Genomic DNA, 70,772 nt, shown 5'->3' on the forward strand with positions numbered 1-70,772 from the left:
GACCACGGCGAAGATGTTTCGTGGAATTAAACCGCTGCATTTACCCGCAACGCCCGCTGATTATTGCGTTTCTAGATGAAATGCGTAAGCAGAGGTAACTATGTCATTGCTTACTGCCAAACGAGCACACATATTGGTTTTTTTGTCGTGTGCAGCACGCGTCTTGCGCCGCACGCAACGTGAAAAAGCAGACGACGCGAGTGCGCCATCCACACTAGGAGCGGTTCGTCCCGCCGCCGCCAGGGGCCGACTGTGTTCGCGCTCGGGGCGAATACGCGCCCCAAGGACACATAGGCCCCGCGATCGCAGCGGAGACCTCCTCTCTCCCCTCTCTCGGACTCAGCGTGCGCCGCTACTACCGACTGCTCACGAACTCTGGAAGAGCGTTCTGTGTGTCTGTGACGTTCGTGGCGTGTGCACAAAATAGAGGGAACGCTGTTTCAATCGTTAGCGCTATGGGTATAAATAGACCCCGCTCAAGCGCTATAACCCATTCCTGTTTGAGCAGCGAATCATTGCTGTCACTTTGCTCAAGTCCTGTACTGTTACCTCACCCATCGGGGTATTGATCTTTGGCTTCGGCTCACCTCTCGCTATGAAGTAAACAGTTACGTTAGCCTACGGCTTCTGGACTTCTTCACGGCTGCAACAGCGGCTGGCCGCTCGATTCACCACGCTACCACACGTATGTCGGAGGCGACGGAGCTCTGCTCGGGTGCGCCCTCACGGTCGCAACAATGTTCAGACTCCTTGAGACAAGCTTACGGTATGCAAGTAACAGCTCGTTTCCCAATACGCGTTGCAAAACAGTGCAACAAAAAATAAAGTTCTGTTGTTTTAATCAGAAAAACACAGATTCATAAGTTTTATCACGATGTCGGTACTTGAAATCATGGGACTTAAAAGTAATGAACCACTCTGCAGTTTTGAATCGGAGGGATTCTAAATAACTGGCCCAAACAAGCTACTGCTGGAGGTCAAATTTGTTTTCCCATTGTTGAACCCAAGCTTTGAGGCTTGGCGCTCGCAGATCGACCAGAATTTCGGCACGTTCACGACGGGCTAAATCTACGTCGTAGGGAGTGTTCAATGCTCCCTTGCTAAGGAAGAAGGCGCCTTGTGGGAAATACGTACTTACCTTAACACGTGGCCTCGCAACACTTCGTCGAATGACCTTTACCCACGTCTGCCGCAGCTTCTCCACTCCAGGCGATTTGTATATACACTTCACTTGGCTCGTATACGTTGAATTCCCCGTACACAATAAAACGTCTTATGTCGGCGGCCAGCCAACTCTGAACTACAGCGGACTAGAACATTGTAACTGAACACTGCACGAGGGCACACAAATACAGCAGCCTAGCACGTGACGAGTTGAAAGTACTAAACGCGATGGGTGAAGCTTCGGAAGATAGCCTGAACAAGATAAGTTGCGAACTGGACGGACGGGCCCAGTATAATCACCGCCAGAATGACTGGCGCCAGACAGGCGGCGCACATACTGTCCGTGACGATAACGTTGAAGAAAACGTATAAGCATCGGGTAAGCTAAATCAGAGTTGATTGATTGATTGATTGATTGATTGATTGATTGATTGATTGATTGATTGATTGATTGATTGATTGATTGATTGATTGATTGATTGTGTCAGCTGGCCCTGGCGATTCGAAGAATTCTCTCCGCCGAGAAACGAAAACGGTCGGCCGCGGGGCGCTTAGCCACTCGACACCACCGAAGCTGCCGCCCCAAGACGCAAAGAAAAACGCCGCGCCGCGAGGACCCGAGCTCCTCAAGAGAACGAACGCGCCCCTGACTCGGGTGTGTTTATGCCCGAGAACACGAGGCGACGCCAGACGCAACGCGAGTGTTTATGTTCGGTTTTTACTCTCTCACGTCTGTGCGCTGTTCGCCCAAGAGAGTGGCCCCACGCCTGTGCACCACGTCAGACGTTTTCTCCCCGTGCTCCTCTGTCCTGATCCACTGTAACCTCAGTTTTTCGCTATAATTAAACCTTTAAATTCTCAAACCCTAGTTTCTCCCATTCAATCTTCATTCGAGCCACGACGTAGCTCACGATTGATTGATTGATTGATTGATTGATTGATTGATTGATTGATTGATTGATTGATTGATTGATTGATTGATTGATTGATTGATTGATTGATTGATTGAAGGGTTTAACGCACCGATGCAGCGCAGGCGATGAGGCGCGCCGTAGTGGAGGGCTCCGGATTAATTTTGACCACCTGGGGATCTTCAACGTGCGCCTAAATCTCCCACACACTGGCGTTTTTGCTTTTGACCTCCATCAGAAATGCGGCCGCTGCGACAGGGAATCGGACCCACGTCCTTGTGCTCAGCAGCGCAACGCCATGGCCACCGAGCCACCGCGGCGGGTAAGACTGGCGAGCATTCCGGAGGCCGTATCCGGAGTATCAGATTTAACTTGGTTTCTTTAATTAAAAGTCCTGGGCTGTTCCTGGACAGCCCAGAACAGCCCTTGCCATAGAAATTCCATGGGTAAATAAAATACGGAGATGCTATGGAGCAGCTCCGAGCAGTCCGAACTGACAAAAGAGGATTAAAGGGCAGCGTTGAATTAAAGGGCACCACTGGATGTTACGCTTTATCGTGACCCTCCTTTAGACTTTATCTTTTCGAAGAATGTAGGGTCGGACTGAAATATAGTGGGCGGCGGCCTCTTGACCGGTACTCCTACTAGAACCAGTGCGTGCCTGCGCGCTGTGGACTCGCACCGAAATACTCTGCTCGTACATTTGAAGGCTTGAGACCCTTAGCGGGCAAGAGCAGGACTCCAACGTATAATGCTTCCAACATGTCGTAACCGCATATCTCAGATATGTGCAGACTTTCGACGTCTACTGCATATCGAGAGCTGACGAGGGGCCAAGGAGTCTTGAGCCCCTGCCAAAACTCCCAGAGCAGGGAACCCTCGTCTCCATGCCTCTGTGCCTGTCCTTGAGGATGATATTTGAACGGGAAGGCTACATGTTTATTTCTTCTTCATACCCGTTTGGGATGCTCGTACAGTGCCGTCAGGACAGCCACGGGAAGTCTGCAGCCGCCGTATGTTAGTGTGTAACCTTTCGTTGGAGACACCGTGTATAGTACGTGAGTACGTATACTCTGTAATTACTCGCCTCAGGCAGCTAGCGTGTTTACTCACCACTATGACGACAGTGGCAATAGTAATATACAGCAAGAATGAAGGGAGGAACTGAAAATCTACGGGACAAACGAAATGTGTTGCCTTCACAGCAAGACAACTTACCTAACGCTTATCTGGATGTACTCAGTTCATCTAGCTGTGGCATTAACATAACGCCCTAACAGCACTTGCTCCCAGCTCCTCGATCGAGATAGAAGCGTTTGCTTTCCGCGGGTATCACAGTGGGATCAAAACGGCCCATGGAACAAATGTTACGACGTTGCCCGTTCAAAATGCCCGCCTGCTTTGGTTAAATCCGGCCTATTACCGTGGATTCTACGCGCATACCTTTCTATATACCTTTAGAGTCCTGTTACGTGTACGCATACCTTTATAGTCCTGTTCCTTACGTTCTAACAAAAATTTCCGCGAAGGATAGACAAGATAAGTGTCTGTGTGGTCTGCAGGCGCAGCGGTAGTGGAATGCTGCTCAGACCTACTGTTCTTCTCTCAAGGTTAGCCTGAATGAAACAATCAATAATCCTGAATGATAACCCGTACCGCCCCATCAAACGGGGACGAGAGACGCGCGAATTATTTTTTCCTTCCCCTTCCACCTTCCGGACACCGCGTTCGGCGTTGTGCCAGACAGAAGGGAAAAAACAGCGAAGCGGACCAGAAGCGAGGATCAACGCCATTAGTGCCCTCTGCGGAGCCATATCCATCCGGCCCGGAAAACGCGGGGAGAGACGCACGAGGAAGAAGGGCCTGCCGGTCGCAAATTACACGGTCACTCGAGAACAGGGGCGTTGGCCGGGGAAACCGTGGTGCGTGTAGTACGGCGGAATTCAAGTGCCCGTGTAAACAGCCGGTATGCGCCGCTCGCCGGGGTTCGTCAGACATCGCGCCGCCGCCGCTTCACGCGCGGATGACTTCTCTGACAGCTTCCGACGGGCGGGAACCGAAACCGGGGTATATCTGATTTCGACGCGCTGGAACTTCGGGCCTTTCGCGACTGCCGCGAACACTCCTGGGCGGGCCGAAGTCAAGTTTAGGGCGTTCAATGCGGAAGATATGCTGAAGTTTTCCGCTGTCGATGAATTTGTTCCCGTTCTTGGCAGAACGCGGGAGCCAGAGGTCGCGTACTGATTTGAAACTGTCGGGCAATCTCCAGCCTCTGTTTATCTCGTTAAACGCCAGAATTTTTGTTAGGTTTAGACTAGGCGTACACTGGTGGCAGTGGCGTAACGAGAAATGTGTTATATATGCCGCCGGTAAAACAACCCCCCCCCAAAAAAAAAAAAAATGAAAGGCCGCGCCGGATCCATAAATTTCGGGGGGTTTTCTAACACCGGAACATCGTCCCGGGCTACGCCCCCGACTGATGGCTAAGCTACAAGTTTCCGCCGTCGCAGGCCGTATACGCGTGGCAAACAGGGCTAGATAAATCTCGGTTCCGAGACAAAAACGCGGTCAGCGCCCGCATCAAGCCGCCTCGTTGCAATCTGGGGTAGAATTTTTAGTTTTGTCCATTTCATGTCCATTTCAAGGTATCTACTTCGAGTGAGCCCTGTTTGGCTGAAACCGACAACCCAGCTGTTTGATGCCGAACAAGCAAGGCAGGGAATCGTCTTCTGCGGATGTCACTGGTCAGAGGTCCCGCATTCGGAACAACGTCACAGTTGAAACGAGCGCGAAATGTACGTTTTTCAAACGGGCACAACTCGTGAATTCCACAGCTGGCGCAGAGCGCACCTTCTCTGTACGCGGCCTACGTCATGATGGAAACACAAACACACGCCCCTGGCTGCGTAAGAACTGCCAACTGTCAACGCCCATTGTTGCATTGCCAGTCAGATCACGTGATTCCTGGATTCGTAATGCAGTCGTATGCAATTGGGAAAGTGCCAATGGTACGAAAGGCTGGTTACGAAAAAAAGAAAAACAGGTGCCGGAAAAATGGCCCTGAGGAGAAAGGCCCCGTGAAAGAAAGGCACCATAGGGGGAAGGGAGCTCTTATTTGGTCGGTCAGTTTATATTTGCTTCCTTGCATTCAATATAACGGAATTACACGCGCCGTGCGTCCAGTTCGGCTTCGCCGCAAGTGCCTTACATTACTTACTGTGGCATCAAGTAGATGACGAAGAACATAAGCGAAGAATGCCCGTACTTCAGAATCCTGTCATTTGAGATCGGGCGCATGGGTACGAAAACTCCGTATGCCAGAAGGGCGAGATGAAGTGACTCGAAGCGCAATAAAACGATGTTCGTACGTGCTTTATGTATTTATTCTTTCAAACTTGGAATGACCTGCAGTGCCGGAAACGATTGCGTTAATAAAATGCAGAGTAATTGATGCGGCGTCAATAAAAGTACCAATGGCGGTAACGATGATGTCATGGAGGAAAGAAAAAATCCCCCATAGATGAGGCAGCCTGCCACATCATCATCATCACCACCACCACCGCAATCGAATCCACTAGGTAAAAACGTATGCAGTAGAACCTCGTTATAATGAACACAGATATAGCGAATTATCGGATATAGCGAACTAAATACGAAGTTGGGTTGGTCAGCCTTCATTTTAATGACGCTTATTCATCTATAATGAAACTGAAACCGCGAAAGCCGCACGTAATGTCGGATATAACGAAGAAATATTTGACCGGTAGGCTGAGAAGCTACTTGGAAAAACTCCCGGCATCCCAAACTGCAGAAATAGAAAAGGCGCTTTTGTTCGTGGGCACTGTGGAAAACGTCATACTGTTCAGTGCTGTTAATAGCCACCAGACGAAGATCCCATACTTCATCGAAAAAATAAGGGCGCAGGCCTGTTTTGTCAAATGAACTTTATTATGTTGCAGTTTTCCGTTTCACGTTCTGGTTTATTGAGCTTGAAATGCCACAAGGAGAAAGGTAAGGGTTACCTTGTTTATAGCAGGTTCGAAGCTTAAAATGATGCGTTTTTTGTAATTTTGTATCAAGGGTTTTTGCGGGAGCAAGATTACCGATTGGTTGGAGCCGATTTTTAAATCTACTGTTACAACGAAAATCGGATATAACGAACTAAATTACATTCCTCGATTCTGCTTCGTTATAACAATGTTCGATTGTGTTACACTTTTGACGTGGCCCTGACATCCCACCCCCTTCCCTATTAAGCGGTTTCCCTAACCCAAAGAATAAAATGCCGATGATAACCGTTTGTACACGCAGCGTGGTTGGTAAAGTTCCCAGCCAGCTTCGTCAACTAAGGGCTTCGCGCCGTGCATATATATGGGAACAAAAGAAGCGCGAAGCAAACGCAAATTTTTTGGCGTCGGCGCAGATATGGGTGTTGCGTTTCCTGCCATTCTTGGCCGAGATGGCGGCGGGCCCGCGTTTTGCGCGAAGAGGCCGCCGCAGTGGCAGCGGCTTGGCTTCGTGGGAAGAGCGCGCCGTCGAGCGGAACAAGGGCGACTAACGAGCAGCCCTGTGCTAGTGGCCTTGGACGAGCGGTACTCATTTCATGCCGGCTCGCACTGAAGTTCATTACCATGAACAAAACAACGGGCTCCTTCGCTGAGCGAGAGTCTTTGGAAACACCACCGCCGCCGTGCTGTCACTGGTAGTCACGAAGATCGCACGTGCTAGCGTAGAATTTGTTTCCATTTTCTACCCCCTCCCCCCCCCCCCCCTTGATGGGGTAGAAAATGCAAACAATGCAAAAAAAATGCAAATATTTTTTTCCAGCTGTCTTATTGAACCAGAAATTTCTTCTAACTAGAAATACACTTTCTATCTAGAAATTAAGTTTCTAGCTCATTTTTAGCTGGATTATTTTGTTCCGGCTGTCAGCGATTACTTCCAGCTAGAATTTATCAGTCCAGCAAGAAAAAGAAAAAAAACTGCAAGCTGTAAATAATCGTCTCTCACTAGACTAAAAATTTTTCTAGTTAGAAGCTGTATATTCCAGCTAGAACCTATAAATCTAGTCAGAAAGGAAGCTGGAAATTATGATTTCTTGCTAGAAATGCTCCTTACATTTTCTCGGGTGCCGCGTGGGATTCCCCTTCCTCTTCCCTTTTGGGATAAATTGTTATCAGCCTCTCCCACGCCCTCCCGTGTAATGCCAAGAACGCCGGCGAAGGGTTCGGAGGGACAAATCACTACTAGAAGAAATTATGCAGTTTTCTTAGAAAATGGTCTCTTACGGTTTTCTGACTCTGATATGTGAACGATGACCCCTTCTTCAGTTTCTCCTCTGAAAGAACTTTTCCACACGCCCTTCTAATCCATCTTCCCCACATTTCCCCTACCAGGGCGTGTTGCCTTTATCATTAAAGCCCATCAATCAATCAGTCAGTCTTCTTGTTAACGTATTCGTAGAAATTCTTCGCACTTCAAAAAGAAAGGCCGCGTGCCAGTACACCTACGACACTTTCTTTTGCGACGGAAGTTCTGCAGCCGACTGTGGGGGGCGTAACTGAAAGCATGCATGCCACTGCGCGTGACATATCCAATCGTGGAACCGGTGCTGCCATTCATTGCAGCTTTTTATGCGTGCGAACCGCTCCGGGGGCGTTGCGGCGGAGGCCTTGTGCGTGATAGGCAATCATTCATTCATCATCATCATCATTGTGTCCACTGCATGACGAAGCCCTATTCCAAAAACTTCCAGCCACGCCTATCCCGAGTTTGACGAGCCCGAGTTTGTCGAGCGGTCGAGCTAGAAGGCTCCTAGCTCATCCATCGGCCGAATTTGTCGAACCTCCAACGGTATTTATATCGCCCTGAAAACGACAGCTCTTGACGGTTTGCTTCATGCTTGGAAGCCCCTCGATGTTAGCACACAGACGGCGTTTTCAGGTGGGGTCCCATGGCTGAAACCATGGTGCACGAGTGAACAGAGTCGACTTGCACAGACCATAGGAGAGCAAGGTATGGAGAGCGCTGGGATGGTCTCAGGTGTAGTACGTGGAAGCTCGGCAAGAATTAAGAAAAAATGTCTGAATGCCTTGTCAGAGAGAGAGAGAGAGAGAGAGAGAGAGAGAGAGAGAGAGAGAGAGAGAGAGAGAGAGAGAGAGAGAGAGAGAGAGAGAGAGAGAGAGAGAGAGAGAGAGAGACAAACTTTTATTTTCCGCAGGACCTAAGTCCAGGTCCTAATTTGAGTGTTCAGTTGAGAGGGGGGAGAACACTACATATCAGTTTAGGCAGTGCAGTAACTGTTTGGGCAAAACTATAAAGTCGACAGATCAAAGGGTACACAAGGAAAGCAGTGCAGCCTCTCTGTAATTGAGGTACGGGCCCAGTAAAAATTAATATTGAGCAAAAATGCTGGATACGATATCAGAGCTAGACAAAAAGAGAAGGGGGGGGGGGGGGGCAGATAACAGTATTAACTGTACAGTAGCCGACCGATTTTTCGGACCTCGAGGGGAACGAAAAATAGTGAGAATAAAAGAGCACTCCAAAAAATCCGTGAGTCGTTACTCCTATTGGACAACTGGCGGCTCCTCGGGAAAGTACGAAATACCAGCAAATCCGAATTTTCGGAGTCCGAAAAAACGGTCGGCTACTTCAAATGTCGCGCTAGGCAAATTGTTGAGCTTGTGCGTACTCCACGTACGTTGACGGGCCTGCCACCTGAAAGAGATAAAAATGAAAGATCGGCACCATAATTATTCCGTATTTGTTCCATACAACGAATATCGCAAATAACGAACGTGGGCATTATTATCCACTGCGTATCGCGCACGATTCATATAACGCGCACTGCAATTTCCTGTAAATAAATGAATAATCACCAGCGTGCCGGGCTACGCAACAGTTATATATCCATCTAGCTTGAGCCCTTGAGCTAAGCAAACATGTGTACGGACCTCTGAACTTCGCCGGCGTAAACTTCGCCGGCGTAAGAGCGTGGCACCGCCGCCAAATTGAGCAACCTATTTTCTTCTTTCGCATGACCCAACTTCCACGTCATTTTGTCGCCGCCTTGGTCGCTTCCATCAAGACGGGGCGAAAATGCGACGCGATTATAAAGTCTCGCACGCAATATGAGGTCAAGGACCGCAAATGGCACCACTGACCTGCGGAGCGCCGAGCGCGGTCGTTACGACGTGGCACGCGCCCCGCCACTGGAAAATGACGCGTTCGAATGTCAATCTAGAGAAACGATGTCATTGTCGACGGCTCCATCCTCTTTCCATTTCGCCGGGCCGCGCCTGAGCGACGCGAGACAGCGCGAAACGGAGCCCCCGCTCCACACACCGCCGCACATCGCCGAACACGGGAGCTCGGGAGCCGACGACGGACGGAAAACGTTACGGCGCATGCGCAGAAACGGCGCGCCTGCTTTTTCCGGACGGGAAAATCTGAGTGTCCGGTTTGTTTATGTAGACACAAGTGATGGAATTCTTCCTTTTTTGGTCGGTGCCACTGGGAATCGGATGATGACGACGTGCGACGGAATCACAGCACGACCTGCGCGTTCTACGGCCACGGCATCTGTGCTTTGTTCTGATCTGTGTGGACCCCGGGGAGCATGAGACGCGGAGACGGTGCTCGGTTCGTGATTAGGCCTAGCGCCGCGCTGTGTTGTGCCTTGGAGGAATACGAGATTTCGCCGTTACCGCCGCCGAAATGATGTCCAAGCAGGAGTCCAAGTCCCACACAGGCCAGAACCAAGCCCGGAAAGAGTTCAGCTCGTGGAGCCAGGCTATCTACGACGCCGTGCTGACGGCCGATGACAACGGCAATTTGAACTTGACCGTCGACGGGGGCTCGGACAGCGGCGAATTTGCCTACTTTAGTTGTGTCAATTTGGATAAAGCGAATTTCTTGAGCGGCCGAATCGAAGACGGCGACACGATCTTGGAGATCCAAGGACATCGTGTGGCCGGCTACACGCGAAACGACGTGCTGTCGCTTCTAAACTACAGCGCACGGAACGACAGCGCCGTATCGGTTCGATGCGTCAGAGCAGGTTAGTCGCCGGATGACCACCGCCGGCTCGCTTATTCACCCGATCGTTCGTTTATGTATACGCAATGCATGCAGTAACCGCCGCCGCCCTTCGTTGGCGGTGACATCACCTGTTAGTGCCGATCGGCATTCCTCGATGTCGCGCCTGTAATGGCGCACGGGAGGTCAACCAGTGTTTAAAATGAGCGTCAGCTGTAAACAAACAAACGCGCGAGCTGCACGCAGGTGCAGTTGTAGCAAGTTGTAGGAAGCGAACGCGAAAGTAGGAAACGATAAGGCCTCCGCGCAACCTCCATCTGAAGAGATAAGAGAAGGGAACGTTGCGCTTCTGGTGGCTTTATCGAACCGGGTTCTTGGTCGGCGCGAGCGTTTCGCTTCCTGAATCTGGCACACACCTCACCGCGCGCGCCGAAAGGAGGTTGGAGCAGCATGTGTTACGAACGCTTTCGAGAGGCCCCGCAGTCTTGCGGGGAGAAAAGCGCTCAGATCGTAACTGCGTCCGAATTCACGCTCACGGCAGCCTTTCTGTTACGTAACGAACTACGCTGGAAACTGTTCGCAAACCCGCTACTGTGTTGGGAGATCATTCCGCGTGAAGTCTGCGGAACGGTCTCTGATGTTTTTGTGGCAATCGTTGTTTCCAGGACACCTCACCAAAGACTTGAGGCAGTTCTTGAACACCCGCTTCCTGAAGGGCTCCATCGACCACGATCTCCAGAACACCATCAGGGACAACTTGTACTTGCGCACAGTGCCTTGTGAGTTGAAAACGTCCTCTTTTTTTTTTTTTTTTTTACTTTGTAGCCCCCTGGCATGTTGCTTTCATTGCAATCTGATTTTTATAGAAGTGTGCGGTGCTTTGTCAGTGCCATTAATCACAGAGCTTCTTGGGTTATTCAAGTTGTGTCCTGGATAATACATGCAGCCTCCCTCCAGCTTGCAAAAATTTTCGTGTGCACCATGAAAAAGATGTGCCTGCAAATATTCCGCAGTGGAGAGAAAACAACTGCAAATAGTACCACATGCATGCAGTGTGGAACCTTTCGAAGTTGAGACATTTAGCTGCATCTGACAGATGCTTCTAGTTACTAAAATTTAGCTACTGCTTATTCGTTTTAGAGTGTGCTAATTTGTTTGATATTTCTAGATTACCAGCTTACGGGACTTGCTAAGGAAGGTCAGCCAATACAAAGCCTCATGAACATTCAGTAAAGCTTTCTTCATCAATTCCAATCAGCAACAATTAGGCTGTACATGTACAAACGCGTACGCAACCGGTGTCTCTCAAGTAGATGTGTACGCCTAATGTGGTTTTGCTTTGTAAAAGTTCGAAGACCTTGTGTTGACATTGCCTGGTCTTGACATTGACATTGCCTGGTCTTTTATCGGAATTCCAAGCAGGGCAGTAGCTTACTGCGGAACGTTAGCTCCCCCGTAAATAATTTTTAATTCACAGCAATACTTCCAAGTAATTTTGCTCTACCTGTTAAAAAAAAAAACTAACATTTAATGAACAGAGCTATTTTGGTTTTGCAGGAATGTTGCTACATGCTGTGCATGAATGAGAGGTTCTTCCTGATAGTTAATTAGCCTCTCAAATGACGTTCATGTGCTTGAGTAGTGGCTAATAGGTATAATGACATGCAGTGATACATGAGTGCTTAGGAGCGTAAGCACAGGTCTTAAGAGCACCAATTCAAGGTATTCAATGTGCATTGCACAATCTAGGCTACATGAGGAACTCCACTTTTATTGCTTGCCCCTAAAGAGATGTGGTTGACCATTGGGGTGGGAAAGAAATCGGAGATTTGCATGCTTTGTAGCCCTACTGGCAAATGCTGTGGCATTAGAGGTATTAGTGAGTTTCCAGTGCATGATTTCCTACAAGCAGGATTGAACATGCAGGAGTGCTCTAATTATCTTTTCATGGTTAGTATACAGGAACATTGCAAACAGAGGCTGGTTCGAACAAGTTTGCGAAAGGAAGACTTGTAGCTTCCAATTGCATCCTTGTGTGTGTTAAGTTATCGGGTGCAGAAAGTTGGTTCTTGTGTTATATACTATTGGGTGGTTGAGGACGTGTATTATTGCTCTTGTGGGTCGTGCCATATATTACTGTTCCACGAACAATTTAAGTTTTCGCTTTCTCAGCACTTAGTCAAGTGTGTGTAGTGTAATAGTGCTTCACTTCCCACATGGGACGGGAAAAAAAAAAAAGACCCCCGACTTAGGGATTATGGTTTGGACGTTATGGCGTGAATATTCATCATTCACTTGTGAATACTGTGTGAAAATCAAGGCAGCTTCTGTGATGCATCCTTCACACAAACAGGCATATTGCATCGTAGCTAGCACAGGCATTCTTTCTTGGCTGAGCTGGCTATGTGACATAAGCAGCCGGCTGGAACCAACCTAAAAAGGGGCAAAGCCTCCTTGACCTCGAGAATGAATAGCCAGAACTGGCCTGAGGGGGGCAAAGTTGCCTCAGTCTAGATAAATGTAGCCGAATATGACTGCAAAGGCACAAAACAGCCGAAGCTGATAAAGAAAGAACAAGGCTACCTCGAGTACCAAATGTAATGCGCAGAAGTGCCATAAATTGTTCCCAAAACAGTAGCCACGTGAGAGTGCAGAAAAAAAAAAAAAAAGCAAACTTAACTGAAGTTCTGGGGAGCCCGGTCAACTAGAGTGTTTGCCCACAGCGAAACTGTCGCACCATGAAGCCGGTTGATTGGTTTTCCTTCACAGAAGCTCAAAAGCAACATGCCAGGCGATCGCACAGTGTACCAGCCAAGCACTCCAAGCAGTTTTATTGCAAAAAGAAGCAGTGCCGTGAAACGGTGTACAATGACGATAACAGCACTGTGCGTTACGTGCCGCCAGTTGTTGAAGTCAAAACTTCACATATCATACACTGTTTTAGCTTGTCACGTACGACTGTGTATGCTCATGTTGTAGCCTTTATCTGGGAACCTGCGATGAACTCTGCAGTCTACTTTTGGGCAAAAAAAAGTGGAATGTAATGAGGATGGTATCTGTGCCCCTGGTTGCTTGCATTCGTTTGGGGTCCGTGCATGTTTAAATGAATAACCTGTGTTACAGAGAAGTTGTAATACCCCTGCTACACTAGCATCCGAATGTCATTTGACTCAAGTGCAAAGTTGTGCTGCTCCGCTGGGTTCTGAAATGCCACTCGGCTCAAACGACATTCGAGCCAAATGAGCGCCCAGGGAGACGTTTGGTGCGCTAGAATGCCATTTCACTCACCCACGTGTGGTGTTCCAAGTCAGCATGAACAAATACATTGCTGGTGCACTTAAAACGAACAAAATATTCTTAATTGTGATACTTCGTTTGCTTCTCGTTCACTTAAATCATGATATCATGTAATAACTCCATACTCTCAGCTCCAGTGCGACCACACGACGAACCAGTGTGGCCAGGCAGCACAAAACACCACGAAAAAACCTCTATTGCAATTCAGAATTAAGCAAAAGCCATGTCAAAGCTTTCATTATTTATGTGGTACCATTTTACTGCCAAAGCCTGCTGCTAAATTTGATTGTTGCATTATAGTGCAAAAAAAGAGCTAGACGGCAGCAGTGCCATGCAGTACGGCGAGCGATTGTGAAAGCTTTCAAATGCCATCGAAATTGTATTGGAGCACGGCGGATTCTGAATGGCATTCGAAGCCCCTCATTTCAGTCAAATGACATTCGGTTTGAATGGCATTCGGATGCAAGCGTAGCAGAGGGAGTCGCACGTTTTCAGTATTTTATCCTTACTATCCATTCATTGTGTGTGGAAACATCGTTCCTGACAACTTTGTTCTTCATCAGTGTTTCGCTGCGTACGTGTCCGTGCAAGAGGTGCACTTTGGCCAATCGCTGGGGTTTTTAGGCAGTGTGCTTTCATTTCACACTAGCATTAAAAATGGGGAAAATTAGGTTATGTAAAGCAATTTTTCTCTCTCTTTTTTTTTCATTATGAGGGTGTGTGATAACGTCTTTTCGTCACGTGTGTGAATGCAGGTACAACTAGGAGCCCCCGGGAAGGAGAAGTGAATGGTGTGGACTACACTTTTCTGACGATAGAGGAGTTTGTGGCCCTCGAGAGAAGCGGCAGCCTGCTCGAGAGTGGTATCTATGAAGGCAAGTAGTGGATGCGCACAGAACCCTGCTGCTTCTTTCCTTTTCCTTGCTTTTCAATGCGACAGCATTAGATGGCCCATTGGGCAAGCGAGCTAGCATCTGCCGTCTGTAGCAGCGAAATGGATCCTAAACCTCCCATTGGCCAAGGAACGTAACACATACCCGGGAAGGTGTATTGGACAATGCTTTCGCAAGCATTGGATCGACCATTAAGTGAAAAAGCCGGTGTCTGTTACAGCAAAACGGCTTGTAAACCTCCCGTTTTGCGCCCTGCACGGCCACTCTGTGCCACTGTACTACATTTACGGTCTGTGGCAGTAAATGTGGTACTGCTGTGGAGTCTGTGGTTGCAACCTTGGCAGTAGTGGAATGTGGCCGCCCACACGAGTACAACACAAATATCCTGCGGTCAGCCTTGAAAAAGTTACTTGCAGTGCAAAACCTCAAGCGGCACCCACTGTCGTTCAATTGAACTTTGATGGCTTTGTATTGACAGCTTGTAAGGAGTGCCTAGTTGTCCGCAGATCTTTTCTTTTTGTGTGTGCCTACTTTGTGCTTGTTATAAATTGATTTTTTTATAGGGGTGGTGTTATGAAGCGGCATTGAAAGGGAGCTAGCTATTAGACTAGCTAGCAGTTAACCCCTTCTGTGATCACATTTTTTTTCAAGGACATCGTGTGTGATGATGTGCTGTGCATGATGTATGCGACTGTACGTAATGTACACCCCCCTGCATTTTTTTTTGTTTTGATCGTATTTCGGTAGAAGTAGCATTGTCTGTTGCAGAAGACAAAACGAATTTCAGTTGAAATTCTCAAGCACCTGACAGTCATTTTCTGTGAACTGTCACCTATCCAGGAGCAATAGCAGCTTGCTAAAACTCGTGAGTCCCGCAAATTAACTACCTCTTCTTCAGCCCAAGGTGTTATTTTCTTTTAATCCCTAAACCAAGTAGTATAGGGGTACCTGCACATCAATCAGGATATTAATCTCGGCGTGCAGTTAATCTTCCTGTGCAGTTCAAGTGGTCTTGTGAATTCAAAGGAAAAAAAGAAGAAATGAATGAAAATGGCAGCAAAACCTCAAAAGGAGGATGTTAGAGTGTAGGAACATCAACAGCACGACCACGAAAAGCGGCTGCGTTACGTGTGGTTTTGCAGTAGGGCGCAAATTTTGTGCGCCATTGCTGCTGTACTTGCAGGGCTTTGACGACCACAAACAAAAGAGGTTGAGTAAAGCTAAGTTGGCATAGTCTTGGTTGTCCTCTCAAAAGCTACATTGTGAGCCCTTGGACTTGCTAAGATGTTATGATAGAACCCCGCTTATACGTTTTTCATGGGATCGCGGGAAAAATGCGTAGTGGCCAGGAAACGTATAACACGACGTGCCTTGAGTATCGCAAAAACATGCTGTTAAACTATAGAAAAAGACATTAGCCTTGGTTCAAATACAAAATAAATTTACCTGTTTAAAAACATCTCTGATACAAGCTGGGTGTGCTTTTGGTGCTGGAAGGACATTGCATTTCTCTAATTGTTAGGTCACCCTTGTGGCTGTCCTCATTCGAAGTGGTTCACGTACCTTCGTACAATGGCCAGTTCGGTTGGGTTCTACAATTGAGTTCAAAATTGACAGGGGCAGTCCAAACTCCTTCGCAGTACGTTTTTTTGGTTCGGTTCCCCGTTGACTACCCGCAGAACGTCAAGTTTGTCACTAAGCGAGCGAACTTTCCATTTTCTTGATGCTGTCAATGGCAACGGTGAAGGTAAACAAAGTGGGAAACATAGTAAACTCTGGAGCAGAAAACTCGTGCAACAACTTATATGGGCACAGTAACGAGGTCACGTTCCAGTGCAGATAGGGTAGCGACAACTGATGATGATGATGATGCTTACGGTGGTGATGATGATGATGATGATGGTGGTGGTGGTGGTGGTGATGATGATGATGCTTACGGGTGTTATGCCGTGTTTTCTCGTTACCGGTATTTTGGTGGAGCGCCAACAGCGCTTGTTGGGGATTATGCATTTCAAAGTGTTTTTTTTTTTTTTTCAATTTTTTCTGCACGCTTTTATCACTTTGGCTATCTTTCTTCATTATATCTGCCCTATAATTGCTACGTATAAAGGAGGAATGTCGTGGTTTGGTGACGCTAGTTGGATTGTAATACATGGTTGTCTGTGGACATTTTAGAGGGACCGTGCCCCCATGACGTAACAGCCAGGAAAACGCATTCAATAGCGAGGAACTTATAGACGGTATTCGTCGAAAAGTTTAGCGGTCAATTTCTTCGCTTGGCAACACTGGAAACGGCCACAGATATGGCCGATGCGCCACGGACACGGCGCAGCCTGGGCCACTGCGGCCGCACGCCGAAGAAAAAAAAAAGACACCGGCGGGCGTCATCTGCTCCGTTCCAATCCGATTCTAAACTGTGGCGCCAACAGAGATGTTATTAATCGCACTCACAGTGAACTCGACGCAATACTTTGTGTTCAGCGAAAAGTTCGTAATGTGAAACACAGTCATGCGTTTCACAGTGGTCCCGCGGAGTTCGACGTAACGAGTGACGGCGCACTCACACGGTTGCATGGAGGAGAAGAGGGGTGCCTGATCTGCGGGCCGTGCGCACAACGTCGCCTAGCAACAGACGTTTTGCCACAGATATGGCGGCGCACGCTTGGTTGCCTGCATGCATTCCACGCCATTGAATACCGAGGATAAGTGGGGTTCAGCTGTACTGTAATGCAATGGGGGGGCTGTGCTTTGTTAGGTTACCGTTATGTCACCTTGGTTAGGTCACCTTGGTTAGATCACCTTCTTAGGTCACCTGGTGCCACAATTTTGTGACAATGAACAGTCATGCTGTTAATATCATGTTTTATACTCTTTCTTTTTTTTTAATGTTAGCCATGACAGAAGTATGGGCTTAGAGCTGATGCGCCACTTTATGCCGACTTTTGTGGCTGTCTGCTGGTATAGTCAGCAGACAAGTTGATTTGTCAGATTTAGAAACACTGGCTTATCTGTACCTTACCTATAGTGGGTGTTGTTATGTCTAAGGTGTGGACAGTGGAAACATAATCCCTGGGGGAAAATATTGCTGCAGTCTTGGAAGGATACAGAAGGAAGGATATTTATGGTGATTATTTTTTCTAATGTCCATCATCCCGCATGAGCGAGCCCTGCTTTGCCTATTCTTTGCCTCTGAGAAGTGGCACTTTCAAGGCAGATACTTAGGCCCTGTGGTCTCGCTGGGGGGAGTGGATGACTAGGAAAGTGTAAGTAAGGACAAGTACGAGGAAGTGTGAGCTGCAGTGACAGTTCCTCAGGGGCACTGCGCACTCTTTTTCGAGAGTTCGGAGTAATTTGGAGTGATGCAGCATAGACTTGCAGTATTTGTGCTAGGCCACTTGTGAGTGAACAGATGGCTGTTTTATGAAGTGTGTCTGGATCTAGCTCTACGTTGGGATGATCTGCGGGTCGTTGTAGTGTGGGGGGAAATTTCCGTTACGGGCATTAGTAAAACAGGTGAGGTGGAGAGGGCTACTGACTCTGACTTTTGATTTTAGAATAAGAAGGGGTAAAAAGAAAAGTCTTGTTCACGGTGAATGAGAAGGGTCTTGTTCTTTCAGGGGGATGGGGTCAAAGTTCTTCCTGCCTTCTCGTAGCTCTTGGCGAGAAATGGGGTAAAAAGTGTCCAAGTGAAACAACAAGTGACATGGAATGTCTGCTGTGCTTGTCTCATTCTAGTTAGCCGTGTTTTCTGGGAACCAGGATGCAGCCTCAAGTTTTTAATGCGAAAGCTCTCTTAGTCGGACCAGTGGTGTCCTTTCAAAAGTCTAATGCATTTTCCCACAGACCGGTTGGTTGACTGAAAAGCTCAGATAAAATCTCTCCATGACACATGCCATGTGTGTGAAACTGGGCTTCCATTGCGTCAAAACAATTACTTGAACATCGCGAAAAAGGAACAATTGTAGATAAGACAATACCCGTATTGATATAGAAGGAGGAGTACAATAGCGTACCTTTACTTCATCAACCACATATTGGGGCACAGTTAAATCATTTGTAGATGCAGTTTCTTTGCGCGCGAAAAATCATTGCATGGTTTCGTTTTCGTTTGAGGTTGGAGTCTTTGAAGGTTCAACGATCGATTGGACGCACTTTCAGCGAAGCTTAGGTGCACTTTTGATTGACTTTCTTTAGGGAGGGACGGTAACTGTTTGAAGGGACGTGCGGTTGCAGTGGTTGTGAGGTTACTCTGTGCTGTGGGTGCGCCACCCTGGACATTGCAGGCAACCACTACGGGACGCCCAAGCCGCAGGAGGAAGGGCTGCTGCCGGGGGCGCACCCGTCCTCGGAGGGCAAGCGGCGCAGGAACCGCTCCAACGTGGAGGCCATGACGGCCAAGTCCTCGCACGAGCCTTCCTCCCCCCCTTCGCCCGGCCCCCAGGCGGGGGGGCTGCAGGCGAACGGGGGCAGCGGGCTGCTGCCCAGCAGAGAGGCTGCAGCCTTCGACCTGGAGCCCCTTCCCGCGTGCTGGGAGAAGGCCTACACCGAGGACGGCGAGCCCTACTTCATCAAGTGCGTCCCCCCCCTTGTCTCCCTCCTCCTTTTACAAATCCGCCGGGCTGAACCAGTTCAGCTGGGTCGGTTTTCTTGTAGTGAAATCCTGGGACGTTCCTGTCGCTATGGCATCGTTGTTATGGATGTGACAGTAATTTAAAAACTGACTCCGACCATAAAAGTTTCCAAAAATGAAGACGTTTCAGTTCCCGTATGGGAGCCTTCATGTACAAGAGATTTCCGTATGGGAGCTCTCATATGGGAGCCCTCGTACAGGAGCCCTCATACGGGAGCCCAGACATCTTTATTTTTATTGACTTTCTTCAGGGCTGGAGTCCTCATGTACGGAAGCTCCCGTATGGGAGCTGAACCGTCTTTGTTTTTATAACCTTTCATAGTCGGAGTCAGTTTTTAAATTATTGCCACGTCTTTTCCCAACCAGACATGTTTGTGTCATACTTGTGATTTCATTCTTATGAATGCATAAACTGTGAGCCTATGAGATATGTAATACAAAGGCCTCTAAACTCGCTCCTGGCACAATTCCTTATTTGTGGCGAGGCGATGTTACTCCTTTAAATTTGTGTTGGTACCTGCTAGATAGGCGCACAGTCTTGTCCACATGGTCTCGAGTGAACTGGAGATGCAGCTTAGCGAGTCAGGATTGGTTTACGGAGCACTCGAGTGCCGCAAGACCTTTTCCTTGTTGCAGATGTGGTAGCATTTGTTAAGTTACCATTTTTATTTTTGAAAGCAGAGCATTGAAACCAAAAAGTGGGCTTGTGCGAATAGCAATATTTTAGTTCGAAGCGAATAGTCCTTTTAACCGAATACTTTTAAAGCGAATTCGAATAGTTGTCAGGTGTCACCGAGCTTCCTGTCACTGAGATACTGAGCCTCCGGGCTTGGCGGGACCTTCACAAAAAATTTCCCCGCATTTCCCTGAGGGGAAGAATGTGAAAGTGCGAATACACGAGTTGAATTTGCGCGGTTCGGTAATGTTCGCGAAAGAGAGATCACACACACACATACAACTACAAAGAAAGAAAGATGCATTTATTCACAGACACCTATTTGTGTTGTCGTTGTACTTGATTACTAGAGCGGATCTCAGCTTTGAAATTTCGTGTCAGTACTCCTTTAAGCGGGTGCATTAGCCCTTCTCACGCCCGATTCCTGGCCAATCCCCCACGTGGGTATGTGCCATGTCAGCGGCCAGGCAGCGCGCGCCCATCTCCCCCTGTTGCCAAGGAAGACGAGGAGATTCCTGGCCAATCCCCCACGTGGGTATGTGCCATGTCAGCGGCCAGGCAGTGCGCGCCCATCTCCCCCCGTTGCCAAGGAAGACGAGGAGCGCGCGCACCCGCAGCTGTTGCTATGTGGACGGACGGCGGTCGCCGGAATTCAGGGTCGCTTATAAAGTGCATTCGCACTTAAAAGTTTTATATTGGGATGGCACCCGTGGACGCATTGGATTTGTCACTTGACTGATGGATGTAACTGATTCACTCTGAAGTTCAAGCGTGGAGTGTGCTCAACACCTGCTCACTGCAAGCGTGCCACACGGAAACCAAGCGAATTGTTTGATTACTGTTTCATTGTTTGAAACGGTGAAATGGGAGCCTTGACCATGTTGACAAACGTGCGCGCATAAGATGGCTACAACAACGCTCTGAATGGGACTTAGCTTGTACTCCGCATGTAGTCAAAATGTAGGCCTGGTGTTAGTGGCACTGTGGCTTGCCTAACGAAACCGAAACTCCTAATAGTATTTGAATGCAGTTCTGATATTCGTTCACCCCGAATACTTCGAAATATCGGAAATTTTATATTCGGGTCAAAGCGGATTCGAATGCTGTAATATTCGTCCGAATATTCAAAGCGCTCGGATATTTGCACAAGCCTACCAAAAAGATATTGAAGCCATGAACTGATCGTTGCTGGGTCCGCATCCAGTTGTAACGTTGTTCTCCCCCGCCTTGCATTGCAGCCACAACACGAACACATCGCAGTGGCACGACCCCCGCTTGAGCAAGTCTCGAGTCTCGTACGACGGGGAGTATGGTGAGTGCCCTGTCTCCTCCTCAAACTTTGGCCCCTCTGCTACTCTCATTGCCACACAGTGCTCCTGCAGCAAAATAATCTTTCATCTAACCCGCATGGTTTCACTATTCCTCCTCTCGTTTTAAGGTGAGTGGTCTCCGGAGCTGCTTGTGTCTCGCTTGCATCGCAGCTCTCGTCTCGGGTCCTGTCTGACTCGCTGATCTCTCTCCTCGGTTATTTGCAGAGCTGCCGTATGGCTGGGAAAGAATCGACGACCCCCACTACGGAACGTACTACATCGAGTGAGTCTCCTGCCACTCCTGTTGATGTTGATGCGAAGTGTTGTTGCCTTTGATGTTTCGGGGATACGCATGGTTGGTTTTGTTGTTGTTGTTGCAGTCACGTCAACAGGAGAACACAGTACGAAAGCCCACTGCCTCATCTCAAGCTGCAAGCTTCACCCAGTGAGTACGAATTTCTGGGCACTGCTAAAGCGCTTGCAAAACCTTTGTTGTTGGCCTCATCTTGGACTGACACTTCCACACAAACATTCTCGTCTGACAAGGTCAATTTCATACCGTGCTGCAAAATTGGGACAAGGTGAAAATCTTGCAGCAGCTTTTTATGGTGCCTATGCACATATTAGTGAGGAACTTATGATGTGTCTGTTCTATTTGCACTGCACTTAGTTGCTGTTATGCTTGTACCATATATATATGGCACAAGCATAACACACACACACGCATGCAAAGTGGGAAACTGTGAGTTGTATGTTATGAAGTAAAGGGAGCTTCGATTAGCCTCCTGAAAACGAACGGAGTATCCTTGGGTGATAGTGAGTTGTCATGCGGAAAAAAAAAAATGCTTCTACATGTTTGCTTTAAGAAGCACTCCCTTTGTGTACTGCAAAGCACCTTGCAGAAAAAATACCCCTTGCACTAGGAACAGAGGTGGGTGGTACATGCAAGCAGCGTTGCCTGCAGTTGTTGTTGGCCAGTGCATTTTATAATATGGAATTTTGTTAAATTTTACTCATGTGCCTCCATTTTAGTTTTGTAATCTTAATTATTTGCATCGCACACAGTAAGACCCAAGCGCACAATAGTACCAAACATATGCATCTTGCGCTAAAATTGAAACCGAAGCTTCTGTCATTGGTCTTTGATGGGTTCCTGGCAGAACGACCGCTGGTACATGATCACCAAACACCAGTAGTCAAGACATGTTGCTTTCTGAATACTGTATTTTCATTATTCTAACACGCACCCTCTCTTGCTAAAAGGTAGCCTTAATATTTGTGTGCGCGTTACAATTGGGCTCAAAAACGAAATAGGCGTTAAAGTGGCCAGCAGCATTGCCATACGGAATGGACACGAACACCCCCCAAAATCCAACTCTATCCAAAAAAAAACAACTCGTGAACACCACGTGAGTGAATTTCGGCGCATTAATTCCTGAACGGCATGCCACGTACCTTGGTCAGCTGTTGCACATTTTCTTGTACTGCTGCCCGTAACGCCTAGAATTATGAAGGTCAAGGCACTTGAAATCGCAAACAGCTTCACTGTTCCCCGTATAACTTTATCTCCAACAGCAGCTGGATAAGAAATCTTATGATTTGGCTTCCACAGCTGCATACGCCAAATAAAATCTCAGTTTTCCAGGTACATGGTGCCATGTCTTTTTCATCTGCGTGGCACAGTCAGTGTCAATTTTTTTTTTTAATTTTCCTGCACGAACTTGCCCGCACATTACAATCAGAGGCGCATTAGAACCGCACAAATACAGTACTAATTTTTTTTATATAAGCTGTGTGACTTAAAGGGACACTGAAGTGATATGTAAACATTGCGGGATTACTAGCGCAAATTGTAGTCCGGAGTCCCCAGGCCATGTTTCGACCACTCGAGGCGCGTTTACGCGATTTTATTTAGTAGAAAAACTAATTCGAAAATGCTGTCCTCCTCTCTTTACGCTCGCCCATTTTCTGTGGCGTTTTCGTGTGACGTCAGGAGGGGATGAGCTGGCAATTGGCTGCGCCACGGCTGCGCTACTGCACGGCTCCCCGGCCGACAGAGTCAGTCGGCCCAGCGTTTCGTCCGCCGGCCGCCGGCGGGTCGTCGCAATCAAGGAGGTTAAAAAAAAATTGCTTGGTCGCAATTCGTTAGCTTAGTTGAAACGAAGCCAGGACACTTTTGTGAATGGAAGAATGTGCCTTTCTTTACTTGGTTTGTTTGTACACTGTATCTAGCTCCAAGTCAAGGTCGCTCCACACAAGCGCTGCACAAGCGCACATGCGACGCTTCGCTGACTGGTACGCCAGTAGGAAAATATAAGGCCTCTTGAAGGCGGGAGAAGAGTCAGCGAAGTCAATATAGGTACTAAGGAAATAAAATTACCGTACAGCGTAAAACTAGGGCGCGGGAAGCACTTTTTTGCGCTGGGCGAACAAGCACAGCGGTCAGCAGCACGACTACGCATCTGCGAACGCTTTTCCGTCTACGAAATGCAATTGCTAGACGTGAGCTACTGTGGAAACTCGGGCGACGCTTACTGCACGATCGCAGTACAACAAATAGTCACCTAAGCTGCTTGAAATGCCAAAACTAAATAAAAGTGTAAACCGGTTGTACAATATATACCCTATATTAGCAAGGCCTTCGCGTCCCTCTTCGTGGCTCAGTGGTCTGGGGCGCCAGGTATGTCACCGCATATGTTTTGCAAGTCGCGAGTTCGAATCCCCGCGGGTACGTGCTTTTTTTTTTTGTAAGTTAACTTTTTTGTTTTCCGCCGATGTTTTCTATATTGAGTTCACCTTTTTTTGGGCCGCAACGTTCATGGCTACACGAACTAGTTCACAAAACGCGCGCAGGCTGGCACTGGGCGCGCTAGCGAGTTCTCGTTGGCGTGCTGTTGCCATAAGCACCGACTGCTTGCAGGCAGTGGGCACAGGCCGGAATGAACAGACCCTTGGCCTGGTGCGAACACGCTTTTTACGATACAGACATGAGGGAGGCAAGCTCCAAATATGGGGGAAAAGCGCATGACATTTGGGCGTCTGCGGGTACGCGGAGGGCGTTCATACACTGCGTAGGTCTCGGCTAGTGAATGCTATGACTACAAGCCGTCCTGGGAGGCTTATCTTGTGCATTTTACAGCCGACAACATGGCTGAAGCGCGGTACGATGATTACTGAGATATTGAGAATGCCCATCCAACAACGCCATTGGTTATGTTTTACAGAACCGAAACCGAAACCGAAACCAAAACTTGTGTGATTGCTAACCTTGGGCATCGTCCAATCACGGCGCCCCTCATCCCAACGTCACAGCCTTAGTTGGTGCGTTCGCCGCAAACCGCGCATGGTAGTTTTTCTTCTTTCGCGCTTTGTAAAATAATTACCGATTTGTCAAGCGGATAAACGATGAAAAGTGTGCTAATTTGAGCCAGTCTACGCAGTGCAAGCAAAAACGGGAGCTTGACAAATTCACTTCAGTGTCCCTTTAAAATCAATCAGATTTGGAGATTTCAGGAATTAACTTCTATAATAGATTATGATTTTTAATAGAAGCAACTATTGAATTCATGTTTGAAATTTCGAATGTTTGCACTTGCCCAGCTGTGGGCTCCCTGGAGCACTGCAGGCATGTGCTGACGATTTGGGCTGTCCTGTCCTTGTGCTCATATAACTGCTCAAAGTGGCCCACCAGTAATGGCGATATGCCTGCTGTGACAACACAGATGTTAGTCTTTGAAGGACACGAAGGAGAGGAAAGAATGCCTTGAGTTGGCATGTAGAACCGTAATAGTTGGCTCAGTTTGGCGATCTAATTGAAGGACTGGATTCGCTTACTTGCCATGGTCAACAGTGTTTCTCGGGGGCCTTTTAAAGGGACAGACAACAGATTTTTGTGGAGTGTATGTCCTCTAGCTCCTGTGAAAGCCAGCATTGTATAGAATTGGGTAACCACAAGGAATTTGCAAATGTTGGTGGAAATAACTTTAATTTGGAACTAAACTTCCTGAAGCCTGAAAGGTGGTGCCACGCAGTGTTTAAACACGACACTACTGTATGTATACAAATGGCTCTGTCAATTTCGGTGCGTAATTCAGAAACCTCATGAAGGGATAGGGAAGACTACGTTTTATTATTGTTTGGGCTTAGGGACAGTTTTTAAATGCAGTGTGGACCATTTATGACGTGACCACTTATAGTGAGGAACTGGCTATAATGCAGGTTTTCCTGGCCACCGGTAGGCCTCCCATAGAACTCAACGTGTAAGCATACCGCTTGAAACGTGTTTGTCGGAAGCACAAATACCGCTTACAGTGCAGTTTTTTGGCGGGTCTGCTGGCTGACAGGCGCAGCTAGGGCATCGTTTTAGGGTTTCGAGGAAGAAAAAAAAGTTCACATGTTTCATATTTGCACGCACGTCATAACCACAACTGCCCTTGCTTGACGCACCTTGGAAGATAGCGAGCCTCTCCTCTTCCCCACCCCCCTCCTGCACCATAAGTTGCTTTTGTAATAGCATTGTGCAGATAAGCAACCGCCGTTTTCCTTTTCAAACATCTGGAGATAGCTAGCCACGATGCAGAAGGTTTCCACTACCTGTAAGTTGTGTTGATAAGCAGCTGCCTTCAGCATGGCGAACGTGTGCTGGGGTGGAAAAAAGAAAAAAAGAAAATCTCGCTTGCATTCTTATCATGTCGGACACTGTGACATCTGTTCATAGACGCAAAGAAACCCAGCCGTGCTCTTTCAAAACGCACATGAAGAAGTTAAAGCCATGCTCACGGTTTGTAAGATCGTGCAGCAGCTTGTAAACATCATGAAAACAGGCGCAGAAAAGACGTTGACCAAGAAACGAAATACACAAGACAACGCGCTACTAGCAAGTGTACATTTCGTTTCTGTGTACATATTTCGTTCCTGCATTTCACTCCTGTGCATTTCATTTCTGCAGAAATGAACTGTGCAGAAAAACGCAGTTTCCCTCCTCCTCTGTTTATTTTTATCTTGCTACTAACAGCGCAGTCCTTGCTGCTTCATTCTGGAAGCTTGTAGATGAAATAGCTCATCCCATAGCCTTTCTTCGCACGCCATACGTGCAGACGGGCCGTGCTTTTTTGCTCAAGCCCTCACATCTCCCACCAGCCGTTGGATGAGGTTGCAACGGTACTGCAGGTTTTGCTGCCGTTTCGCCATGATCCTGCAGCTGTGTGTTCCTCCAAATAAAACTATTGATAATGGAAACCTCTAGATGTCAAGAAAAAAAGCTTTTGTCACCGTTTCATTGTCTGTCAAGAAAATGTGTAGCTCACAGAGTAATAGTCCGCTTAGTGCTGTCTCCACCGCCGTCGTGGTCTTCGTCACTTACTTCTGTCAAATCACTGTCATCGCTAACTGGTGGAGACATGCAATTCGCTTCCTCACTGAAGTCGTCATCGCTTTCGCTAAATGCACCATCATAGAATGCAGGTGATGAGAAAGCGGCCATGCTTTTCAGGGAACAGTGCGCACGTGAAAACGCTCTGGAATCCAGAAGGCCCGTGCTGAACATTCTGCTGCACTCTTGTGCAAAAAGAAGAAAACTTCATCAAACATAGTTCACTTATTCCTCAAGAGATGGTGCATCATCTGGAACAAAGAATGTGGGTGGGAAGAACCGCAAAATTTAACCTTGAACTACCCAAGTCAGGCATGCCCTGACCGCGGACTGCTACGACGGCGTAGTGTTTTCAGATAAAGCCCGACAATGGACCACGAAGGGTTAAGGCTGGCAGATCTAAAAATCCCACTTTCAAACATTCTACGCTCCTATCAGGAAAACTTTTAGTTCAAGGTGTTCTGAGTGATACCCCTTCACTTGGTTATAGAGAGCATATACTCCACAAAAATCTGTTGTCTGTCCCTTTAATGTGCTGTAATAGCGAGTTTCAAAGCCTCATGAACAGTGGCCCCGGGGCGTTGGCCTGTGCACAAAGCCGTTTCAATGGGCCCTGAAACAAACCCGCCTCCCTCGCAGACTCGTCTGGCCTGGGCGGCAGCAGCGGCATCCAAGGTAATGGCAGTGTGGGAGGCGGCTGCGTCTCCCCGGGCAGCACCCAGCTGGCCGCGGCCAGCCCCCAGGGCTCGCAGTCGTCCCAGCAGCAGCTGCTGGGCAACAGCGCGCAGCCCGGCGAGGCGAGCCCCGGCACCCCTTCGGCCAACCACCTGCACCACCACCAGCACCCCCAGCAACAGCCCTCCCCCGGCGCCCCTTCCCCGTCGGGAGCGAAAAACCGTGAGTGCCGTCGTCCCACGCGCACTACTCCCCCCTCGCGGCACTCCCCGCTGTTCCCCTGCCTGCCCTGCCTGCGGGACCAGGCCCCGACTAACCACTCCTCGCCCTCGTCCTCCGAAGAAGGCGGACCCACGCCCCCCACGGCCGCCGCCAGTGACAGGGCGCTGCCACAGCCGCCCCCGACGCCGGCCGGGATGCCCGCTTCCTCCTTGGCCAGCGGCGATGGCGGTGCTGCGGGGGCCGCGGACCAGGGGCTGCTCCTCCAGCTGGGTGGCCCCCTGCCTCCGTCCTCTTCGGCCAATCACCGGCCGCCGGGCCACACGCCCATGTCGGCTGCGGCGGCCGCAGCTGCACTGCGCACACACAGGCTGCCCCCTGCCACGCCCACCCAGGACGGCCCTCCCCCTGCTACGCCTGGCACGTCAGCACTGCCAACCTCAGGTGGGCAGCCCCCCCACCCAACCCCCCATGCACTGCCCGCACGGCACTGCATGTGCAGAGGGGCACAGCTGTGCACTGCATGCTTGTGGGATGACAGTTGGATGGCACCAGGAGGATGGCACCAGCTCATGGGGTGGCACCAGAAGGATGACAGTCAGGAGCACTGCTACCACACACGCCCACTGCCCAGTCCTAACAAGTGCAGCAAACTGGCTAAGTTGGTGGACATTCAAGGTTTGCAACAGCGCTAAGGAAGACGAAAACTAGGGGTGTGCGAATACTCGAATATTTGAATACAAATCGAATAGTACCTCCGCAAATAATTCGATTCGCGAATCGAATGTCTACTATTCCATTTTTCGAATAGTCGAGTGGAGTTTCCGAACGTTCCCTGGCTTTGCGAAAGCGAGAGATGTCGGCGCACGCTAATGCACTGCTGCTACACCGTCTACTCGGCAAGTTTCATCCTAATCGCGCTTTCGACGAGCGCGCCTTGCAGAGGCCGTAAAGTTTATCCATACGCTGCACGGAGTAATCTGCGATTGCGTCGATAAGATCTTTTTTTCGAGCCGTCGCCGTCGACTCTGGCCACCATTTTGAATCGCACGACCGGATGTTTACATGTTAGGGCAACTTCCGATAAAGACTGCTGCCGTTTCCACAGTGCTTCTGTTAATTTAAAATGAAAAGCGGTTTGTTGTTTTTAATGCAGTTGGTGTATGGTTACACGCAATGGTTACTGCGTGTTTACTTGTTTTTTAGACCACAGTGGATAGCGCAGGCTTGCCCACGGCAACTGTAGCATGAGCTTTCTTTCCGCTACATGTTATTCACGCTTCACGCTGCTTATGTGCTTCCGAAGAAGTGCCTCATCGTGGTCCATGATTGCTTTCGCGTCCTATTGTTCATGCCTGCAAAGTGCTCGCTTCTGAGTTACGAGGCTCCGAATAGTCGTTGTCAATGGTTGCAGTACAGCAACTCCAGTGCAAGTTTTTTTTTTTTTTTTTCCCTTCTTCTTTCTTCTTCTTCCCTTTTTTTCAAATGCATATCGTGCTTGCTCCGGATTCCTGGAGTAAGTACCGCCAATGCAAGTTGAAAAGTGTGTTCTCTGGGTTGAAAAAGAATTCCATGTCTCCCGAACATGTAAAGGAGCTTCTGCTTTTGCACAGAAACCTATAAAAAATCGAGGCCTGTAAAAAAAAATTCATATTCGATATTCGATTCGATATTCAGCTTTTTTTTTTTCTGGATTCGATTCGATTCGCAAGTTACTATTCGGCATTTGCACACCCCTAGTTGTGGCTGGCAAGTGTTATGCAATGAGTGAGCCATAATGACCAAAACAGCAGACATGGCGCGTGCAGACCCAAAGGAGGGTAGGCTGTTGGTTATGAAAGCCGTTTTTTTCATGCCACTTAGGTAGTGCAGATTCTCGGGCAGTGGTGGTCATGACAGATTATTAGTTCACTTGCTCTTGTATTGATGCTGAGGGAGAAGGAACAGCCGGAGGATGCAAAAACGAAGGCACAGGTAGACAGCTTCTTGTCACATTTCTCGTCGTTACCTTCCTCATTATCGTTCTTGTGCAACCCTTTGTCTCTTTGCTTGTAACTCTTTTCTTCTCCAATAGCAGACCCTTTGGACTACAATTTTAAAGCCTTTGATTTGTAGTCTGTTGCTTTACTCACAATATAGACACTGCAATTGGTGGTCGTCGCTGACACAGTTCTATGTTTAGCTCTGGGATTGAAACAGTCTATCGATTTATGAAGGTTCAAGCTTAGCAAGTGGGGAACGGTAGGACTCCGCTGGGTGTGAATGACATTCAAAGTCTCAGTATTTTTTCAGTCTGCAGTGAAATGTGGGCATTGAAGTCAGTCTTGAGACGGATGCAAAGAGAGGAAGCTTTGAAGAGGTCCTGTGCGTCAGCTTTGTAAACTTGTGTGTGCTTTCTTCTTTTTTCCCAGCCCACAACTCGCATGGCCGTCTGCCGTACCTGTTCACGCGGAACCCGGCCGAGCTTCAGGGAGACATCATCCACTCGTCGCTTGTCAAGAGCCCCCGAGGGTTCGGCTTCACCATTGTGGGTGCAGACGAAAACGACTCGGAAGAGTTCCTCCAGATCAAGAGCATCGTCCCCAACGGGCCTGCCTGGGCTGATGGGAAATTGCGCACCGGTGAGGGTTGAACACTGTTCGCAGTGTGGCTTTGAAGTTTTTGAGTGCTAGGAAGTGATTAACAGAAGGGTTGGGGAATTCCCTGGGGTTAGGGATTCCCTAGGAGCAGTTAGGGAGTCCAAACTTTGTCCTCGTCTCTTCAAGTTCTTGTGGGAATCGGTTTCCCTGAGAGGCATATTTTTTCAGTATGGTTGCGCTAGCACCGATAAACTGGGATGTCAGGCCAGAACTGAAGCAAGAGTCAGGCCAGAAACCACAACTAAGCCCAAAGAAATATTTTACCGGTTTTGGGTGGAAAGGTTCAGCCAGAGTGTGTCGATAGTCCCAGCTGAGTGCCATGTGCGGATAATTTGGTGAAAATAGGCCCTCACAAGCTCTTTGACGCAGATTCATGTAGTCATATGCCCAGGGATGCTACCATGTAGGCCTGAGTTGGCTGAAGACTGCAGACATCACTCAATCTTTCCAACAGGTGTAAATGCATCCAAAGCTTCTTAATTTAAAACTTCTGTGTGCCTTTTCATCTCTTGGGCATTTTTGCACTCCCCCCCATGTTGAAGTTGTTGCTTACAGCAGTTGTTCTTTAGTGAAGGTTGCCACCACCCACTATGTCTGAGGCATTCCAACTCTGGCAGCTGTGTTTCAAAAAGGGGGTGTGAGGGACAAAACACGAGGAGGCTAGTGTGGGGGAGAAAGCTTTGTGTACACTAATCCAAGAATTGCTGCTGGTTCAAACTAATCCCAAAACCTTCACCACCACGTGCTGTCAAGTGGCCTTTTTTTTACACGTTTGGTCCCTTTTTTTTCTCTGAGCTGGAGCTTAATCTAATAGTGCGCGCAGTGCCTCCTTTTTGATGCAGTGGTTGGGAGCATACTTGCACTTCAGCTGCTTACAGCCATGCTAAAACTTTGCGGTTTCTGATGGGACCGCCTTGAAGTTCCCAACTTTGTTCTTGCTAGGGAGGGAGTGGAGGTTGATAGCCCCCGGTTGTCCCCCGGTTGTTCCCCCTGTGCAGGCGACGTGCTGGTGTACGTGAACAGCATCTGCGTGCTGGGCTACACCCACCAGGGGGTGGTGGGCCTGTTCCAGTCCATCTCGCCGGGCGACATGGTGCACCTGCAGGTGTGCCGGGGCTACGCCCTGCCCTTCGACCCCGATGACCCCAACACCGAGATAGTCACCACCATGGCCGTCACCTCGCCCGACGACCCCATGGCGCACCGCAGGCCACGCGCCGACGACTACCAGGTGCGCTGGGGCCTCGAGCAGAGGCGCTCCGAGGGCGGGAGTAGGGATAAGGCTGGTGGGGTTTTCTGGTGCCTGCCGTGGTGGTTGGAGGCTCAGTATGGTTCACTTGCTAGTGCTGACGGTACTACAACAGGTTGCTGACTTGATTAGTGAACGAAGGGTGTACTCCGTACCCTGTAATGGTTGATTGTAAAGCATATGCTAGACAACAGCCATCGGCAGAATTGTGATTAGCAGATTAGCAGCCCCTTATGGTGGGAAGGACAAAGCCACCGGCTATGCTCTTCACGAAGTGGGCCTGTTGTACAGTTACTGCCGGCAGCCTTCTAGGCGTGCTCTTTTTTATGATGAAAAGATGGGAGAAAGATGGAAGGGAGAAACGCCAGTTCTAGTTATACTAGTTTACAAACAAACGAACCAGCATTATTTGGTCAAATGAAAACCGAAAAAGCTGCAGAACTGCATTGTCATCTCAGTTCAAAGCAAAACCTTTTGCTGGCCCGCAGGACATCTACTCGAGCAAGAGCCTGGAAGACCTGGACAACAGTGGGGACTCTCGGACGCGTCCCGCCAAGTCCATGCCGGACCTGAGCGGGCCCGACCGGCCCCGGCCGCAGCGGCACAACAGTGCGGACCTGCTCAGCATGAGCGGAGGGGGTGGCACCCCGGACATCCTGGACTTCTCCGGCAGCCCCGTGACCCCCGTCCCCTCCGCCAAGCCCCAGATCCTCTCGGTGGAGATCGTCAAGGGGACCTCGGGCTTCGGCTTCACCATCGCGGACAGCGCGTACGGCCAGAAGGCAAGTGCTGCGATGCGCTGGCTCCATTGGGTCCGCAGGGTTTATGACGGAGGATGATCGAGTTTGGGATGGAATGCATGGTTTATGGTGGGGCCATAATGGAGTGTGGTGGGGGATGTGATTGAATGATGGGTTTATGGTGGAACGAGGAGTTTTTGAAGGGGCTATAATGATTGAGTGGTGGGTCTATGGTGGAACAAGCAAGTTTATGATGGGGCTATAATGAAATGATGGGGTTGTAATTGAATGATGGGTTTATGATGCTTTATAATATTGGCATCGTATTGAACCCTTGCACTGAAAGGAGGGGACTTTACTAAAGATGCAATATTAAGTTGAAGTCCTATTCATCATACTCAATGTTTAGTCTGAGAGCTATTTAGGCGACCTTAGTGGCAGGGTGAGGAAAGAATAGCTGTGAAAGATTACAGGAGCGTGGCGTAGAATTGAATGCCAAAAAAGAGGTTTGAAATACTGATGGGTGTCAATAGTGATGGGTGAAATACTGATGCGTCGACCATATTGAATGTCTTGGTTCTTACAGCAAGTGGGGCAAGTTGGGGTGATGGCATGCTAAAAAATGGAACGCTGGACAAGACTGCCAGGTGTACAGCAGTGCTGTTGGCTTTTTTGTGCTCTCTTGCCGGGCAATGACAAAAAAATGTAAAGTGAGGGAGAGAGAATCGCGATGACATTACAGTTGGTAACAGCCACACTTTCAGCTGCTGCAATCGCCACCAGTGCTGTTATTTTTTGCTCTCGCTCAGTGAACTGATTTTTACAAGCAGCTGAGTGCACATGTCATCAGCACTGGAAGAAGAGTTAACTCACCTTGTTCTAAATCTTTCCGATCGTATCTTGCATCAAATAATTCTTTTTTTTTTTTGCATCTGCAGCAATGAACCACCAGCTGCTGTGAGCAATGCCACTTGTGTAAAGATTTCTGCTGAACTGCCATGCCCCTGCTCGCACCAGCAAAGAATGTGTTGTTCTGCAAACTAGCGGCAGTGTTTGAGATGGCTCAGACTTCAGGGCTTATTCGAGGCACGGAAGGAAGCAGAAAATTGTTTGTTTGGTCGTAGCGTGTGCTTGTTTGGTCTTCAAACGGTGAGCGAACGTGAGCTCCCTTGCCCTCCTCGTTGGTGGCGCAGGTGAAGAAGATCCTGGACGAGCCGCGCTGCCGGGGCCTACAGGAGGGGGACCTGCTGGTGGAGATTGAGGGCCGGGACGTCAGGGGTCGCCCCCACACGGAGGTGGTGCAGGCCCTCAAGGACTGCCCGGCGGGCCAGGCCGCCCGCATCACCCTACAGAGGGGGGCACCCCGGCCGGCTGCCACCGCCGCACCCCCGACATCCCCGGCCAAGGTCAAAGCCCGTGCCGCCAAGGTCAGTGGCCGCCGTTTTTAGAAACTCCAGAGTTGGGTCAGAGTCTGGTTAGCACCGTTGTTGCCCACTGAATTTGTACATGCAGCCTGATAGTCTGCGGAAATGAAACGAGAGAAACAACTTGGCAAATGTGATGGCATGTGATTGTATTCATCCAAGTCCGCACGATTGAAATATTTTCCTTTCCTAAGGCAGTACTGGGAAGGTAAACTACAACACTGTAGAGGACGCTGAAAGACTGTTGAAATGCTGGTGGAGAAAAAGCAGGAAGGAGAGTATAGCGTGGGACTGTTACCACCAGTTCAGGACAAAATTTGATTTGAGCACACCACTAATAGCAGCGCACTAGTACAGCATAGATACATTGGCTTTTTGGGTGAAATGACACATTTTAGCTCATTGCTGGGGGAATACTATTTACAGTTAGTCAAATCAGTCAGTCAGCCTGGTTTTGTAATGCTAACGTTGGTGGAAAGAGTGCGGGCAGGAGGCAAGCTTGAAAAAGGCTTGGAACACATTTTCTTTGTGCTGCCCTCTAGAGAGCAGTTTCTGGTAGCCTCAGCTGCACTGTCACCACTGGTGTGCTGTGTGGTTCATCAGCTGCTAGTGTTTCTTTCATTGCTCCTTCATTTGGATTCTGCACTTACATTGAGGCATTAGCCGCTTGGGAATACTTGAAGGTTGCGAGCTAGGGGAACGAATTCCCTGGGTAAAAATGTTCACGGCCTGCAGCCGTTGGAGGCACTTTTCTTTCACGTGGCTGCTGTGTGGGCAGGCCACATGCTGCGCGCTATATGAGCAATATCAGTGTTCAGTAAACAGCTCCCTGTTGGACTTTTCAAAGTCCATTTTGTGCTGACAAACTGGTGCTGGAGGCAACCAGTACGGAGTTGCAGTTTTCCTGAATTGGGCGTGCAGTTTGTACAAAGTACTGTGCCGGAGCGGACATTTGATTATGCTCAAAAAGTTCACTGGCTGAACGTTGAGATTCCCTGCATATGTTGGGTACAAGGGCCGTGCTGTTAACGTGCGTAAAAGTTAAACATTGCAAGCGTTCAAAAAGAAAAACCACGCAAGTATTGCTCTTATGCAAGTGCGTGTGGTTGTAGCAGTGCGCTCATTCCAGTCATAGGGTTTCATACTAATACCGTATTTACTCGCGTAATCCTCGCACTCGCGTAATCCTCGCACCCTTAATGTGAGCCACCAAAACTTGGATTTTTTGGTTCCTCGCATAATCCTCGCACCGCCAACTTTGCAGCGGCGAAAGTTGCCCGCTCGCGAAACCCGCATGGTGCACGCGCTCTCCAATGCGCGCCCTCCCCCGCCGCCTCTCCGTTCGGCGGAGAGCGCTGTGTATCCAAGGCCATCCAGGAGCCCTAACAACCTGCATGGCTACTCCCTAACAGGCGCTCTAACACGCTACTCACACTGTCCTTGAGTCGGTTTCGCGTGCGCGCAACTAGACAGCATTCGCGCAGCCCGCTGTCGTGTTGTGTCGCCGTCGTGGTCCCATCGTTGAGCAGCAGCAGTCAGTGAGTCACTCGCGTCAGTGGTGAATAGCTCGCTGCCATTTTGAGAACTTTTTGATCTCTTTGTTTTGTGCTTGGTGCCGATCTCTTTGTTTTGTGCTTGGTGCCGCTTCGCCATGGGGAAGAATGCCAGCTACACTGCCGCTTTCAAATTGAAAGCGATAGAGTACGCGATCGAACACGGCAACCGCGCCGCAGCAGGCGACTTCAACGTGCGTTACTGGAGGCGGCAGCACGAGGAGCTGAAGGCGACGAAGAAGTCACGACGAGATAGGGCGCGCGCCAGAAAGCAAAGGCGCCAATTTCATGATCGCTGATCGACGGGAGACTGTTTACGTTGTAATAAAATAAAAAAATAAAATAATAATAATAAAAAAATAATAAAAAAATAATAAAATAAAAAATAAAATAATAATAAAATAAAATAAAATAATAAAAAAATAAAATAAAAAATAATGCTGCTGTTGGCAACACTGAGCTTACATATACAAATAACGACCTCTACATTTAGCGGGATTGGCAGAAGGAAAATTGGCAACACTGTGCACCGGATTTTTTTTTCCCCGCGAAATTCTCGCACCCCTAACTTCGCATTGACTTTTCCGAAAAAAAAGTGCGAGGATTATGCGAGTAAATACGGTATATACTAGAGGGAAATCTGTTGCTGCAGTCGCGGGCTGCCGTGGGCGGCGCCATTGTCACCAGCGACGTTCCTCGCCTACTTGGCTTAGCTAGCCATACGGCTTCTTTTTTGTCTCGAAGCCAAAAATCAACAGAAAAAGGGTAAAATTTCTTTCTTGTTCATCGTGCATGAAGCTTCTACATAATCACTGACAAATTAATCTTTTTGGAGGTTCAATTTTATAATAACAAAACAAATTCGATTACTCTTCTACAGTAATATTGTTGTTTCCCTGAAGCCACAGCCAACTTTCAGCCTGTTCATGAGCCATGCCAAGGACAAGTGAAAAGTGCGTGGCCGGTACATGATGGAATGCTCGCTGAAGCGTGGCTCCCCTAGACAGGGGCGCCAGATTTCCCTATAGTATATATTGGTTTGCAACAAGGCGCTTCCTCCATTTTTTTTTTTTTTTTTTTTTCAGGAAAGTAAAAGCAAGACATTGTTGCCAAGTGTGAGCTGGGTTCCCCGTTGTGATGGAACGTGCATCAGGTTTTGACTGGGCAGGGTTAATGGTCGGGCTTTTTGTTTCGTGATGCAAGCCGGAGAAACGGAAGTCTCATCGTCTGCACACTGTTCCAGGTCCGTCCCTCGGAGGACTTCCTCTCCAAGGGCTCCAGTGCAACCTTCTCGCATTTCGCCCTCAAGAGTTACCACTCAGGTGAGCAGTCTGTGTACCTGCACAACGATGCACATGCCTTGAGGCAAGCTGGCGAAACATTTACCGTCCCTGCGTAAAGACAGTTGAGAGGAGCGTAAAAGCTAAGAGTGCGTCCAATCAATCGTCAAACCTTCAACGACCCAAACCGCGAGCGAAGAACGAACCCATGTGACAATTGTTTGCACAATGAGTAGCCGCATCTATGAACGATCAAAATGTGTACCGATGCGTTGTTCATGAGATAAAGGTATACTATTGTGCTCCCTCTTCATGATCTATGCCTGTAGTATAGTCTTACCTAAAACTGTTCCTTTTTCACGATTTAGTAACCGTTTTGACGCAACGGAAACCCAGTTTCACGCACGCCATCAGAGCTTCTCAGTTGACCAACCGGTCTACAGGGAAATGCATTCATTTTTTGACAGGACGCCTTCAGTCCCACTAAGAAAGCTTGAGCATTGAAAAGCTTAAATTGGAGGTATTTGCTCTGATGTCTGCCTAACCATCGCTTGATTCAGCGGGGTCATAACCTACCACCATGTTTTGAACAATGCGGGAGACAAGGAGAGAGATACGTGCTCAGCTAATATACAATAACTTTATTGAAATTCATCCCATTTAACTAAATTGTGCCGGTAGAACATAACTCGGAACTATGCTTCGTGGGTCGGCTCTTCTTCAACGAATTTTCCTGGCTAATAATGCTTCGCTACGCAGGAACTTTTATCGGCAGTTGAATGCCTGCTTAGAAGTGCGCCTAATATGTGTCAATGCGTCACTCAATAGACAGTATGTTAAAAGGTCCTCGGAGGGCCTTTGAAACGGCCGTGTAGCACAGGTATAACAGACCTATTCCTCTGTAACACGGAATTGAAGGCGGGCCAAGTAGTATATTATTTGGTGTGAAACACTCCAAAAACACTGTACAGCGCAGTGCTGTATCTATGCACTCTTAGTTCTGCCGTTGTGTGTTTCCACGCTGTTTCATGCCAAATTATGCCTGCTCTGTATTTTGTGCTGTTGAGCCGAACAACTTTCTCCCCCCTCGCTTCCAGACGGCTACGTGCCGGCCTACCAGGGGCCCTACCGGAGCAAGACGCCGACGGCTGAGCTGTACAGCTCACGCGAGAAAGAAGCCGTCGTGGTGAGCCGCCCAAAGACGCCGCTTGTGGACACTCGGCACTGGACGTCTCCGTCGTCTGGCAGTGGCGAGGGGTCCGGCGGTGGTGGCAGTTCCCGACTGGAGCAGCAGCAGCAGCAGCAGCAGCCCACCACCGAGGAGGAAGACAGTCCTACCACACCGGGCAACTCGTCCAACACCGCTAGTCCGGCCAAGCCTCCCAGGACAGGTGCGTTTCTTCCTGCACCACAGTTGCCTTTAGAAAACTCCTCCGAAACGAATGCTATTTACTGGAAATGTTACCTTGAACATAGGACCTACCGCCAGACAGTAGAAAAGAAAACACTGACATAACCTGAGCATAAAAACCACGGATGGTAGAATAGGAAACACGGACATAGCATTGTGTCCGTGTTTTTTTTTTTTTTTTTTTTTCCTATCGTTTGTGGTTTTTTTTTTTAAGCTGAGATTTGCAGTTAACATGGACCAATGCGCCTAATCCAAACACAATTAAGCCGGAAATACCTAAAGATCCATTCCCAATAATCACTTTTAGTGTACGTGTTAATTTTTTTTTTTTTTTTTTTTGTGGTCATTCTAGCTCTGGTATAAATTTTCGTACGGAGTTATGAAAACAAAAATTAATTGCAGTGAATGTTGTAGCTTCTAGCCTCTCAAATGTAGTTTGAACCTCTGAGGGGAGCATTGTTATACAGCTAAAGCCTTGTTGTAACGAAGTTGAAGGGGCACCACAATTTGCTCGTTATAACCAATATTTCGTCATCACTGTCGGGGGCATTTGCTACAAATATCATGCACTGTACGCACCCAAAACAAATAGCAGGCCAAATTGCATCTCGACGCGTGGCAGTACACAGCGAAAAAAACGCATTCTGGAGATCATGCACCAGTTCTAAAATATGTGTCTTATTTCAAACAGACTAAGCTGCAAAGAAGTTCTTAATTGGGCACCAATGCATCTTCCTGATAACGGTGGCTTGCTCAGCTTCGTGCCCGGTGACATCTTTTATCACAGCCGCGTTCTGTCTACCGTTGTAGTCTCTCTCTCTCTTTTGCTTTTGCTCCCCACCTGGTACATTCTCAGATCACGCATTCAGCTTGATAAAAGATAAGACTGAAGCACTTCAAAAAAACACGCACCAAACTTTAGCAACGCGTCTCTCACAGCTCACGTCAGCGAGTGCCACATGCATTGGCTGCGTGCTGTGTGCAGCGAGAGGAAGGTGGGAAAGGGTTTGCGGGCGCGCATGGTGCACTATCCAGCTTTTGCTGGAGGACGCATGCAGGAGTTTTGACCTGCTAAATACAGTTGTGTCGCGCACCATCTCAAATGTGTGTTATCATTGTCGTGAAATTGGCTCAAAATTTTATTTCCTAGCGAAATTTGTTCATTCTGTCCCGTTCATTATATCCTGAAATTTTACCTTGTTAAAATTAGGTTTTAAATGCATTGATTTCTATGGGGACTTCCTACGGGAATTATGATGTGCTCGTTATATTCATTACGGAGCATATGCAAACGGAGCAGTGCCGGGCGACGTGCAGCTGTGCGACTTTCTGCATGCCGACGTCTGCGCCGTCACGACGGAAGAAATGTCCGATGAGGCGCTCGTCGAAAGTGGTCGAGATCAAGATGACGAGGACGGACCTTCGGAAGTCGAGGGATCACGTGACTTGCCGTCCGCGGAGGAAGTGTTAGATGCGATTGACATTTTGCGCCGCGTCACGGGATCGCTGGACGATGGCGGGGCAGCGTTGTGTGCGTTAATCTCATGGGAGCGTTCTGTGCTGCCGTCCCTCATGAAGAAGCAGCAGAGCAAAATAACTCAGTTTTTTTCCGCCAAATAAATGTTCTAGGTGATGCCGACCTCCAGTTATACTTTTGTTTCATTTGTGCATTTTTTCCCCGAATTTTTATACCGAAACTGCATATAACGAAAACCTCCTTATAGCGAAATTTTCCGAGAATTTGTCAGCTTTGTTATATCCAGGTTTAACTGTAGCCCATCTTGTTATAAGGAGGTTTAACTGTAAAAGGACCTCACAAGTTGGTTGTAATATGGGGCTATACTCTGCTTACCCTCTCGCCCAACCATCTATGCCCAAACCTGACACTACCCGCCGCGGTGGCTCAGTGGCTAAGACATTGTGCTGCTGAGCACGAGGATGCAGGTTCGATTCCCAGCCGCAGCGGCAGCTTTTCTGATGGAGGCGAAAAGCAAAAACGCCCGTGTGTACAAAATTTCGGCGCACGTTTAAGATCTCGAGGAGGTCAAAATTAATCCGGAGCCCTCCACTACGGTGCGCCTCATTGCCTGCGTTGCGTCGGTGTGTTGAACCCTACCTAAAAATAAAATAAAATCCCTGACACTCTATGGGGAGGGAAGGGCCAACAATACGGCGCGTGAAGCTGAGGTTGGTGCGTGAACTTCATGCCAAATCTAACTGCGGCAACACACTGCACCCAGAAAGGGCCTTGGATTCCTTCGCTGATGGTTATGCAGTTCAGAACACAGGAGGCTAAGGTAGCAAATGTAAGCCACAATTTCGCAATCGTCATCTCTTTGCACATCTGCATGTCCTTGGGTGTGTTTGTGCACAAGATGACTTGTGGTCAGTTGGCTGGCCCAGTCAACTGCCACCTACTGGGAAAGGGATCTGTTGGTGAAATCGCCTAAATGAAAGGGTTTTTGGTGACAAGAGATGTGCTACTGAATTGTGGCATTGTCACGCGTCTCACGTGGCAGAGAAATGAGGCTCAAGTTGATTCATTCGATGACCACATAATATATTTACAGAACAAAACCTCAAACAAACGCGATCATAGCACACTCACAAGCATATCACACAATACAAAAAAGAAAAAAGAAAACACAAACACGACTTCACACTACCAAAAATCTACTCAAATACTAACTATAGCACTTTAACTGTCTATGCCAAATTCAAACCAGTCCCACCCTGTAGCACGTCGAAGCCGCTGCTATTTCGATGACGTGTCCCGGTGGGTAGGCTTCCCCGTTGCCGAAAGTCGCAGCACGTCGCGACGGCCCGTGCTGGTCGCAGTGGTCCGGATGACCGTGGTGGAACGGCTTCGCTGAGCAGCACGGCTCAGCAGGAGGCCAGCAGAGCGAAGCTGCTGCTAATCGGTGTTACCGAGCTGCCCGCTGCCAGACGGTGCGATGCTGCTGGTGCGTTGTGGGGCACGGCTCGACGGGTCGCCGGCGGTGCAATGCCGCCGGTCAGCAGGAGGCCAGCAGAGCGAAGCCGCTGGTAATCGGTGGTTCCGAGCTGCCCGCTGCCAAACAGTGCGATGCCGCTGGTGCGTTGTGGGGCACGGCCCGAACTTGCCACCGTTCCTCCAAGACCTCGTTCCACTCTCTCCACTCCAACTTTGTCGTCCTCCTCTTCGCCTCGCATTCTATTGTGTCAAGCCACCATTTGCTAGTCAGATAACCTCCTCCTCCTCCTCCTAATCACTCCGTGTATGTTCTTCATTGGGCCCTTCCAAATCCTTCTCGCATCTCATACTCTGATTCTTCTTTCTCTTTGTCTTTTCTTCCATAATCTTCGTCTCGGGCCAATCCCCCCTCGGGTATGGGTACTTTTTACCACATGACAGGCATGCATACCCGTGGGCTTGTTTTATTTCGACGTTACTTTAAGGAGAAAGGGACTCCCTCTTGCATAATTGCAACCTGTGAGTTGCTGGCGCAAATGAAACGGGAGTGTCTCCTCTCTTTCCAGGCCAGTACGGGGCGTGGTACTTCGAGCCCTCCTCGCGGCAGCCCGAGTGGGCGGGCCAGAACTTGAGGGACTCTGGCCGTCCTGCGAATGCCAGCCAGCAGGCGTTGTCCCAGCAGCAGCAGCAGCAGCAACCTTCCCCACGGTGGTACTCGTCCCCGCAGGCAGACTACGGCACCACTTCCGTCTACGGCGTCAAGCCAAACGTTGCCAGCCCCATGTGAGTGCTCTTGGCTCAGTCTGGGGAGGTGCGTAGCAGTGCTGTCCGAGTGATCACTGCCTGGGAAAAGTTTCGGTTGAAGATCCCGTGCCACCGGTTGTGACCGGTTGAACCGTGAGCTTTTAATAAAAGGGGGCACACTGGTCTTAAACCAAAAATGTTTATTTTTGCAGTTATGATGATAAAAATTAGAGGACATGTGTAGTTTTTCGTTCTGATTGCAGATATAAAATTTGTTTTTGCCTAACATGACTATATTCAAATTTACTCGAATCTTTAAATTTAATTTTTTGACAGCTTTTGTAAAAAAAAAACTGCTTGAGTGATGCAGCTGAACAAGGTTCCAGTGAGCTGCGCACAAATCAAGGAGCGCAGTAAGACTAGCACTATCATTCTATCTAGCCTGTAGCAGAAGTTACGACCGGTTGAAGTTTGGGCTTGGAAGGCAAAATCGGTTTTTCTGGTTCCCACATTCCAAGCCCAAACTTCAAACGGTCGTAACTTCTGCTACAGGCCAGATAGAATGATACTGTTAGTCTTACTGCGCTCCTTGATTTGTGCACAGTTCACTGGTATTTTGTTCAGCTGCATCACTCCAGCAGTTTTTTTTTTATAAAAGCTGTAGAAAAAATCAAATTAAAAAATCCGAATAATTTTTCTAGAATCCGAATCCTAAAAGCTCCCCTAAAAGAAGGGTATTGTAGCCACTAGTATCCGCTGCTGTAGCCAACCAAAGCGTAAGTTACAGGCCACCATTTTCAACAGTGTTCCAGTAATTCCATATCGAATCGGCAGCACAAGTGCACTGGCTTGGTGCCGCTATGTTGGCAGCGGTATCATTTCAGTGCCACCTTTGAACGGAAAGTGTGATGGCGGCCGATAGCTCGTCGAACCTCAAGGCAAGGCAGTTACTTGGCACTGATGATGGAAATGTCCACATTGGCAGGGTCTTGTGACAAGCCTGGGATGACATCTCGGAAGGCTTGTTCAAAAGGCTTTGACTTTGGCTGCCTGTTCAGGAGCACCGAATAATTAAAAAAATATAGCATCCCTGCATTTGGATCGAAGCGAACAATGCATAGAGAGCAATTCGAACGAATATTCAGCGACACTGAATGCTCGCCCATCCCTAGTAATACGGTAGAACCTTATTGACACGGTTTTATAAAAAGTACGGGGGAGCAACGTACTTTCTGCGAAAATGTACTGTCCAGAAAGAAACATACTACAGTCGAATCCCGCTACAACGAAATTGGCGGGACGCGCGAAAAATTTCGTTGAAGCGAAAATTCGTTGAGCCGAAATCCGCCCCAACACACCACGGAAAGGCCCGAAAAATAGCCCCGTATGTTTCCGCATCATTGGCAGCAAAAAAACAATGTTTAGAAAAAGGAGTGACGCGCAATAACGTCACGTTTATTCTGATAACAAACATACCAATGGTTTTCTATGTTCACTGCACGCAAAGAACGCGTTACGGAGGGGGGTGAAGAAATGCAGGCGGAAAACGTATTGCTGCACAACAAGGCGTGCCCACCGAGCTGATAACTTTCAGATAGCTGCTAGGCCGTCGGAAGCCCCCCGTCGCTTGTAGCAGGAGCAGTGGCGTTGTCTTATCCTCTGACGGCACGGCAGCTACTGACCTTGGCAGGCAAGACGCGCGCGCTTGCATTAAACATGACCGCGCGCTCGCGACTAAGATAGGATGACTTGGCTTCAAGACCAAACACGAAAACATGATTTTTGCTCTTGGCTATGAAGAATGGTAGAAGGAAAACGGCAAGGACAGCTGCTCACGAGCCACAACGCATACATGACGGCGCCGCGTCAGCAGCGGAGCCACCTTAGCGGAGCACATTCGTGCGATTTCAATTGGATACAGATTGGCTGTAGCTCCGGCTTGGCGAACCGGGCCTGTGCCTCATGTAAAGACGGCCAGCCACATCGTTATCACCATCAAACAATGGCGTCCGCCTATGAGTTTTTTTTTTTTTTTTTGGGGGGGGGGTGGCGGTGTGGGCGCACCGCGCATGTTTTCGGTGAAACTAAGCGTCCTGAATGTTTAAAAAGTTACAAATAGCTGGCGCTATGCTTATTTTATTGTGAAATAATTGTTCAAACCCAGCCCAATTCATCGAAAATTTCGTTGAAGCGAAAGCAAGCCAGACAAATGGTTCGTTGTGGCGAGGACTTTGTTGCATTGACTTCTATGGCTAGCTGACGGGGAATTGGAAATATTTCGTTGAAGCGGAAATTTCGTTGAAGCGGACTTCGTTGTAGCGGGATTAGACTGTACGGGGAATTTTTTAATGTTCACAATTGAGAGCGTAGCAACCGGAAAATCGTGTGAATCGAGAACATATCGATGGAGTTCTACTGTATCTCGATCATTTCTTCAAAGTCTGCAATAAAATTGGCACCACTGTTATCAGAAAAAGCCGTCTTGTTAATGAATCTGGTTGCACCCCGCGTTTGCGCCGCAGCTCGCAGCTGAGCAGCCCGACGGTGGAGGACCGGCTGCCTGCCCTGTCCACACCCAAGGACTGGTCATCGGGGGGTCTTCCACCCTCCTCCTCCTCCATGGACCAGGGCCTGCCACCCGTGGGGGGCGGCCGGAGTTGGAACTACGGATCCTCTCCTGCGGCAGACTACGGCTACACACGGCTGCACCAGCAGAGCCCGGGGGGCAGCCTGCGCTCCCCGCTGTCCTCTCTCACCCAGCAGTTGAACAGCAGTCACCTGAGCAACAGTAGCGCCTACTACGGGCTCTATGGCTCGGCGGCTCTCGAGTCCTCTCCCAGCTACGCCCAGGTGGGTGGGATCTTTGTCCCAGAGTTCGTGCCGTTCGCGGACTTGTGAGCGGGCACCGAGGAACATCATCTCATTTTGTGGCAATGGAGACATTGTGACATTAGCTGGCCGTTTTTGATGGTCTGCTCTGCTCCGATAGCCAGCGGGCACCATTGCGCAAGCATGACACGCTTGGCTGCAAGTGGCGCTGCTGGGTCGGGGCGCCTCCCACTTCGCTCGCTGGGCTCTCTGAGCAAACCATCGCGACAGCATGCACTTCCTACTGGAATTCCAAAATGACTGCCCCCATTGAAGCAAGCGCTACTGAGAATCTTTTTTTTTTTTTTTCCCTCGCCCAATGGGTATCACTTAAGCGCCTGCTTCTGTGGTCTCACGGTGCCATCGTCCCTCATTGTAACCGAGCAAACGAAGGAACACCAAGGACAAAGGAAATAGAACGGGCAGGAAAGCGGCAGAGGAAAGTATGGCGAGAGTGTGAGGGGGGAGGGTGGTATGCTGAGACAACGCGAGACCATCTCTTTGGCGGTGACGCGATACAAGATAACTGAGAGAATGAAGATGCCACTGAAGATAGAGCGAGAAGAAAGCGGAGGATGAAATTATGCGGAAATGCACGAAACATCGTCCCCCGAAGCAACGTGCTACGAGACAACACCAGAGTATATCGGAGTATATCAAGTGCCTTCGTGCGTTTGCTGATGTGGTGATCGCTTTGTGAGATGCATCAGCTATGTGCCGTGGCTGGGAAAACTGCAGTGTGCCAAGGAGAATCGTAATCTTCAGCACTGCCCCCCCCCCCCCCCCCCTCTTTTTCTCCTCAATTGAAATGTCAGTGCCGAATGCACCTCCGAATAGGTAAAGATACCACACACCTCAACAGGGTGTAGAACGCAAGCAAGAAACGTTGCCCAAAACGTGGAGCCTACTTTTATGCAGCTCCCTGAACGCCTTCGCTGTTTTAATGCTGAACGGCATTTTTTTTTTAACTAATTGTGGCCATTACATCGTGTCAGCGACTAAATCATTTAGAAAAGGTGAAACATGACAATAAACCAATTTGATTTCCTTGAGTGGCCAGAATATCACTTCTTATATGTCCTTTTGAATGAAGTTCTGGCTTACACACACACAGAGGCCATGACCAGTGGCCCGAATGTTTCCCTTTGGAGGCTTGAGGGGGGTACGGTTGTTGCTTACCTAAAATTCTTTCTGCTGCTGACGCTCCGGTCGTGCTGAGCGGGCTGCCGGTAGCTCACCAAACTGTCAGAAACGGCTGCAAAACTCTTTAGTAGAACCCTCTACTGCCATGAACCCAGGAGCTCTGCATTCGGAACCTTGCCACAGCCGCTGTCACCGCATTGCACACTGAAACAAACCGTGGTCAAGGTTCTGTTCAGTTTCGTGGCACTCTGTTGTATTTTTGGGTGCTGTAGTCTGTTGCCGTCTCTTTCCTCATGGCGGTGTTCCTTCTGGGCCCCTTCGCAGGACGGCCTGTCGGGCGGGCGCAAGCACTCGACGTCCTTTGAGCACGAGCAGCCTGTGACGTCGGCGTCGCTGCGCTCGGCAGGCTGTGGGGGCGACCCCCACGGTGCGGGCGATGCCGTGGACCTCATGGTCACTCTGCACCGCCAGGAAAGCGGCTTTGGCTTCCGCATCGTCGGGGGAACCGAGGAGGGCTCTCAGGTAAGCTGCGCTCCGCTGCAGCTTATCTCTTGGGCACGTGTCTTTCGTGTAGTTGCCGCACCCTTAGCGCAACCACAGCTGCTTTGTATCGGGAATAGAGAACCCTGGGCACGGCTATCCCTCGAGGAGCTTGATGAGACACTATGGCGTGCAGATGCCTTCTTCAGTTTTGGATGCTTTGGTTGAACTGGTTCGGGCCGTGTTTGATTTGCTGAGTTTGTAGGCCGAGCTTACAGGTTTTCCTGAAGTGCCAGGGAACAGTGCGGTAGAGGAGGTTCGAAGCAGGCAAAGAGCGCTGGGCTTGCTCTGCACATCTTGGCTGCTGCTGCGGAGCTTTCAAAAACTGGCTTTGGGGTTGCAAGTGAGGTTTCGTTGGGTAGGGCTTGTGTCAAAGCAGGGAAACCTTTTAAGCCATACTCACTTTACTAAGGCTATCACAGTGAGCGACTCCCATGAGCCACAGAAAGGCGCCAACAAGTGCGTTACAAATGGGACTCACCGCCTGGCAAGGCGTGCAAGAGGGCTAGCCTCGCTGCCTTCACTGAACAGCCAAGTCGGGGTGAACAGCCACATTGTCTTTGTGACTGTAGGGAGAGTGGGATTCCCAGAGTGACCAGTGCCAACTAAGCTCACCCCAGTGGCGCAGGCAGGCAGCTTTGCGTCTCAGTTTTGCGAGGAGGAAAGGGGACTGTACCCGCACCGTGAGTGAGGGGTCCATCGCCGTTGGCAGCCCACCCTCAAGGCCTGCCAGTGGGTAGGAATTTTTCTGCCGAGCTGTGAATTTCACCCCCGCACCCACAAACATGGAACCAGTTCCTAGTGAAAAGGTGCTTTGCCAGGATGGCGGCACGAGGGGCCGCACTAGGGGGAAGCTAAAGAGAGAGGCCATTACAAAGTTGGGGTCACTGACCAAGTCAGATGCACAATTTTGACGTTTAGGATCGCATGCGGGGCTTGTGTTCACAAAAGTTGCGAACAAGGATCCCGTGTATGGGATCTAAAGCATCAAAATTGTGCATTTCACTTGGTTAGTGACCCCAACTTTGTTGCGAACCCACAGCCTAACCAGACAGGCTTCCATCGTTATACAGTGATGGCTGTGCTGACCACGAGGGGGGGAGCCAGCGGGGTGTAACGAGGCCGAGGCAGAGTGGCCTGAGCCGTGCCACGGGCATGTGGTGCTGGGGCGCAGGTGTCCATCGGCCACATAGTGCCCGGCGGAGCGGCTGACCTGGACGGGCGGCTGATGACGGGCGACGAGATGGTCTTTGTGGACGGCCAGAACGTGCTGCACGCCTCGCACCACCACGTCGTCCAGCTCATGGGGGCGGCCGCCCTCAATGGCTGCGTCACCCTGGGCCTCCGGCGGAAGGCGCCGCGCTCGCTCGGTAATAGTCTGAGGCGTTTCGGGGTGTGGATGGAGGATGGGGAATGCACTTCACGTTTACAGTTTTGTGATGTTAGCTGTTTTGCAGCATGGGAGTGCTTTTTGCTGTCACATTTTTAGATCTGCAGTCTCTGATTATGCAGTTTGAGGCAGCGAAATGTCGGATAATCCGGGAGAACCTAGGGGAAGTTTTGGAATTGATTAGCCCATGATACTACTCAGGAGTGGAAGCTTGGCCTGGTTGGTACATAGCTTTGGAGGAACGTAACCGCCCATCAGACAGGGCAGGGAGGGGTGGAGACCCAACGCTTGCTTTGCATGAAAGCACCCACTACTAAGGACCCCTGCAACACTTTTTTTACAGGTGCTTTTCTGGCCCTACATCTGTTCTTCGTGTCATTCAGATACAGATGCAAAAAGAATTATCAGTATTGTTGCAAAATTAAGAAAGTTATTCAATATTTTGCCGGCTACTTGCTGACTATCGGAAACTGGTAATGTCGGAAATGCGATCCCACAACTCTCAGATACGACACCAGGTGGCGCTAGTCTCCAATGTGCATGCATGTAAACGCAAACGCGTCGCATTTGCCCAGTTCGACGAACCAATGCGATATGCTACTGTCGCATTTAGGTAGACGTGCTTAGGGACTTTAAAGGAGCCATGAAGAGAAAACACAAGTTTGGTTCATTCGAAAGATTGCCTCGTTAGAACCATAACGACACCACTTATAACGCAAACTTCGCTCAAATAAGCTACATAATTAGGAAAAAAGGAAATGACCATGCGACCCACCAGCTCATTTTCCGCAACAGAACCTGTGATGTCACTTGGGAATGCTCTGCGATTGGCGGAGGCCGGCAAAAGCAAACGCATGTTAGGCAGGGCTTACAGCTTGCATAGCGAGCTAAATGCCCGTGAAACATACTGCACATTCTTTTTATGACAAAGAACGGTGGAGTAAACGGTTGAAGGTCCGAACGAACTCGCAAGCGTGTGCGCCAATGCGTACGAAACTGACGAAACTAGCGCCGGCCGAGCTCGACATCTCGCCGTCGCGCAGACGAATTTTCGAGTTCGAGGCTCTTCGGGGCCAACGAACCGTTCCAGCACGCACAGCCGCGACCTTGCTTCGTATCGTAATCCCTTCACAGGAGGTTGGCCGTCATATCGCCAACCAGCAAAGGTAAAAATAGAAACGAGGGGAGTAAGGAACAGCAAGAAGCGACGAGATAGTGCCAGTCGTCGCGTAAGTTTCGAATGGTGTTCGCTTGCTGCTGTCGTTACGAGCTCGTTTCCAGTTTACAACCACTGAAAACTTCAGTTTGTTCAGTTACGGCAGGGACCCTTACGTTAGCTCACTCCTGGAACATGCTGGCGCTCGTCGCCGACTTCGTCAAATCGCTCTGACCTTGGGGGAAAAAAATGCCGTAAACACCGCGCATTGACGCTCGTATCTTTCTGGTCGAAGCAGAGAGCTCGCGCGAACGGCTTTCCATACACGACACCGGCCAACTGGCATAAGTGATACTGCTACTGAAATTGAACTATTATTAACCGTAATCAAAATACGGCACATACGTACCAGTCTATATTCGTCCGTCGCGACGGGGCTGACGAGGCAGCGGTGCCGACGGCTGGGCGTTCGTCTGTTGTGGCTATCGCGGAATGGTCGCTTTCCCGTCCACCGCGTATCCCACAACTCTTGCCGCTCGTGCACTTAGAAGCATTGAGCGTTTTAGTGGTGTGAGGTTGTTAAATGCAAGCCCGAGCTCCTCGGCGAGAGTTTTGTTCTCCGGATCAGGCGATTCCATGACTAGGGCTGCGGGTGCACTAGGTTTTACTAGTATTTTTAAAATGGCCGCCGTCTCGATCGACTCCCGCGTGTGGGTGCTATATGGAGTCGACATACTAAGTATCTGTTTCATGGACCGGCTCTATGACGCCATTGTACACGTCACGGAATGTTCAATTTTAGCGGGAGATTTAAAATTTTGGCTTAAATTGCCTTATTTCTCAGTGAATAAAGCATCATTTGCTTCCGGGAAAGCGCTTGGGGTACTATGAAACACCTAATCTTTCGAATAAAACAAACTTTTGTTTTCTCTTCATGGCTCCTTTAATAACTGCAAGGGCGGTTGATTAGGAGTTCTGCCTCTTGGTGAGGAGATGGACAAAAATGAAGCGTTTGGCTGAATTGGAATAGAGTGCAAGCTGAAGTGGCAAAATTTTTGGCACTGATGCCTTTGTCGTAATTTTACTCTGTTTGCCAAAATTTTCTGTTGAAAGGAAGTTGCTGCTAAACAGTCAACGTTAATGTCAGTTCTACAAATGTTGTTGTAGTTGCGTAAGAATTGCCGTGCGGTGTGTCGTGTTGGTAACAATAAGCGATACATGCACAGAGAATGCGTCTAACATCTCGCATTTCCCTTTGTTTCTCTGCTGGATTGCAGTCGACTCCCCTCACCGGTTAAACAACTGCGAGGTTACATATCCCTACAATGTGACTGTGATGCGTCATGAAAACGAAGGGTTTGGGTTTGTCATCATCTCATCGGTCGGCAAAGCGGGATCCACAATAGGTACGTCATGCCTCGATGCACATTCTTTTTATTATTTCCTCCCCCTCCCCTCTTTTATTTCCCCTCCACTTTGGGTTGCATACAGCAACAGATGGAATGCCTAACATAAAAATTGATTTGCCTGGTTGCTAGTGTTTTCTCGTCATGCACACAATATCATTGTCTGGCTCAGTGATCAACAAGGGGAGATGTCTTGCGCCGTAAATGTGCACAAACCAACGTTATTGTTTTGCCCAATGAGCCGCGATAGTGAGATCAACGTGTTCACCTTGTGTGCTGTTGTTCACCTTTTATGTGTTGCTCACTGTGCCTGCCTGCCCTGAAGATCACCAGTTGGGTGTGTGCGCGCACTGTGAAACTGATCAGCCATTCTGAATTGTACCATAACCGATGATTCGCTGGTCTGCTGTGCCTCGATTGTTTGCGCCAAGTCTGCCGAGTGCCCAGTTTGCTGCACAGGACCAGGCGACTGACAACATGTGGGATGCACCTCGGTAAACCCAAGAGAAAATGGTAGCTGGTACCAGCTGGTTTATGGTTCAATTGTCAATTGCAACCAGCTGGCCCAACCTGGGCATTTAACCGTAAATTAGCTGGTACAGTAGAACCCCGCTGATACGTTTTTCACGGGACCGCGGAAAAAAAACGTAACAACCAGGAAACGCAAGAGCCGAGAAAACGGGAAAATGAAAGAAATAAGCGTGTGCAGAATTTTATTTCATTTTATTGCGCAGGTACACAAAGAAAAACACATGCGAGAAGTTCGCAAAAAGCACACGAGTTGCACTGGTTGGCGATGGCGATGGCAATTGACGGTGACGATGACAACAATGACGATGACAATGAGTCTAAGCCAAGAAAACAGGCAGGCGACAACTGAAAACAAGTCCCCGGCGACATTTGCGGCTAAGCCTATAGCCAAGCCAGGCTAAGCAGCGGAAAAAGCCAACATGGTCGCTCTCCATGGCCAGCTCCGACCGCCAATTCACAACGTAACACGCGGGAACAGTCCTACACTTGCGACGTAACGGCGGGGTTCTCAATACATTGGATTCACTGGGAGGTATGCCGGGACCGGCCAAAAACAACGTAACAGCCAGGAAAACGCACCACCCGGGAACGTAACAGCGGGGTTCTACTGTACCAGCTACCGTAGTCTCTTGGGACCGGACGGTTACCAAGGGGCTGACAGAGAAGTGAGGGGCGGGGTGCAGTAGGAGAATGTGGGTACAAAGAAAGGATGTTAAACATTAGCGTAATGGCAGTTTTGCGAGTGGTGGTGGCAGTCGTGGTTGCTGGTGGTGGCTGATTGGCTGCTTGCCGTTCCTCCTCCTCCCCCTCTTCCCCAGGCCGCATCATTGAGAACAGCCCCGCGGAGCGCTGCGGCCAGCTGCACGTCGGGGACCGCATCCTGGCTGTCAACGGCATCAGCATCCTAGACATGCACCACGGGGAGATCGTCAACCTCATCAAGGTCTCCGGCCTCTCCGTCGTCCTCACCATCGGGCCTCCGCTGGGTGCGTGCTGCCGCTCTGGTCCGCCTGTCTGTTTTTTCTTGTGTGGGCAGTGCAAGTCCATGCCTTTGTGCTGTGATGAAGTGTTCGGTAGCTGTGGTGGTTGCTTTCGTTGGGCATCAGCTGTGGGGAAGTCCTTATCACTTGCTAGTATGGGTCTGGGGTGCATTGTTTGCGTGGTTTTCATGAGGTGTGAGTATGAGCATTGGAATGCAGTTTGCCTCATCTTTTTTTGTGTTCAGTATTTTTTGTTAACAGCCGTGCTGTGATGCATTGCGAGTGTGTTCGGGTCACGGTTTACTATTAGCAGAGTGTGTGCACGTGTTGCGGAGTGATGTAGATCTGTGCTTGGTTGTTCAAGGAATAGTGTGACAAAGCAGTTGTTGTACTGCACTTTCTGCCTTGCTCTTTTCGTGATAAGTTTTAAAAACATTGGGGAAAGCATCAACTAGTTGAGACGGCTTTGAATTGCTGTGAAAGCCCTGAAGTTGTTGGAGCCCACCGAAGAGTTGCTACATTCAATTGTTTCGGAAGCACTGGGAAAGCCCGAATTAAGAGAAGTTGTACTTGCTATAGGGCAGACAATGATTATTAGCTTTCTTGAAAAGGTTGAACTTCATGGTGGCCCGCGTAACATTGAACATTGATCCTTTTTTTTTTTTTTTTTTTTTCCCCATTTCAGATGACACGTCAAGTAACGCGTCCGTCTCACAAAGGGTGAGTTGAGCTGCTTTCACAAAATGGCAGATTTGTTTCATATGCTTTTTTTGCAGCTCAGTGGTGATGAGTGAAGAGTGCTGGTAGGTTAGAAGTATTGATGTACAGGTGCGGTAATAAGTAATTGGAGCAAGGATTTATGAAAATCGCAAAATATCTTTTTTGCGGGCTTTATAACAGCCATTACCGGCTTACAGGAAGCTCTTTTTATTAGGGAGGACTTCTCTAAACGCGCAACAGTGCAGCCAGGCAGTTTTGTAAGAAATTCCTATAAATTTGCAAGGCCGCGCTCTAATTACTTTTGACGGTACCTGTGCCTAAATTTAAGGGAGTGTGAATATTTGAAACTTTTGTATATTGAAGCAAACAAGAAGGTATTGGATAGGTGCCTATAGAAGTTGCTCCATCACCTGTTCGTGCACCTTTGTTCATGGTTTCCTTCTTTCATTTTCCCAACCTTTGGTCGGTTTCGCTGGATGCGAGCGCTTTCTGCACACTTTCCTTGTCGGCTCCCTTATCTCTCCCTCTCTCTCCTCCTCTCTCCCTCTCTGCTCTTCCCCTCCCTGGCTTCCTTCGCACTGTCACATCCACTGCTGCTGCTGCCGCTGCCGCTGTCGCCACTGCAGAGCCCATGCACCCCTGTGCTCAACTTGCCAGCAGCTGCGCCTCTCTGGTTCCAGACCCTTCCTTCCAATCTGGACCACGCCACTGCTGTGCCGAGGTCTGCTGTCGTCTCTCTCTCTTACTCTGCACTCTATACTTGTGCCACCAGGCCTCTTGCCTGCCTGCCTTTTGAGCGCAAAGGACTTTAAGGGCTCGCCTTGTGATCATAGCTCGCTCGCTGGACCCAAGTAGAAAGCCACACAGCGTTCCGTCGTAGCGGCTGTTGTCGCGGCGTAACCCAGAGGCTTCGAAAGCCAAGCGGTCTATATAGTCATAACTGCTCGAAACTCGTGACCCACTGGCGGTCGTCATACATCTCCCTGTTGTTTAGCGCAAAGAAAGCTGTAGGTACTATCGGCCGGAAAAGTAACCGGACCACTGCTCAGGCAGCCGGAGCGGCTGCTGGGGCGCACCGCGGCGCTGTTATCTCGCTGCGCTCGCTCATGACGAGAGTGCCACGCTTGACGCCAAACTTCCCCTCGCCCTCGCCCGGGTGCTTGACGCTTGACAAACAATCGCATGAGGGCCCAGCAGCCGCTCCGGCTGCCTGAGCAGTGGTCCGGTTACTTTTCCGGCCGATAGTACATCTGAGGCAAAATATACGTGATTACCCGCCAGCACCCGCATTCATTTAGTTAGGAACGCTCGTTGGGTTGGTTTTTACAACAGTAAGCGAAATATAGTGGCAGTGCAATGCCAGCACGTGCGGGAGGAAAAGCAAGCACAAAAAGAACAGAACTCTCACTGGTGCAGTTTCAGGCAGGGGGTGCAAAAGCACTGCGAAGGCGGGAAATTTGAAATGCGTTGGACAAACCTCCGTTGAATTCATTGGGAGAGACAGGGAGAGGAAGAGTGTGATGGGTTCACCACCCATCACGCTCTTCCTCTCCCTGTGAGCGGATAACGGCGCCACAGCCCATTATGGCGAATCACTGCTCTGCACTTCCAACAGTTTTCTCATGAGTGGAACGGCTTTAATTTTTTGTGCTTGCCATTCTGGCTTTATCAGAAGGCAAGAAAAAGGGTGCCTTCCCTCTCGTCGCGTACATTTCTACTAAAGTGCAATTACTTTGGGTGCAAAACAGGGCAGTGTCTTTTCGGTTTTGTTTGTACAATAGTCTAATATATTTTTTATTGGTGTTATTTTATGTATGTCAGCTTCTGTGTTTGTGTGGGTGCACCTTGGTGAGCAAAGCTTGGCGGATTTTGAGCATATCTAATGCTTGTGAATCTTGCCAATTTGAAGAGCGTGCTTCTGCTAGAGGTTCAGCAGCCCAGTAAGTTAGGGCTGAGACGGCATGGTTTTCACGTGGTGTCCTGCGAAGAGGGACCACTTCCGCATCACCAGGCGTGAGAAAAAGGTTTACAACAGCAGCAGCAGCACAGTGTGAGCCTTTTATTACATCTCACTGTGGCTGAAAACCAGTACGAAGGCTAAGCTTGCCGACTGTAAAACAAAGCAAGATGTCCGCCAGCACTTAGTGGGCCATGGTGGCATAGAGGTGGGCGGTGTCGTGTTCAGATGTAGAAGGTGAATGGTGTGGGTTAAAAGAACAAATCTCCTGGACGTATGGTAGAGTGCACAGGTTATAGAGTGCTTTCCAGGGCAGGTGGATGGGCTAAGGGCTGAAACAAATCACTTGATGGGGCAAAGAAGGGACCGGTTGACGTTTGATGAGAGTAGCCAGACTTCTAAGTGGAGGACCCCCAATTGATGGGGACTATGACTGTGACTATGAACTAAGAAGAAGAAATGGGCGTGTGCAGGGTATGTAACGCGAAGGCAAGATAACCGTTGGTCATTAAGGGTAACAGAGCGGATCCTTAGAGAAGGCAAGCGTGGCAGGGGGCGGCAGAAAGTCAGGCGGGCAGATACGATCAAGAAGTCTGCGGAGATGGATTGGTCGCAGTTTGCACAGGACCGGGTTAATTGGAGATCCTTGGGAGAGGCCTTTGCCCTGCAGGGAGTGTAGATAGGCTGATGATGATGATGGTGACCGTGACGCCTGCTCCTCCTCAACGACCACGCAGGGGGAGGACGTGGGGGCTGGCGGCGGCCGGGGCAACTGCGATGCCCCCGGTGTCGTCGGCGGTGGGGGCGGGGGCTGTCCTGACGGGGAGTACCACAGCGTGGAGCTGCAGCGGGGGGTGCGGGGCTTTGGCTTCAGCATCCGGGGGGGCCGCGAGTTCCACAGCATGCCCCTTTTCGTGCTGAGGATCGCCGACCAGGGCCCCGCCCAGCTGTCGGGCAAGCTGCAGGTGGGCGACCAGATCCTCGAGGTGAACGGCATCGACACCAAGAACATGACGCACGCCAGCGCCATCAACATCATCCGCCAGGGGGGCCACACCGTGCGGCTCCTGGTCAAGCGCACCCGCAAGGTGCCCTCGCCCCTCGTCGGTGAGTGGGGAGGGGGCGCACCGACTATTTCGGCACCCCGCTACGTAGTGCCATGAACATGATGCAGCCCCCCCCCCCATCAGAATGGCCTGTGCTCAGAGTTCTCCCCATGGTGGGCGGCGGTGGAAATTCCGCCCACTGCTCCTCTTCACCACCCATCTCTCTGGTTCACTGCCCACTGCTTAAATTAAGTTCGGTAGGCCCCACTGCTCCGACTGACCCGTTTGAAATGCGCGCCTGAGGAACTAAAAACGGCCACTGTGTGAGAGCAACCCCAGCGGCAGTGGGTGGCACGTCTTGCTGCCTGTATACGCGGAGGAGTCTGAACAAGTTGTTTTTAAGTCAGAAAAAGCTATGTGCGGTATTTGGCCAGAGTTGTTGAACCTTCACGATTAAAATTCAAAACATCTTCCCATCCCGCGTGCTCCCAGAATGTCCACCTCATAAATTTCTGGGGAGAACCCCGCTTGTGCTGTTGCTCGGATGATCTCATTCAACAACTCGGCTTCCTGATGGAACCAACTCTCACTGAGCTGGCCTTTTATGGAGACCCCCTTAAGCCTGACTGGCAGCTCAAATCCTTTGAGGGTTGCATAAGTGACGAGGTGCACTTTTTGGAGGAGGGCTGTTGTTCCAGCGTGGTCCCCGTTGTTCCCTGTTCCAGTGGAGAGCCCCCCGAGCCTGCTGCACCCAGGCATGTCGGGCCTGCTGAACGGGCCCCTGAGCCAGAGCTCGCCTCGCAGTTCCAGCCAGGTGAACTCGCCCCCGCAGCACAAGGACTGGTACAACTGGAACATGGACACGTGACCGCCAAAGGAGGGGGACCGGGAGGGGGTTGTGCCAGGGTTCATGGTGGTGGCCTGCGGGCCGACAGGGTGGGCCTAGGTGAGGAGCAAGGCCACTTTGTATTTTGCTTGTTTCCTTGCGCGAGAGAGAGAGAGAGAGAGAGAGAGAGAGAGAGAGAGAGAGAGAGAGAGAGAGAGAGAGAGAGAGAGAGAGAGAGAGAGAGAGAGAGAGAGAGAGAGAGAGAGAGAGAGAGAGAGAGAGAGAGAGAGAGAGAGAGAGAGAGAGAGAGAGAGAGAGAGAGAGTAAACTAATTAAATTGAGGACAGCTTCAGAGAGGCATTCACTTTCCAGGATGCCTTGAGCTCGGGTGTGCTGACAGCCCTTGTGTGTGCTGCCAGCTGACAGCACAGCTGTCCTTCGAGGCCGGAGTTGGTTGGGGCTTTATCCCAAAGCTCTGTATTGATGTGGAGGGTGGATTTGTCGGAGGGTAGATTCGTCGTGTAAGGGTCCCAGGTTCTTCACTGGCGCAGCTTGGCAGAGAAAATTGTGTGGGGTCAAAGAGAGGAGTGTCTAATCAGTTTGATTACTGGAAGAGCTGTCTCTCCCTCCCTCCCCTCCCCTGACAAATTGATGCATTCAAGTCTGTACAGATCTTAAGGCTGAGGGGTGTCAGCTTTAGCTGAAATTGTAGAAAAGAATGGGCAACTGGGCTGTTTGGTTAATGTTGATCACATACCAGCACGCACGTTTCAGAGTGAAAATATTGAACAGGAAAGAACGACGCAGTGCATGCCCTGGCTTGTTTGTACCTTGTCCCAGAAGATTCATGCTGCCATGCAACGCATATGCAGCATGAAAATCCTTTCCTTTCCTTTCCTTTCCTTTCTTAAATAAGATCTCATAGCTGTCTGTTCATTCTGTACTTGGTTACTGATTCAAGTAGGGATGTGATGGGATGTTTTTGTTATTAATCATCTCCAGTCAGGTGCATCTCCAACGTGACTGGAGATGCACAAATAAAAGTGCTTTGGCCACCCGAGTGACACTCGCCCCCTTTTCTTTCCTTTCTCTTTCGCAGGTGCTTGCCAGTGTGTAAAGAGTCACTTAGCTGATGATTGCCATTTCCAGGGTGTCGTCTTTCCTCCATATTGCTGTCATTCTGTCACACCCAGTGTAGAGTCTTTTATTTTAGTGTAGCCACCAATTCTTGCGCGTACGGTATGGACTGTTCCACAAGGCGCTTCAGCGGATCCTTCTGGGGCGTGCCGAAGGACTGTACCCCTTCACCGACTAGTTCTGTGCAGCGTGTTTTGGACTCGACTCTGCGGCAGCAGGCGTCGTTTGCACGGTTTCTACGTCCAGTGTACGTTTGGTCTACGGTGATGTCGCGGCATTGTTGGGCCCTTCACAGCAGGGTTTTCTGCAGCTGCTACCCTCCTCTAACTTCATTTTAGTTCAGTCTGATCTGGCACTAAAAGCGACCCAAGCGCACAAGGCGCGACTCACGCGAGGTGCGTCAAACTCTGACCCAGTGCCAGGTTCTTGTCTCTCCGCTGTTGCTTGCTTGAGCTGCAACCAATGAACTTGTTTTTTTCTTCTAAATTAAATTTTGGACAGCACAAGCCAGCAGTGGAGTGCACAAGTGGAAGCGCGCGAGAGATCCGCGGGTTTGTGAAATGAGTTTAAGGGTGGTATTGTAAGGTCGTGATGATGAGTTTGTGTTTAGCGCGATTATTATGTTCACCATGAGTAAATATTTATGTCATCCGTGAAGCTTAGGACTGATTTACTGGGGGGAAAGGAACCTCAGTAAAGGATGCGCTGTCGCTGCCCAATGTTTCTCATTGCCTTTTCTCTCCCCCACTGCGTTTTGTCGACTGCTTGCTTGAAGACAAAAAAGGAGTTGGCCCACACCTTCAAAAAAGAGGGGTAGCTTAGACTCTGCTGTAGACTTGGAGATCTTGGTGTTAATCTGCACACTTGATTTGTTGTATGGAGGAGCTCGGTGTAGAGCTACCACTATGAATTCTGCTGGACACCAGTTTATTGGAGGTATCATTAACTGTGTCACTGTTTGAGTCACTTCGCAGTGCATTTGGCAAATTTGTTTTTAAGTGCGAAGCATTTAAAACTGGAAACATTTCTTGATTGTTAAAGGTAGCTGCTCTGAGCGGTGTCTACGATTGCATTGTGTTTGTTATTGATGTAAAGCTTGTTACTGTTTCAACAGTTTCAACGGAGATGTTAGTGTTACGAATATAAAAAAAATTTACATGGTTTGGAAGACTCGATTGTTGAAATGCTTGAATGTGAGACAGTGCAGGCATTTTTTTGCACGCACTGCACTACATGGTTGGATATAGCAGTGTGCATTGAAAATTCCATCAGTAAGTGGGTGTGTTCATGTGCTTGACTTAGCAGTAAGCTTAGCTTACGTTTTACACTGAAGAGTAAAGCTCGAGAAAAACATGGACATCTGCATCGTGCTGTATCGAATTAATTGCACATGTGAGAGTAAAGATGTTTCACGTTTGTCAGCTACCTTGAAACATCCAGATTTCTGCAGTCCGTCAAGTATGACTGATTTTAGTGCAGAAGCAACAGATCATTTGTATTTTTCTTGAATATTGCACGGTATCGGTTGCTATGCCATCCATTTCCCCTGTATCATAGTGAGACTAAACTCTGTTTATGGCTTAGTGCATCGATCGCCACTAAGCTCCAATGTGTCACAAGTTTGTTTGTCATCTTTTTCTCTTAAAGTGTCTGCTCAGCATCATGCGATTGAGCAAAATTGAAAAAAATTGTATGTTTATAAGACACAAAAACCCAAATTAGTATTTTCTGCAGTGTGGGTTAGCGTCGCTGATCTTTTTACAACCTTTTTTTACCTCTTGCTCCATTATAAATTAAAAAAGAACAAAACCAAGTTTTCATCCAGTATTTTAAAAGAACGTGCTTATTTATAGTAACGCACTTTACGTGCGTGGTCAATTTTGTCGTTGTGTTGCATAAGCACCTATTATGAATTTCAGCTTATGTCGCACTGTTTGGCACCTGTTTTAGTGGTGTTTTCTTTTCCACAATTGCGTGCGTGCAAACAAAAGTGTTAGCATTCCTTCGGGAAGGCAGCTTTGTTAATAAGAATTTACACGGCGATCATTGTCAAAAGTTGTGCTGCTTGTAATCATTCCAGTCTTTCACCTTATTTTCTCATTCCTCTCCTAATATACTCATATGCAAGGCAGCTCGCAATTTATTTTCCTGTTCTCCAGCATCTCGACGGTGTAATAATCATCTTTTAGCACCGGTGAATAATTAAAACTGATCTTCAGTACTCGGATCTTTACATTTTGTTGGTGTTAAGCTGTAGAGGCTGAAGCAGCTTTTTGAGAATGTGTGCGACGACACAAAGCGTAAGGGAAAAAAAAAAGATAGAAGACACGCAATTTCCAACTTAGCGAAATTGTGCTTTTAACAGTGGTGCACTCATGTGTTTTTTAGCTGAATTCTTTTAACTGCACACCGATTATTTTGTCCTTTGTTGTGTGATGCGTTGTGCAACAAGTTCCTTTGTGGTCTACCCCAATGTAAAGCACGAGTTCCCTAACAACACTGCAGCTACGAATACACGAAGAGTTATATATGCCGTTGGTGGCAGCTTTTTTAACCCAATTTCGACCGTCTTTTTTGGGGAGCAGCTGACAAGCAAAGAGGTCTCAAATGTCGGTAGAGTTCAGTCTTCGCATGGGGCTGTACATCCTTGCCAAAGCCATGCAGCTTTGAGGTTTAAGGTTTACTATGTTAGCGAAGCAGCTCGTTAGTTATTGCTTGCCAGCTCGCTGCAAAGCGAGGGATGAATGCAGTGGAACAGAATGTTTTTTACAAGTGCCTCTCGTGCATTGCCGCACAAAAAAATAAGACGAAAGAAAACGCCTCTGCCAGAGATGGCGGCTTGTGTGTCTGATGTACTGTGTAAAAAGAGAAACCACCTAGCGAGTAAGTGTTATGTTGTGTTCATGGTTTTCTATGCATCGTTTCCCTCCCTCACCCGTCCCAATACCTAATCTCGCATTTCTGGTGCATCTTCATTAATTACGTGTCCACTTTTATCGCTTTTGGGTGCCCAGACTCCCGAACGAGCGCTGTTGTTCGGGGTCTGACGCGGGCTGCCTTTCGCCCCAGTGGAGTGTACCATTTCTTTTGTACAAGTGTGGAGTGTCTGAGAGGACTGTGTAATTTAGAGTAAATACGAAAGGGTTATTGTCACCGTTTAGGGTGAATAAAGAGACATTAGGTGTGTAAAAAAGAAAACAACTCGGCATTTCGGTTTGGCAGACACTCTTGCGCACAAGAGGAGTTGGAAAGAACGACCGCGAAACACTGTTAGTTGTGGCGGTTCTTCTCTGTTCGACAGTGTGCCATCTACGACAGTCTGGAAATAAATTTTATCGAAGGAGATGGCGTTGCCATTCTTTTTTTCTTTTCGTTTTAGCACACTGTGCGCTTCTTTTGCCAGGCAAGAGCAATATTTAAAGCGTGTGTATCCTGTTCGCATCAATTGTTCACTGCCCTGTCGCCCAAGAAGTGAACCGCAGCTGTGGATTTGGATTGGCGCCGGATGGCTTGCTTGAAGCGATACTACAGGGTGTATTATTGAGCTGAACGGTTTCTGGATGTAATGCGCGCAGACATCCTCAGGGCGATAGTTCAACATGAGGTGATTACTGTAGTTTGAACATCGGTGAGGAGCTAACCTAATGCTAGGTAATTACGCAGACATTCAGCAAACTGAAAGCTTTTGTACACTACACCCTCACTGAGGGCTATTGCAGGGTCCAATCAATTATCAGAACTTGTTCCCGTATCACAGGCCTGGAAAGGTTTATTGGCACATTTTGTTTACATGTTCCGTAGGCACAGTGTGAAGCACAGCATGCATAAATCGCGTGAAATACATCCGCAAAGTAGCCGGACTGCCGGCTACTGCCTTTCTGTGCTCGCAAGGTTGCGTGTGTGAGCTACGGTGATAGCAGTGGTACAAGTCTTTGGCAACTGCTGTTGCTGTCACAGGAGGTCCGTGAGGAACCAAAGACACCTGTAGTGTGATCTGGAGCATGCGACATCATTGGGGAACCCAGCAACATTGCGTGCCTAAGTCATTGTAGGAGCCTTCACCAGTGTAACGCACATTGTAGAGCAGGTATTGCACTACCATTACTCTGTACAGCAGGACAGCAGCACTCTGATTTACTCACCTTCAACGAGGAAAAATTCTGAAAATTGAAGCTTGGGGCTCCAAGAAGGCTCGAATCAGCTAGAATGAGCAAGAAACTCAGTGTAAATAAGCCTAGAAAGCCTTAATGAAGCCCTTAGCCCACAAACCACGTGACTTCGCGCAGTGCTACAAGATGTCGCTGCTGTTGGGCCATTCTGACATCCCCCTCCTAAAAAATAAATGGAGAGAACAGAGAAGGAAGCCTGTTTGCATGTGGGCCCGTTCTTTTGCGGTTTTGTTACCTTGGCCCTTACTGTTATTTTTGCCACTCCCGCATATAACAAAAGCCATGGCCCCAATTACGCTCTAAAGGGTACAAAAAGCATGTTAGTGCAAAGCAAAATCCACCTGTGCGTGTCAACCCTTACTCTCACTGTCGTACCCACGCAAATGTGCCTAAAAGAAGAAGATGCCAAAAAGGACCTCATTGCATTACAGGAAAGTACTAGGCCTTTTGGCGAGCAAATCGCACGGTTTCACGCAAAGCCACCGCAAGCTGCTGATAGAGTTGAAGCTTGGGTGAATTGGTGATTCATCTTCCGCATGATTGCACAGCATAGAAAATGAGGACACAAGACAGGTGGCGACTTCAACAAAGCTTTATTAATGAAACCGTGAAGAACTTGTACTGTGGTCACAAACAAAAACAAGAATTTTCATGATGGCACTTTTTGCTTTTCTGAACCGCTATCCGATGTCAACCAAATACTAAAGTTCATTTTTGTGAAGGCCACTCAGTCACTGTGTTTTGTCTGCCTTTTCTTTTTTTTGAGCCCACTGTTATCCTTCGTGGGTTTGTCCGTACAGTAAGCAAAAACGCCCGTGTGTACACGATTTCGGTGCACGCTAAAGATCCCCAGGTAGTCAAAATTAATCCGGAGTCCTCCACTATGGCGCGCCTCATCGCCTGCGTTGCGTCGGCGTGTTAAACCCTACAACCAATCAACCAATTGTCCGTACAGTAGTTGAACTCAGCACCTGTCTTGCGTCCTTCCTTGTGTTGTCTTTTGTGCAGTGCAGTCACGTCGATGACCAGCTGCTGCTTTTAGTGTGCTCCGAACCGCCTCCACGTGCAAAAAAAGCAATGACAGTGACCTTGCTTGTCTGCATGCGTTTTTTTGGCTTTGGTCGGGTGGAACTGCTGCGCTGATTCGGTTTCCTGCTCCGAAAAGCAGTATTGGAGTAGGGTGCCGCAGAATGTGAGGCAACATTAAAATAATGTTCAATGCCAGTCTCGTTGTGCAGTGTCCTGAAGGGACTCATTCGTTCAGCTGTCATTCACGACGTAGGGCGCTTCGGCAGACCCCTTAAAAGACTAAAGCTCTAATTCACTCGTCACAATTTTCTGCTGTCCAAGCAGTGGCGTAGTTTTACAGGACTTGGGGTGCGGCAAGTGCGCAAACTTTAGCCCTAAAGGCAGCTTCACTGAACGGCATGCTGTGCCATGAAGCAAGCGTCATCACCAGCCGTCGTTGCAATCCTCCCACTTACTATCAGAAGCAAAGGATAAAATAGTTCTGCTGCTCAGTCGGACTCTTGCTCTTGTCTTGTCGGCACTAACTATTCCAAGGGCGAGATGTCGCCATGCCATGTCAAGTAGCACGAGATGAAGGTGCTGGTCTTTCCCAAGCAAGAGAGGAGATTCTGTTGAGCTAGCAGCTGTGTGCAAGTAATCAGTTCGGTGGGTGTGTCTTGCTCTACAATGTTCAGTGCTTTTTTTAGGGAGGGGGGGCACTGGAAGGAAAGTGCCCCCTACCCCCAACCTCCCTCGGGAAAGCCCTCTGTTTACGCTCAACAGTAACAAAAAATAGTTGGCAAAACTCTGGTATGCGGCTTATTTGGATAAGCACGACACAGTTGCTCGGCATTTTTTACGTGCATAGAATACTGCATTGCGTGGTCAATAGACCTGGGCTGGGGGAGCTAGAGGTGTTGGCATCTCCTGTCGTCGTCGTGATCGTCGTCTCATGTAGTTGCGGTACTAAAACACCGGGAAACTCGTTTACGCCTCACATCAACATTTATTTTTAATTTCTCTGGAGTCTAGTCATTATGCAATGCATGAAATTATATTTACTCTTAGTTCATTTTTCTCAGTTTCTATCAGTCCTTGGACTTTGAACTCTTAGTTATTTTATTTGTTTAGAGTTAAAACACAGTTAAAATTTTACCAGCTTAGGTACAAAAGGAACCATTTTGTCTATCTTTGTTCTTTGAGCTATTTCTCAAGACTGTAATAGTGTTTTCATATCACGGGTATTTATTTTTAATTTGTATGGTTAAATGTAGGTACTCAAAGCATCACTCATCTCTAGTTTTTTCTTAGTTATCACTCTGTCAGCTGGTATCTTTTAATTATGTGAACATATATTTTCAACTTAGTGGAAGAGTGGTCGGCTCAGTATTGATGGAATGTCAAGTAAGAACAATTTGAATTATTGTCTTTTTGTGCGTGTTTGCAAGAAAAAAAGATCACAAATAATTTGTTTTACTAAAAATCTGCTCCCAGACCGACTTGCACTGCTCCAAAAGTCGTTTTTAGCGCTCCAAAGCTGCTCCAAAACAGCCTTATTCCTGCTCCCTGAGCGGCTCCTAAAGTCTCAAGCCCGCTTCCTCCCGTTTGGTTAAACTATTTTGAGTTATCTTTGAGGTCTTTGCAGTATTTTGCATCAGTCCTACCTGATGCAAACCTGAAGAGCCCAATTAACCACAGCTCGGCTGAGTGTCAAAAAGTATGTCTTACCAACACCAGCACATATGCACCTGCTGCCTTCCACACAGTTGCTCAGATGGCCTATCACATGACCAAAGTTAAGACAATAAAACCTTTGCCAGCAAATCCCACAGCTTCTCACAACTTCGCAAGACACTGCTTCTAAACCCTCCTCCACCCCACCCCACCCCTAATCCACGTAGCAAGAAGAAATGACTTTAAATGACCCCCTCAAATAATAAAAAATTAAGTGCTGAAGAATGAAATCGTGGCTGCATGCATAACTAACAGGTATGTCTCGAATTAAGGTATATTAAACAAAAATGACCATGTTGTAGAATGAACTTCTAAAAACATCGTGTCAGTCGCAAAGTTCAATCAGCGCAGTAAACTTTCATCCATACCTCACGTCCCGCGGAAATAAAAACCTAGCGACTGTTTCAAATAAGCAAGCACAAAAAGTCTGCAGCTTCCGCAATGAAATGTCTGTGCACCCAAATGCCCTGCACTGAAATGTTTTCGACTCTCATGAATGCCGACGTTTCCCTCGCACAGAAAGCACCTCAGATCTCACAGTAGCTCCCAGCAGCACAGAAACATCGCTTGAAAAAGGACACTACAATTTCAGCCACAGCACAACGTAACACTTTATTCAGACTCGCGCAAGCGTTGCTTGGTTCGGGGTACAATGCCAGTGCCTAACAGTTTATTCAAAAGTAGTTGTCTCGGAGTGCACCTTCGTCTTGAAGCTTCAAATGCTATCACAAAGAGATGAGTGCGCCACCAATCGGTAGGGTGGCAGCCAGTCACAATCATCATGGTTATCAGGACTTTCGGTACAGGAAGAGTTTCTTGAGGTTGCTTCTGCCGACCAAGCTGGCAAATTCTTTGACCTCGGCACGGTCGTCGTCCCCTTTTATTCTGCGATACCTCCGGTACGGAATCACTGTCCTGTTGAACAGGACAAAGACTTCATCCAGGTTTCGCACAGCATTTTCGTCACCTGCCAGGGACAGAAACAGCAAACACCCAGCACCGACATAAGTACAACAGCATTTCACGGACATCACAATGTGTATACTTCATCTAAATAATGTCTCGGTGAGTCGCAACAACCCAGGAAATGAAGCAGAAACATTTTGAACCTGGTGCTCCCAAATCTGCACAACATACTGAGGAATAACCACATTTTGGCTAGCATAATTTTAGAGGAGGTAGACATTACACCAGTGACGGCATAGCCATAGTTTGTACGGCAATGCCGTACAAACTTCTGTAAAATGAATTTTTGTGTAACACCATTTTTTTTTGTTTACTTTGGACTACAAGCATTCACTTGGCTCTAGCCAGCTCCAAAACCGTGAATATGCCATCTGAAAAATAAGGGCAGATTTAACAAAATAGAAGAAAAATCATAATCACAGAAATTATCACCCGTGGCAATGCTTCATGTAGTTTTTGTTTTAGAAACGCAGACTACAGGGACACACAATGGCTATACCATCGTCCTATCCTGTTAATTTTTGAGCAGAGTATGCATTGGTACTACTTAGGCTACAAAACTGGTCAGCTCTTACGTAAAAGAAACCTGTCTGTTTGAAAAAGCATGGCTATCTTTCGGTTACTGTTTCGGTTACGGTTCGAGTTGGGGTAAATCCATTTTGTTCCAGTTCAGTTCCGGTTCGACCAACTCTTGCACAAAACTGGTTCATGAACCGGTTCAAAAGCTTGAACCGGTTCGCAAACTGGTTCAAAGAGCTGAATCATTAGCAGAGCGCAAAAAAAAGAGTTTTGTAGTTTAAGTCAACATCAGAATTGAATGCAATTTTTCTTCGTTAAAAATACTGCTTTCTTCTAATAAAAAATTTTAAAACCAAGTTTAATCAATTCGACCAGATATCACGGAAAACACACCAGCCACTTTTTCACTCAGCCCTTATGCCAGCCAGCACCAAGAGGCATGACTGTGGGATTGATTCATGCCTCTTATTCTGTTTTATTGTACCATTTGAACGCTAACACTGTTTTATTTGTTTCTTTATTACGTAAGTTGTACAGCAGAAAACTGGAAATTTTCTCTATGTTTCTTATGTCATTGAGGCCATAATGGAGTTGAGCGATTTGCTAAAGGCTAGTTTTTTTTAAATAAGGCACGGTGGGCTTCGTATCCATAGTTTGTTTGAAGTCCCAAGCCAAGCGTGTAGCAGAGGAATATCGCCAACCATGGGCTGCGGCACCTTCGGTATCGGGCTTGCTACCGCGTCAACCAAGAAGGTATGCTGCCTGCATCCGTATACCAAAACAATCTACGAAAAATACTTTCACATGAAGCGCACACATGCATGCACACATGCAAAACAGGGCGTTCCATCCGCCTGTGAAGAGCAACTTTTCCTGTACAAGAGTTAATAATACTGTCACATGGCCAAAGACGACGCAGCTGTTTTGAAGGAAGAGAAGAGCGAGTTTATTGGAGCGAACCTGTGTTCCCCTAACAACTCAAAGAATACACAGGCGGCGAAGCAGCAATCAACAAAGTGACGTGCGCAGGCGAGTGTCGGCGAATCGAACACTGTGGCGGCTGCCTGGGGACTATTTATCTTTCTGCGCGATTGTTTCTCGAAACGTTGAATTACAACGAGAACACTATTCTAAGCTAGTGACATCATGGTCAAACACTTTCCCTATGAAAATATGATAGTCCGTGCGGCGTTCAAACAATGATAACACAGCCAGGTGCCGCCGGATGGTAAAAACGAAACAGAAGTATTCAAACAGAATGCACGGCTTGCGGCAGTATGAAAGACTAGTGGCAACCAGTGAACTCGAACATCTAGTGCCCGCCGCTTGGCACACCTCTCAATTCGAAAGAAAGCAATCTTCTCCAATTTCCAACTGACACGCGAAATTTTGCATTGGCACGTGTTTTGCTATCTCCCTGTTGTGTGTTTTAGAAACTTACTTCCGTCGGCCCCTCCGCCCTCTTTTTCCCTCTTTCTTGGTTCACGGGGTTCGCCTCACCTGTGTAAAGCCAATGCCCTAACCAATAAAAACATACGGTTACTACAGTTGCGTCTGTTTCTTCCTTTGTCCTGTCCGTCATGCTGTTATTTACATCCTTTAGATTACGTTCCAACCAGCCAAAATTTCAGAACTTTTGAAGCGCTACAAGTCAGCACATTTAGGGTTTGAGCCTTGGCTGGTGTGCAGTGCAGCATTCTCGCGGACCGATTGCCCCTGCACAGTCCCAGTGAGGGGAAGGGCAATGTTGATGCTTCAACGGTCCCAACGACCGTGCCGAGAGTGTGGCATTTATTTTTCCCAGCCTTGCTGCACCCTGCTTGTGCAACCAGCAACAATATACCTACCGCTGCAATATTGGTGCACAATCTTTACCCAATGTTGCGACCACGAAGACGGCGTTTATAGCTTTATGCGAGGGAATGCGAAGTTGATGTTGCTCAAAAGGAAAAGCTCCAAATGACGCTGACCACCCTTTATCGGCCTAACTGCTTTGTCATGAACCGGTAACCGTTATTTCTTCCTTCAGTTCAGTTCCGGTTCGGGTTCAGCGGGCTCAAAAAATAACGGTTCGGATTCAGGTTCAGTTGCAGCAAAAGTACCAATTCGGTTCCGGTTTTGGGTTCGGTTCGGTTCCAGTTCGACGCCCTGCTTTAAAGACTGCTTTTGGGTTCCATTCCGTTCCAGTTCAACACCCTGCTTTAAAGACTGCAGTGCTAAGAAGGCACGGCCTGGTGGCTCTTCTGTAATAGAGTGGATTTACAATTGCACGTTTCTTTTTTTTTTTTTTTAGAATGAGGGTCATTAAGAAAAAGACAAAATACGTACTCTCACCATTTGATGCTGCGTGAAAATGGCCTGCCTGAAACTGGCTCTGCATCCAGGGTAGTTTTCACGAACACCGACGACCCATCAAAAATTTTGCCCCTCCCTCCCGCCTCACCTTTCTGTGGATCCTCTTCGAAACGAGAGTACTTGTTGACATCCAGCAGGGGCCTGCATTTCTCTATGGGGTGCCAGGTGTACGTTTCCGGGCACAAGAGCCGAGAGGGTGAATAGTTGCCCTGGGGAGAAAACGAAAGAAAGAGAAGCTGTTACAACATGGCAATCCTACAAGGGCACGACAGAATGGGGCAATAGTAGTGCCTGAGAGAAGATGCATGGTTCAGCAAAGCAAGCTACATGCTAACCTGCGCAGTTAGCACAGCCCGCTTTTTATTTTTCCTCTTCACGTTAAAAGTGTATCTCGATGTATCTCGAAGGTGCTACAATCCAGCGCATGTTTCCTTGAGATGCAATGGAGGTGCAAATTCACCCTGGCACAATGAGCTTTCACAGAGTAGAGCTTTGCCTGCTTGATATCGGCTTCAATGACGGCACTGGCACTGAGGCACCTCAGTACAGTTCGCCAAGAACCCTCTCCCAAAAGTCGATCCCCTTAGGAGTGCAGAGGCAGCATAAAAATCGTCGACCCACTACGATCCTGCATCTGGCAATCATAAGCGTCCCGACTCCTGTGCCCACCTTGTATCTCATCTTGGGGCAGGTGTGGATGTAGAAGCCCATGCAGTAGTCCTTGATGCTGGGGCATAGCTTGCGCAGTTCCCTCGTGTACGCAATCTCCCTGTGGGAAGGAGGACAATAAACGAGACGAGTAAAATTACAACCTCTCCAGACCACTCCACGAAACTGCGTCCAGCTATTATTACCTTTGGTGGTGTACAATTCACTTAATTGTGCCACGCACACAACACTCTTCTGTTTTGCAAACAATCTACCCAGACAACACTACTTGCCGCCTTGGCTTGCTAGAAATGAAGACTGGGCAAGTTGGTTCATGGCTTTGAAGGAGGGGAACAGCGCAAAATTGGACAAGCACGATTACGGCGCTCACTTACTGTAGTAAGTCAGCGAAAGAGGGGAACAGTGCAAAATTGGAATTGTCCAATTTTGCACTGTTCCCCTCCTTTAAGTCCTTGGCTTGTAGCTGCGCGGATGCCAACACCTACTCACCTGAGCGACGCGTACGTGCCCAGTGACAGGAAGCTGTAGTCGGGGTCGTAGTACAGGTACACGGATGACAGGCACGTGGGCAAGACATCGAGTACTCCAACGGCAATCAGTTTTCCATCCAGCCAGTACTGCTGGTGGAAGGAGCCCAGGCTGTAGGGGCCCTTTGGGTCGCACTGCATTCACAATAAGGGCAAAACAAAGTCACCAGCTGTTCCGTCCTTGCGTCACTTGATTACGGACTGTGGGTCAGCTACGTGCTTGGCTAATTTTACAGCCCCATTCCCCCTACAAAGTCCCCCCTGCTAGACTGCTGTTTGGAGATACTATGCCCTTGTGCAGTTCCAAGCCATGGTATTCGACAAAGCTTGGCAAAATGGGCTCATTAAAAACAACACTGCGCAGAGGCAGAAGTGCAGTAGCCAACCAATTTTTCGGACCTGGAAGGGAACGAAAAATAGTCCGAATAAAAGAGCAGTCCAAAAAAATTCATGAGTCATTACTCCTATGGGACCACTGGCGGTTCCTCGGGAAAGTCCGAAACATCCAGCAAGTCCGAAATTTTGTAGTCCGGCTGTACGACGTAACCTGGATATTTTAACAGGGTGGTGCAATATTTGTCGGATCAGGGCATTTCTTTTAAGGTTCATTAGTGGTGGAATTTATTGTGGAAGTACGCTTTCGAACAGCTGCTGCTTCTACAGTGATACTAGCATTGATAACAGTAATGCTGCCTTGTTTAGATTTCGTAACAGCTAGTTCAACACAACACCATCTAGGCCATGTGCAACGGATGTAACACATAATTTCATGCGCACTCCATTGTGACAGAAGCTAAAACACGGGAATGTACATCAGTAAATTTCAAGCATGCCATACAATTCTTGCCGGTTCAAAAAATTGCTTCAATGTGTGGACCCCACTTACCACATCTTTTACATTTTCCTAGGAGCTCACACTTTGTATATCACTACCATGATCCAAGTGACATGGTTTCACCATCGCAATACAGACAATGAGAACAGCGGTGAAAAAAATACGGAGCAGCGCCTACTGCTTTGGCTTACAGTTCATCATCCTTTACATCATACCTAGCAAACAGCATTCAAATAAGGCATCCACAGACGCACTGGTCAGCAATACATCACTGAACTGAGAACAGGCAATCAAGCCAAAATTGAGTAAAATTGCAGTAAAATTTAATGGCGTAAAAGTGGTTGGCACTTACTGAGGACCTCCCTTTTGAATGCACGTGGGTATTTGTGGGTGTATTTGATATTTTGAATGAACAGCGGATATTCGAACTGAATATTGATATGATATTTGGCTACTACAAATGCACACTTTCTAGGGGAGCCAATTATGCATGTCAGATTTGGCTAAGCCATTGCTGTCAACTTATAACGTTCGGGCATGAATGCAGCAAAATCCTGCGGCAAGCAGCATTGCCACATTAAAGGAGCCATGAAGACAAAATACAAGTTGGGTTTATTATAAAGACGGCTTAGTCCCGATAACAATGATACCAATATCATCGCAATCTTCGAAAAAATAACGGAGATATTAAAGAAAACGTGTGAAGCAGTCGCGACCCCCTAGCCAATTTCCCGCAACTTTTCTTTGACGTCACAGAACCTTGTTTGTGCGATTGGCGGCCGCCTAACTGACCTGTCGCGATGACACATGACTGGACGTCTGTAATGGGTCCTATAGTTCCATTTGACCGCATCACTTCAATGCTAACATGCAGTTAACGCACTGAAAATTATGTTTTATTGTTGGTCCGTATGACGTCATTCTTGCTCATAACACGTCACTGTGGCGCAAAATTTGAAAGTTTTTAAACACTTCTTGCTTTTTTTTTGTTAAAAAAACATCTTTTGTGGCTATAATTGAGCTGAGTGAGATACTGAATCCTAGTTCTTTCAAATTAAACGAAGTTGTAGTTTCTCTTCATGGCTCCTTTAAGGGTGGTGAGAGCCGTACT

The 70,772-nt window shown here is 48.5% G+C and overlaps 2 protein-coding genes across 10 annotated transcripts in view; one reads left to right on the forward strand and one right to left on the reverse strand.

Annotated features, from left to right (window-relative positions):
- Positions 1-9,407: 9,407 nt before the first annotated feature.
- On the forward strand, positions 9,408-60,244 carry Magi (membrane associated guanylate kinase, WW and PDZ domain containing protein magi). Of its 6 annotated transcripts, none has more exons than XM_077683325.1 (25): positions 9,428-10,137; positions 10,781-10,894; positions 14,168-14,287; positions 18,589-18,877; positions 20,850-20,923; positions 21,147-21,204; positions 21,302-21,366; positions 26,932-27,189; positions 27,313-27,630; positions 29,598-29,807; positions 30,824-31,056; positions 31,563-31,856; positions 33,008-33,241; positions 36,035-36,113; positions 37,169-37,462; positions 41,002-41,218; positions 43,702-44,029; positions 45,515-45,711; positions 46,883-47,100; positions 49,554-49,682; positions 51,032-51,199; positions 51,879-51,913; positions 54,608-54,977; positions 55,642-55,862; positions 56,842-60,244. In XM_077683325.1, the coding sequence occupies exons 1-24, from the start codon at positions 9,795-9,797 to the stop codon at positions 55,782-55,784; spliced, it is 4,788 nt and encodes a 1,595-aa protein (XP_077539451.1). In that variant the 5' UTR covers positions 9,428-9,794; the 3' UTR covers positions 55,785-55,862; positions 56,842-60,244. The 6 variants fall into 6 exon arrangements, with proteins under 6 accessions (XP_077539452.1, XP_077539447.1, XP_077539451.1 ...); XM_077683323.1 differs by having other exon boundaries at positions 9,431-10,137; positions 27,310-27,630; XM_077683321.1 differs by having other exon boundaries at positions 9,422-10,137; positions 26,932-27,630.
- Positions 60,245-64,376: 4,132 nt separating this feature from the next.
- Positions 64,377-70,772, reverse strand: part of Ate1 (arginyltransferase 1) — a 14,642-nt gene continuing 8,246 nt past the window's right edge. For all 4 annotated transcript variants that reach the window (XM_077684153.1, XM_077684151.1, XM_077684154.1 and 1 more), the window contains 4 exons: positions 68,789-68,961; positions 68,300-68,399; positions 67,719-67,839; positions 64,377-64,757 (listed from right to left, as the gene is read on the reverse strand). In XM_077684153.1, coding sequence (XP_077540279.1) covers positions 64,579-64,757; positions 67,719-67,839; positions 68,300-68,399; positions 68,789-68,961 — 573 coding nt within the window. In that variant the 3' untranslated portion in view covers positions 64,377-64,578. The remainder of the gene's footprint in view (positions 64,758-67,718; positions 67,840-68,299; positions 68,400-68,788; positions 68,962-70,772) is intronic.

This window comes from Haemaphysalis longicornis, unplaced genomic scaffold (assembly GCF_048455015.1).
Source record: "Haemaphysalis longicornis isolate Haplotype H1 unplaced genomic scaffold, Haemaphysalis longicornis Haplotype H1 scaffold_9, whole genome shotgun sequence".
In the NCBI taxonomy this organism is placed as follows: domain Eukaryota; kingdom Metazoa; phylum Arthropoda; class Arachnida; order Ixodida; family Ixodidae; genus Haemaphysalis; species Haemaphysalis longicornis.

Coding starts and splice junctions, on each gene's coding strand:
- Magi (XM_077683321.1), top strand. CDS start 9,795: ATGATGTCCAAGCAGGAGTCCAAGTCCCACACAGGCCAGAACCAAGCC. Junction 31,057..31,562: donor CACGCGCCGACGACTACCAG/GTGCGCTGGGGC, acceptor GCTGGCCCGCAG/GACATCTACTCGAGCAAGAG. Junction 33,242..36,034: donor TCAAAGCCCGTGCCGCCAAG/GTCAGTGGCCGC, acceptor ACACTGTTCCAG/GTCCGTCCCTCGGAGGACTT.